Genomic DNA, 72,089 nt, shown 5'->3' with positions numbered 1-72,089 from the left:
AAGGGCACCTAAAGCTTTCAAATATGCTGCCAGTTTGAAATATCCTTTTCCTCCTTTTTTTAAGAGCTGCAAGGTATCTTAGATTAACCTTGTAGTCATTTCCTATTTCATTTTCAACCCATACAAGACGTTTGGTTAATCTCTTAATCTTATATAATCCAACTAGTGGGCAGAGACATATCGGTTCTACTTTAGTGCCAAATCCTTGTTGAGTCCTACCTGGCTTGCATCCTCATTGTTCCTGTCATAAAATGCTTCCAAATAAAACCAATTTTAAGAAATGTAAGAGGGCAATCAAACGTTGTGAGATGCTTGACATATGGAGACCTCCCATCCATGAATCGGTTCGTTCCAATATGGACCTTCTGTCCGTTTCCAATTAGCTAGGAAAGACGATCACCAATGATTGAGAAATCTTTTAGTACCTCTTTCCATACCATAGATCATCCAGAAATCGATTTTCTAGGTTATCTTATCCAGTCCTCCAGGATTGATGGTTCAATATATTTCCACTTCATCACACTCTGCCACAAAACTTCAATAAAGAGGACTCTCCGCATTACCTTTGTAGCCAACGATTCTAAAAATGGAGAGAAAACTTTGAACCCCCAGCTTCACTACTTCTTAGGCCTTAATGGTGTTTTCCATTTAACTAAAAGTATGCCAACATATTCTCATTCCTGCCCAAACATACCTGGAGCACATTTTCATTATCTTGTTTAGTATGTCTGTGGGTATTGAAGGAAAAGACGTCTGATAAATAGGTGTGACCTCAAACATGCTTTTAACAAGGGTCAGGTTCCCTCTTATGAATATCCACCTGTTATATAAAAAATGACCCTTTTTCAGTCTTTAAAAATAGCCATAGCCAGTCTTTGTAGTAGTTATTTTCCTTCAAGTGAAAACCCAAATACTTTGTAGTCTCTTCAAATTCTGTAACTTTAAATAGAAACAAAATCTTAATTCTAATAGAAGTTGGACCATCAATCTGGTGCAAGGTTGTGGTTGAATTTTAAAGGTAAGTCTTTATTCATGTAGCTATACAGCATTGAATAAGAACATTTCCTAACATTTTTGCCTCCCGGGAAGAACCATAATATCCTATACAAAGAGTATATGGGTGATAGTGAGTTCTTTGGTCACTTGAATTACTTTTATTTGTCATCCTTCGTTTAGACTCTTCAAAATTCTACTGAGAACCTTTGGCACTAATAAGAAGAGTAAAAGTGACAGGGCGCATCTTGACTAAATCCTCTCTGTGGCTGGAAAAAATAAGGTGACCCATTTATAAGGCAACGTATGATATTGTAGATATGCACTTACCTATCCAATTGACAAAGTGGATATCAAACCCTATGTGAAGCATCAATTACAATCTTAAGAAAATTGAGTCCACTCTATCATATGTATTTGAGAGATTCAACTTGATGACGGAGGAGGTAGTATTCCTTGATTTAATAGTGTGGAGCACCTTGGGAAATTCCCACCATATCAAAAATCTGCCTTCCTGGAAGAAAACCAAACTGCTCATCAGAGATGATACCTTCATTACTTTGGCACAATTTTGTAAACACATCTGCATAATCGTTAATGAGATGGGCCAATTTGCGTGAAAGAGAAAGGGGCTTATTCATATTGAGGTTGTTCGCAATGAAGGTGGAGTTGAAAGAACGAGTCATTCCCCATGGATCTTGGTTCTTCAACAGCTAGTGACAAGTATTCCCTTATCTCTTTAAAGAAACCTTCCAAAAGCTCAATGGTCCAGCCATCTATGACTAAAGATTTATCACCTTGAAAAGAGTTTTTATACCTTTTAAAGATACTCTTCACTGACGTGGGCATTGAGTGAATCATTTTGCTCATCTAAGAGCAATCTGTTCAAAAGAGAGATGTATAGGAAAATTTTAGAAATATTCAACTTATCTGGCTTCTTGTAGATTTTCTTGTAGTGATCCACACGCACTTTAACAACATCTTTAAAGAAAGACAGAATCAACAAGGCCATTGATGTCATACATGTGAAAAAAAGTAGCTTTATCCTCCTCCTTTCAACCACTCTGCCTTAGCTTTTTATCTCCATAATGCCTCTTCCCAAGCTAGAAATTAGCTTCTATCTTCTTCTAGACTCGCATCAGAACATAACATTTGTTAGGTCATCATGTATGACCTCTAGTTTATCTTCCGCTTCTGTAAGGGCCTGCTGGTTCTGAGAGTTTTGTCCTTTAAAGTTTAATCCACTGCAATGGCTTTAATCCTCAACACGTTTATAGGAAGGGCCTCGATGGCTTACTCTCTAGAACCTATATCATAGGGGATCCATTCAGCATTAAAGAAGATGATTCAGGTGCCCAGAATGGTGAGGAAGATCAACCATGCACACATTGTGCTCCAGTTGTGTGGGTCTATGTGATAATCCAGACTCATGCAATGAAAGTATTTTGAACCACTTTTCATCAAGCTTACATGGATACAAGAAGACAAGACACACAAATTTAGCATTGTCCAGTATGATGTAATATCTCCTCAAGCGAATGAGATCCTAGTTTTCAAATCCATTCATTGCATATCCTAAGATCATTGCATTCATGACAACCCAACTCATCTAGGCCTTCTATTATAGACCTGGTGTGCATCATTTATGGTCTTGCGTTTCAGACACGTTATAAGGAAAGCAACCACAAAACCATCAGATTGAAATCCATATCTAATTATACATTTGTGGCAAGCTTTTCATGTCTCGAAGCTACCAAATTGACACATGCAAGAAGCACACATGAAAATCTGTCCAGATATGGCTCCATGTCAGTCAATTACATTTCTGAGAAAGTGCCAGAGCTTCCAACTCTACACATATCCCACAATCATTGCATTCCATGAGACAACATCCTGTTCTGCCATTTCTCGAAAGACCTTTACAAATATCTGGGATACCCATTCAGCAAATATCTAACAACCAATGCATTCTAGGAAACAGCATTATATTCAGGCAAATTTCCAAACACTGTCCAAGCTTCATGTCTAGTTACATTTGACATAGATGTCTAAAAGGCATCTCCAGCTACAACATCAGAAAGTAACCAACATTTCCATGACATCGACAAGAATTTCCAAATTTGCACGCAACAACGAACCGAGTCTTTCCTGAGAGAAAAAGAAGGCTGAATTGGTTGAGCGGCAGGTTGTCTTGTCTAGTAGACAGTTTGACCAGGTGACCAGGTTACCAGTTTGCCTTTTGTTTAGATGTATCTCGGGTGACTTCAACAATTTCTCTAAGGAAAAAGGTTGGTGAGGTCTTCCCCCAAGTGAGTGTGAGTTTTCTTAAAGATCTTGTGTTTTTGTTCGGCTGGAGTGTGAGTTTTCTTGGGGTAAAAATCTTGTGTTCTGGTTGGGCTGTCTCTTTATGATTCTACTATTCTACTGGTCTTCTGTGTAATTGTGTAAAACAAGAAGTCAAATCTGCCTCAGAAGTCGCAGCTGAGGCTGAAAAGAAGTCAAATATGAGGCAAGAAAAGAAGATAAATCTGAGGCAAATAAAAGAACGAATTTGTGGCAGAGCTTATGAGCTTCCCTGGGCAACAAAACCGAATCTTTCCTGAGAGAAGAAGAAGGTCGAATTTGTTGAGCAGCAGATCATCTTGTCTGGTAGGCAATTTGACTGTGTGACAAGGGTTGTAAGTTTGACTTTTGTTTCACTTAGATGCATCTATGTTGAGTGAACAATTTCTCTACAGAAAAAAATTGTTGGGTTTTCCCATGGGTTATTCCAGGGTAAAAATCTTATGTTCTTGTTTGGACTATCTCTTTATGATTCTACTGTTTTACTATTGAAAATCTTTTATTTAATTATTGTTTAATGATAAATGTAAATACAACCGAATGAATATCATTAAAAGTAATTATTCATTAAGAAAACTATAAAAAATCAACAAATTCTACCTCCACGGACTTTGTGGCCCCACCAACAGTTGTACAGCTCGTTATTAATTGCCCCCGGGTCTTCAAAAGCTGAGGCTGTGCATAATCAAAAGAAAGCCATCGGAACACAAACAAAAGTGTCGCTATCATCTAATCCGTTTCAGGTCCTTGTGCTTCGGTCAATTCTCGACGACTCTTCATCGTGAATTGGAGATTATTGATCCCTGCCACGTGAGAGCTTTCTGCGCCTAAATTAAGAGTTGCCGGAGTGCATTATTATTTTGAAAATCTCTTTACAAGTATTAGGCAATTCCTTGTTATAAGCGATTCCTTGCTGAAGTCAAGAAGGATTAATTGCTCAAACCGAAATGTGAAACCTAATTCACCCAAAAGCTCGTATACTTCATATTTCTCAATCTCGAATTGAATTGCACTGCTTTTATTAATAACCAAAATCCAGTCGGTGGACTAAATTCAAAATCTCTCCATGCAAAGTGCTCAATTTTCAGCCTAGTTTCAGATCTTTTAAGCAAGCATCTTTTTAAACATGAACGTCTTTTCAAAATAATCCTAAATACTAATATATACGCAGCATCTACACATGTAAGAAGTAGCAAGTAGCAAGCCAAAAAAAAAGTTCTTTGAGATTGCAGAGAAAACAGAAGAATATATCACATTGATAAGAACAGATCCAACGTTCGCTAGATTTGAGACAATACCTGAAGCAGGACGTTGTTGTTTGATTTGGAAAGAGAATTCACATATTCCAATTCCGGCACTCTTTGAGGACTAGAATTTAAATCAGGAGTCTTAAAAATCAATGAATTTGTTGACGGTGGAGTCGCAAATGCTTCATATTTTTGGCTTCCCAGTAACCTATACTTCGGCTTCGGTTTCTCACCAGAATATAGGTACAATGTAACTTCCCGCAGAGACCGGAATCGAAAGCCGGTAGATTTTTGGACATAATACTACAGTAAACAACCATTTTATTGGTGTAAACAAAAATGAGACCTTTTTTATTCATTATGACCTAAGTTTCTTTACAACACCACAAGCGTTCGTCTCGCTAAAAATATACCTTATCCTTTGACCCTGCTGTCGCGCAAAATTCTCGGTATCTTATGTCCGTTATCCATCCTTTACGAAACCACTGGGGAAGCTTTTGAATCGTTTTCTTTTTATTTTTCCGGTGTTTTCTGACTCTTCGTTCCTTTGCGCTGGAATCGTAGTACTGGGCTGTATGGGAATGACTGCTCAAGCTTTGTAACGGCTCTGTCTTCCAGCTGAAACCCCTGAAACGGAGAACAAAAAAATATGTACACAAAATTAATTAAATGACTTAAACGGTGATAACAGTAAAGAAATGTCTGATCTAAAAGCTTAGAAGCAGGTTTTAAGAAGATAAGTGCTGATTTCATTCTTTGAATAGGGAAGAACTGTTTTTTTGAAAAAAATAATTCTAAGTTATTTTGGAAAGAGTTTTAAGAAGATAAGTGCTGATTTCATTTTTTGAATAGGGAAGAACTGTTTTTTTGGAAAAAAATAATTCTAAGTTATTTTGGAAAGAGTTCCAATCTATAGATATAAACAAACTGAAAATAATATTACAATCTCTCAATAATTTGGTAGAAAAATAATGATATTAATAGTGCTAAATATTAATAATATTTAACACGGTAGTACAACAATTTACTTGAACCTGCAACACTCCATCTCAAATTTCATTCAGGACAAGCATATTCAAACTCTGATTATTAGTTGATCTCAAATCTTGTTTTAAGGTCTCTTTCCTTCTGTGGTTTTTACCATGCTTTTGATTATTGCTTTAGTATTTTTCAACTTCTTTTAGCCAAGTAGACCGTACATTATAAAATTGATGGGTCTCCTTCTTAAGTAGATAGGTGTCTTTTTGTAATTTTCAGACATAGTGTACAATGCCTCATAAGTACATCTTGAAGTTGACAAGCTATAGCTAAGGATTTTAACATCTTTGTTGCAATTCTTTGGCCAGCCATTGAAACAGAGGTGATGTAAGCATCTTCCACTTCAACAATATTCTAACTCTACATATAAACCAAAAAGACTAAACCAAATAAAATACCAAATATTCAAAAATATCTCATGTTATGATCCATAGCCATTGAAACAGAGGTGATATAAGCATCTTCCACTTCAACAATATTCTAACAATTGAGATACTTTATTTAAAGCAGACACAATTGAGATACTTTATTTAAAGCAGACACTCAACAAGATCATGGCATTTGGAAAATTATTGAAAAAAAACAGATACAAGAATTTTATTATTAGTCATTTATAAAAGGCATGGACAATGCATATAATTGACAGACAAAGCTCAACTCTGATATATATTTTTTCATTAATATTTTTAAATGTTTTTTTTTTTTTAAATGAACATTGGAGTGTATCATAATAAGCTTATACGTATATATTTGATTTTGATGACACTAGGCATCATGCCATGAACATAATTGTCTAGTCTTTATGGTTTTGAGAAAGATATACTAAATGCGTTAGTGAATGAGTAATTGACTATTTTTATATCAGTTATATGTATTTTTCATTAGTCAATGAAAAATTACTATTTTTTTAAACTATGTAAATATATAATATAAAGAAAATAAAATATATATATATAATTTAAATATTCTAATTTATTTTTTAAATAATTTGTTGACTAGTTTTATTTTGGCAAAATGATATATTAGTGAAAGTTAAATATCAAAACTATATGTATCAAAAAAATAATAGTTAAAATAATGATTTAAGTCATTATTATTTATCTTTTAAATAATTTATTGACTAGTTTTATTTTGGCAAAATGATATATTAGTGAAAGTTAGATATCAAAACTATATGTATCAAAAAAATAGTTAAAATAATGATTTAAGTCATTATTTCTCAATGGATGAGACTTACCATCAAATTCACTTATCTTTCTTTTATTTTTTCATATGTACATTTCATTATCATCCATATTTGATGTTTTACATATGAATAAGAATGTAATTTTATATAGATTATTTCACTTGAGAGTTATGGTGTTTGGAATCTATTTACCCAGTCTTGCTTATGTGTATAAATTATTGAAAAAATAAAACCACTAAAAAATAATTAAAAATCATAATTTCCTTAAAAAAAATTATAAAATTGAATTAATGATAAAAAAAATTCAAAAAGTTAAATTATTAGTGAAAAAAATTCATAAAATTGAATTCATTCCGTTTCTAGTTTTTCTTTGTTTCTGAGTGACTGATCTCGAGTGACTTACTAATTTTGAAAAATAGAAACGCGTATTGAATATTGTGCTTCGTGTAAATGGCGAGAGAGGGGATTACAAACAAACCTGTAAATGGCACTCTCTCATTTTCAAAGAGCAAGTGCAGTCATTGCACTAGCCTAGCCATTGACTAATTTAAATATTAAAGAAACCCAAAAAAAAAAGTAAATTTCAGAAAAACAAAAAACTGCAAAACAAGTATGGTCATCCATATACTCATGATTCAACACCCGGAGGGATCTACGCCCGGAGGGATCTACGGGTTTACGAGTTTGAAATCCTTTTACAATGAACAATATCTATGTGTGGGGTTTAATCAAGTTTTATCAGGTTAGATCTAATAACTTATAGACTTAATAGAGTAGATAAGAGCCGTTCAAATTTATGAGGTGTAATTTAGTATATTTATATATGGTCTAGTTTTTAGTGGGTTTTAGGCATAAATTTATGGGGGAGGAGTTGATGGTGGGTGTGTCCAGAATCTATTAATACATATGTTGACCTAATGAATTTCTATATGTGATATACATATAGATTTAAAAGCAGATCTTAGAGTTTATCTAATAATGCATAGATCTGAACTAAGAATGTGTAGATCTAAAGTTCAATACAATGTTTTTTATTTAGATTTTTATTTTTGCAATCGTCAAGATAAAATATAAATCTAAATCACAATCACAATATACATATGTTACTCTACAGATCAATTTCTTCTCAGTAACTTACCTTCAACTTGCAGAGGAGGAGTTGTTGTCGCATTCCCTCATATATTCTTTGCATTCATTCTTTTCTCGGCCTTGAATGTTAGGAGAAATAATGTATCTCGCTTTACACAACTACTCTTTTTCCGAGTTGGGCATTGTTCTAAGAACATCATCAAGCTTTGCATCTTTCTCCTGATAATCAAAAAGAGGTACCTCAAGCTCTGCATCTTTCTCCTGATAAACAAAAAGAGGTACATCTTCCTCTTCCCCTATTATTTCTATTTATATCATTAGGGTTTTCTTCTTATACTTCAATATCTTTACTCTTCTTATTCTCGATTAGGGTTTTCTTCTTATACTTAATTATCTTTATTTTTTTATTCTCGATTAGGGTTTTCGTCATATACTTAATTATCTTTATTATTTTTATTCTTTATAAATATGTGATTAGGGTTTTCTTCATATACTTAATTATCTTTATTATTTTTATTCTTTATAAATATGTGATTAGGGTTTTTTTCATATACTTAATTATCTTTATTATTTTTATTCTTTATAAATATGATTGTCCACGAAACCCTATACTAGCCTATTCTAAAACATCATGTTATTCTTATACCAGAGTTTTCTAAAAACATCATGCTAAATTTTAATCGGTGTAATTGTAAAATGCTAAATTTACAAATTTTAAATCTATGTTGCTTAAAATATTTCTAACTAGTTTTGCACCTTTTATTTCTAATTTGTAATGGGACTTAGACTTATTGGCATCATGCTCACTTCCATGTACCTTTTGGCTATGCATTTACTCCCACTTTAGTTGTTGACATCAAAGTTTTTATTAGAATGTTTGAGTTTTTGTCACCATGTCCTTCACCCTTGTATTAAAGAAATTAAATTTGTCTATTAACATGTTCTTTTTCTTATAATTGTTAGTTTATGCCTCTAATTAGTTCAATGCCTATCATTTCCATCAACAAGGTTTTATCATCATGCCACCACACTTTTAGAGTCCAATGGTTGGCCCTTCCACTGCTACTACCTACATGATTAATATTTGAATATTATTATGCACAATTAACTAAGTGGTTTTACACCTACTTTGCCAAAAATAAATTTTGAATAATTTTATATCCAATTATTGATATTTAAATATTATTGTGCATTGCCAACAATAGATTTTGAATAAATTATATATCCAATGAGACTTTGTTTTTCATTATTTTGTTTTGTTTATTATGTGTTAGGTAAGAATCAAGGTTGTTAAACCTAGTCATGGAGCAATATATTAAATTCTTGATTGTCACTTGTCTAAGTTAGCCCACTCCTTCTGAAGAAGACATACTAGTTTTTCACAGGGTTGTTAAACTTAGTCATGGAGCAAGCAATTAAACTCTTGATTATGACTTGTCTAGGTTAGCTTATTCTTTCTTTTACTAAAGAATAAGAAGACATATTGGTTTTTCATATATCTTAATCTTTAAATTTGACGCTCTTGATTATGACTTGTTTGGGTTAGCCCATTCCTTCTGTCACCAAGGAATAAGAAGACACACTAGTTTTTCACATATCGTAATCTTTAAATTTAGTGTTTGCTTAGTCATTCCAATATTTCATAAAGACTTGCCTTAAATTTATTCATAGAAAACAAACAAAAATAATGGTATATTTGCACTCCCTAGCTTATGGGAATGTAATTATGAGCATACAAAAATGGTTGCAATATATTTATCTTATTAAAGACTACATTTCCTCTCTTTTTTTACCTTAGTATATGGCCATTTACAAATGGCAACTTAATAGTGAGTATTTTCTTGTCCCTCCGCCTCCTTTTCTACATAGTGGGATTAATATTAACAATTAGCTTTATAAAGTCCCGAGATGGAGTGGTAGGGATGCAAAAAGGTGGGGATGTGTGTTTTCTCCTTCCCACCAGCTTACACACCTAAGGGAGGTACCAACACACCCCATCATCATTCCTATCAAGCCAAAGAACAGGAAGCCACACTCAGTTTCTATACTCTGCGTGATCGACAATTAATTTGTGTGAGCAAGGGATGTTGGTGAACGTGGTAGAGGATACGAATGGACCAAAGAAATTGAATGAGAGGTGTACCAGGCTGCAAGGTAAGCATGTCACCTTGAGATTTCACACCAGGGAAAATCATAATTGGTGGCAGGGGGCAGGCATTCAAGTTAATACTACAGTCATGGAGTTGGAAATTAACTCTTTTGTTTGGCATTCAGATCAATCATGGGACACCTCCTTAAGGACGAACACATTGTGTTATCTAGGCACATGGAATCTCCTCTTCCTAGGCTACCAAAGGAAGAGAGTCATTCACATCCTCTCCTCACCATGTATTCTGTGAAGGTGCTTGGGAATTTTGGAGTCCACTTCTGGGGGATTCTAGGGCACATTAGTTTCATTCCAACTTTTCTCCTCAACCACTCTAGTGATTTTTCAAAGTTAGATCTATTTGGATGGAAATCTCTATAATGGTTTCATGAGAATGGGGTCATGTTGAAGCAAAAAATTTCCTACAGGATATCTTCCCTCCTTGTCAAGCCACCTCCAAAATAAAGCAACTCTAAGAGGCATCGACATGTAATTGTGTTCGGTTTGTTCGTTAGCAAATCTAAGAGATTATTAGTGGGGAACTTTATCTAGAAGAATGGTCTTGGAGCACTATTGATCAAGTGTACTAGTTTAGGGTGGCATGAGTAGAATTTCATCTACTTTGTATATAGCATTATCATCTCGAGGTTTGTACGAACCTCAGGTTGATAATAGAGTTGAGAAGCCCTTGGGAGTTGCAGCACTCTTAGTGCAATACCAAGGCTCACCAATATGTTTATGCCAAATGATCTAGGAGTGTTGTGAACAGGAAGAACACACTAAAATGTTACTTCAATAAGGGTCTTTCTTTGATTTCCTGGAAGAGCAGGTAGCAAACTTCCATTGCACTCAATCCTGTAGTGGTCAATCATATTACAAGTAGTGTGACTTCAAAAGCTATTCATAGGATTGTCAAAATTGGTGCCATTGATGGAGCATTGAAGCTCCAACACAGAGGGAGCAGTGAGGCTTTGATAGTGATTTGTTATAGAACTGAAGCAATGAGGCTTCAGTAGATGAGTAGGTTGTTAACATTCGCATTAAACCATTCAAGCTCAAAGAGAATCTTGGAGTACGTGGGAATGTATCCTTCCTTGACAATGAACATTGTTGATCGATAACACTGAGCATATGCCTTCCCCCATCTTTACGACTAGCCATGGACTTGGTGAAGGGGGTTCTATAACGAAACTCCTGGGTGAGGATACTCCTTAAATCCATGTACTTGGATGAGTACATATCCCAACATGCATCCTACCCACAAGTCACCCTTTTAAAGGGGTTGTGGACCCGGTTAAGGTTGTTGGGGTTTCCTTCCATCTTGGCCACATGGGAGAGGAGACTCAAGGTTTGGATGATCTTTACCAAGGGTAGACATGCCTGCCATGGACTTGGTTGTGGTAAATTGATTTCCCCTAAGTATTGGATGAAAATGTTCTACCACTTGATTATTGACATTCAAGTTGGGAGAGGGTTAGTCAGTGGATATAGGGTTTGGATGAACTCTACCAAGGTCATTTATGATTTCCATGGACTTAGTTGTGGTAGATTGATCTCCCCTATTATCAATGTGTATCATTCTTCTTCTTCTATGGATCAAGTCATCATTGTTCAATTGAGATCATGTCATGGAGCTTGACCTGGAGACTTATAGGGTTTGGATGATCTTTACCAAGGTCATTTATGACTTGCATGGACTTGGTTGTGGTAAATTGATCTCCCCTATCGTCGATTGTGGATTATTATTCTTTTATGAGATGAGATGATATGAAATTAGCTTTTATTATGTTGAAATTTGCTAAGAGGGAGTGTTGAAATTTGTGGCAACTTTGGGATGAATTTCCCAAAGAGAAATCCAATTACTGAATAAGAAGCCCGACTACACCAAAAAGAAACCATCTTTCCCCAAGAGAGAATTTAATTTGGACAAAGGAAAATTATTATTTGGCACTCCCCTCATTTGATGTGACATTTATTTGGGCAAGCAATCACCCAGGCATTTGAGAAATATATTTAAATATTATCAAAAGCAAATTAATAAGATCTTCTTCAAGTCAACCTCACTAATTTGAAGGGTCACATTAGCATTTAGACACCCCTTGACATCTCCATTGAATTGTATAAATTAAAGACCTTGGAGTTCATTCAAAGCACACTATTAAGTGCATGAATATCAAAGGAGATGGTCTGATCTTAGTGCAGAACTAGAGGCTAGCTGAAGTTAAAAGGAGGTTTGCTTTGTGTCTTTTCATATGGATGGTTCATGTCGAGTTATGGAGAGAGATGGCTAAGTGGTGGAGGAGCATACTAGGTGGATTTTGTGCATTTTTTGTGCTAAACATGGCCACATTTCTTCGCGTCATTTCAGGAATGGTCGATCCCTAGAAGTATTGTTGGACAGTGTTATCGTAACAAATTTTGGGCAGATAAATATGAGCCAAGATTTCTTGTGAAGTAGTGTAGGAGTTAGTGGATTTGAAGGACGAAATTTATGCAAGTTTTGAAGGTTATTTCTCTGTGTATTGGCCGTATGATGTATCATTGTATTATAGTGTAGTGTAATTATGTTTTGGGAGGGTCGTAAGGCCTAATAGGTTCCTAATGCTAGGCTGAATTTGTCTCAAGGACAATGCAATGTTTTTGAGGAGACTGAGCCCTAGAATTAGGGTTGACCAAGTGCTCAGGACCGAAGACTTTGAGGATATAAAAGAAGTCGTTCAACCAGAGGTATGTTGTCTATCCATGTTTGAAGTCTTGTAATGTGGTATAGGTTTGGCTGGACAGATTTTATATGGTAACTTGAGTATAATGTTGAGGGCTATTACAAGTTGTTTTTGTTCCCTAAAGTATAGTCTCTTGTGATGGACTATAAATGAAGAAGGTTTGGAATATAAGGTTGATGGTAAGAGGGCTCATCTTTTGTACTTATAACAGTGATCTATGGTAATGATATGATGTACTTATGATAGTGAAATATAGACTCATGTGCCAATGAAAATGAAGTATAGTAGTGACTCTTGTGGTTATGATAGAGATATATGATAGTGATATCTTCAATATGATGTATGGAATTTCATTATTGTCATTGTATAAATCATCAGTGATATATATGGCAATGATATGACATAGATGTATGGTACTCCTTATGAAAATATGTATGGCAATCAAACTTGTTCTTATGACAGTGATTCTAGACAGTGATATTTATGAACATGGCGACATTGATATGATCGTGACAAAGATATATGCTACCTTCTGTAAATATGGAGGAATCCCTATCAAAGGCCTTGTGGAGGACTTCTTTACTTGTGAGCTACCATCTTATGAAGATCCTATGATCAAGGGTTGGCTCTATGAGGCCTAATGTGTTTGATGTTGAAAGACTTATGTCTCATTCTTATTGTACTTTGTATCTCAGTTGAACATTTGATGAATATCTAAGAAAAAGAAGAATTGATTTTGGGTATTCCCCTATGTGGGGTTTTGCCTTGGTCTCTAACCAAAAATCATGGTGTCTCTAGTGTGTATTTTTTTCTTTTAATGTTCCTTATTGTTTCGTTTCATTATTGATGTTAACGTCTCTCTATATAATTGCTTATGATGATATGGGGTGAATGTAAAGTGAAAAATGTTGAAAAAAATTTAAACTACAATTATCTACAACTGAGAACAATTTAGCCCTAAAATTAACAAAAACTCATACCTATAACCTTCTTCTTCATACTCAAATAGGGCCTCAAATCTAAAAAGTTATGCATAGAAAACTACCACAAGAGAAACTCAAAACAAGAGATAAAACCCTCCTTGAGATTTAGCCTTTTTCAAACATTCAATGAAGCTCAGACCTCAGTTTAATTCTCCTTTGTTTCTGCCTCAAATGATCCACAATTGCTTGCATCAAATGCCCACTATTTGGGTGAATTTATAGTGGTTGGAGGAGCCTAGTTTAGGGCCAACGTGACCCTTGAAAAGACGTGTCTATAATAGAACTGAACAATGCAACTATAATTAGATTTATTTTGAAATAACCTATTCAATAGGAGCCAACCTAAGGAGAACCAACCTTCTTAGAGGACGCTTAGGATATTCAAAAAGTCAAATGTTGACATTTAAATAGTTTCCTTTCAAGGTTGATTAGGGCACATGAGTTTAGACCTATTAAAATATAATTTTAACCCTTTTTGTGGGTTGGTGCAAAAACCATCTTTGGGGCATCAAACTTCAAAAATTAATATCTCTCTAACGATGAGGACCAGTAAGGCGTTCCACTTATTAAATGAAATGACATGACGAGGGATACCAATCTAGTGGGTCCTTGTACCCAAGTTCACTTTATTTGAGCACACGAGTCACCAAATGAACACTGACACATTCACCCTTTGACATCATTGACGAATTCTTCTAACAATCTACCCCTGTGTCATTAATGTCAACTATCATGCTCAGCATGTCTCCATGTTTCACTTCCTTCGTCTTCATGTTGCACTTCCTTTTATCTCCCCCTTTGACATCAATGGAAAAGGGTGACTCATGTCTTTGGGACTGCCCCCCCTGAACATATGGCACTCAACATTACTTATGTCTTCTTATCTTTTCCTTCTTTGTCTTTCTTATGATTCTTTTGCTTGGTTGTAAATTTATTTCGCTTTGCTTGCTCTAGAACGTATATGTTGTTTGGTCTTCTTGTGGTTGTTGCAACCAATCATCTAAAGCCTTCTTATTTTATTTTTCTCTTTTGTGATTCAAACAAGAGATTGTACCCTTGATCACACATCTTGCCAACACTGAGAATATTGCGCTTCAAATCCTTAACTAGCAAAACAATGTGTGCCTTCATATGTTCGCTTCCAAGACTTGCTACACCTTTTCCAAGTATCTTGACATAAGAGTTATCTCCAATTGAAACATTGCTTCTCTTTTCTTTTATGCTGAAAAAATTATTTCGATCTCCAATTATATGTGTCGAGCATTCATTGTCTAGGTACCGTTCAACTTATTTATCTTCAATGATCAATGCTAAGTTGCAATCTTCCTTCTTCTTCCTTTTCCCATTTCATAGTTGGACTTTTTGTCTTTATGATTGGAGCATTTTCAAGCCTGCAATCATGTTCCTTGTGACCAAGATTACTGCATTTGTATCACACAATATTCTAATTCATTAATGGTTCAAACGGATTGTAGTTTCTATTGGTAGAAACATGAACATTTCTTGATTTGTTCCTTCCGTAATTATCCTTGCTTCTTGCATAATTGTATCTTATATTGATTTTACAATGGATTTCTTTATGCGCAAAATTTCCACAAGAGTAACAATGACCAAGAAAAATATTTTCATACGAGGGAGAGTAGGATGACCTTTCAAAGTTGTTTTGTCTTGGAGGAGGCTCAAACTATTGTTGATTTTGGATTTTCTTGGGAACATCAGTAGAACTTCTTAAAGTACCATCATTTCCAATTCCTTTTTAATTTCTTCCTTCAAATGCTTTGAGTTTGTGCTTTCATAACCAAGACGTGTTTTTTCTCTTGGAGATCTTTGGCAGCTAAGAATGTTATCTAGCACTAGTGAGTTGGTCGAGTTCTTTTTAAGCTTATCAACCTCAACTTTCAATGTTACAACTTCCTCTTCAACCTTCTTACACTCTTATTCATTCTTCCTCATATGTATCTTCGTCACTTCCTCAATTATTTTTGCTTCTTCAAGATGAAATTTTAAAGAGACAATTTACTCATTGTGCTTTCCAAGAAAGTTTCTCAATTCTCTATTTTTTTTTCTAAGCAAGTCATTTTTTTCACTATTCTTCAACTTTTCTTGAAAATATTCATCTTCCTATTCAGCCTCTGAATTTTTTATGAGTCCCTAGAAATAATTTATTCTCATGCTTGGTTCTTCATCATCTGAATCATTGACCTCTTCATCGTCATGGTCATTATCTTAATTTTCTTGGGTTATGAAGAGAACTTCTCTTGCATCGGGTTCTTTTGTATCACATTCTTTGGAAGAGGTGTCCTCTTTAGAATAAACATTTTTCTTGTGAAACCTTTTATTTTACTTAAAAGGACATCTCTTAGCATAATAGAATATTCTACGACATTCAAAGCATTTAAAAGGTGACTTACCTTTTTGTTTTTTGGTTGCCCTTTTAGCTTCCTGATGAAATTTGCTTCTTCTACATATCATTTGGAGTTCCTTCCACCTTGAGCTCTTTGTTCCTTGACTTCCTTGTGACTTTAAAAGTTGCTTCTCTAGATGATGGTCTATCTTTTGTATCTATTCTCATTTTTAGATTTTCAAACCAAGTTCTATACTTTTGAAGTTTGACCTATTTGACTTTATCATCACCTTCATACAAAGTTTCAAGTTTATCTCAGACTTATTTAGTTGTGGTACACGCCATCACCTTGGACTTGATGGTTCTTGACAAACCATGGCATGATGATATGAAGAGCTTTTGAATTGCATCTAGACAACTTCTCATCAAGATTAGTTGGAGGATTTGTAGGCACTTTGTAACCATTTATTATGGAGAGCCAAACATCACCTTATAAAGCCTTCAAGTAGGTTTCCATACAACTGCTCCATAGTGGATAATCATTTCCATCAAACATTGAAATTGTTCTTGAAGAGATTCCTTCCATTTCCATATTTTCTCACGACCTTCCCTCCAGTGATTGGACAGTTAGAGGGTAACCTACTCTAATACCAATTGTTGGAAATATTGAGGGTGGGTTGCTTCATTACTTCGTAAACTTCAACAATTTAAGTATCAAATATATATATATATATATATATGAGAAATTGTTGGTCATTGTTTTGGGAGTTTTTTTTTGGAGCCGGAGGAGCAAGAGGAAATGGCAGTGTCTGAGATCTCAGAGTTTTCCCTGAGCGGCATCGCAAAGTTTAGGAGGGACATAGCATTACTGGATGGATCAGTCAAAGGAAAAGGGAGCCGCAAAGTTGTGTGGGCTTTGGGTCTGTGGGCCATTGTAATGGATCGATCGATCGAAGGTCAAGGGAGACGCATATATGCGCTGGATCTGGATCTGATTTGGAAAAATGTGCACCTTGATCAGAGCTCACTCTCTGGATTTTCTCTCCCCACAAGCAAGGCATTAATCAGATTTGATAGTCAATCCGTCACAAATGCAGTAGTGGATTATCCTTCTGGAACAGCCCCAACAGTGGATCTATGGTTAAATTAGTGGTATATGGAGATTATCAACTCTCTGTGGGAAATGATCAATCAAAAGGGAGGATTGGAGATGGATTTGCGGTGTAGTTTGACGCATTGGTGTTTCTTTTTAACAGATCTGAGGTGCCTTGGGGATCAGATGTCGTTTATGAGATTTTTCTTCATGTTGCAACCTCCTCAAAGCCTCTCAGACCTGTACTCTAAGACAGATCCATATATTGACACACTTGACTTTCAAGAAAGGATTCTGGATCCAGAATCACATATATCTTTCCAAGTATTTATCAAAACTCCAGATGGGAAATCAATTCTTTTTTGGGTTCAGGCTTCTCAAAGGGTTAAAAATCTGAAGCAAAATATCCTGCATACCCTGGGGTTTCCAATATTTCTTCAAAGCCTAATCTGTCAAGGAAAATCGATCCAGGATGAACTGAAAATCCAAGATTATAATGTCACTCCATCATCCACCATCCTTTTAAATTTGTGACTCTATGGAGGATCTTCTGGATCAAGAAAAATAAAGGTGCAGGGGGTGTCTCTGTATCTAGTCCTCCCAAAGGACCAGTGTTGAATCAAGGAGCTTCGTCTTTCAAAGATATCCTAAATGGAAAATTGTTTGCCTCCGCTAATCCAGAACATACACATAATATCCCCAGCCCTTATATAGTGGAACAGTTGAATCAAGTTCCAACATTGATTGATCTATCAAAAAAAACAAAAAACAAAAACAAAAAAACAAAAACAAAAACAAAAAAACAAAAACAAAAAAACAAAACAAAAAAACAAAACAAAAAACAAAACAAAAAGCAAAACAAAAAGAAAAAAAAAAACAAAACAAAACAAAAACAAAAAACCGATCTGCTCTCAACATATGAAGCTCAAGCCATTATATGCAAATTCAACAGTTTTTTGCCAAAGCCAATGGATTTTTTTCACTAGATCTTCGCAAATTGGTCAATAAACTGTGAGATCCACCTCTGCTCCAAAGGCTTCTCCATAATAAAGTTCACAACATTGGAGGAACGAGAATATATTCTAAAAGAAGGCACATGGTTTTGGGGAACTACGGGACTTTTTATTACTCTATGGTTCCTAGATTTTGACACAAATATAATGGTAGTATCAAGAATGTCGATTTGGGTTTAGACTACATAATCTCAAACCACATTTTAGCATCATAAAGTACTAGAAGGAATTGGGGATCTCTTAGGGTGATACATAAATGCAAATACACAAAGAGTTGAAGAATGAATCTTCACCTTCACCAGAATTTGTCTTAGCAAAGGATTTTCGGATCGCATCCTCCTGACATACAATAAACGATGTTGGACACAGTGTCTAGATTTTGAAAACACGACTTTTATATGTGGCATATGTCGACAGACATGACATCTACAAAATACATGTCCAGAGGCTGAAAAAGAGCCATGAAGGAAGAAGAAATCAGGGAAGTAACCCAAAGGATGGCAATTTCCTCTGCATCTACCCGAAGATGACAAGGATGAAGAAGAAATGGATCCCCTTACCAATGAAGAAGTCCAGAATCCACGAGAAAATGTAGAAAAGAAGGAAACAATTAGGAAGCATTATCAATCCCAGTTCCTACAGCGCAGCCAGAGGGGAGACTTGAGTCTAAGGAACTGGGAGGATACAAACGTCAACACATCTCAGAAAGCTCGGACTCAGATAAGGAAATTCTGAAATGGATGAGGAGAACCAGCTAGCTCTTGTATCAACCACTCCACCTCAAGGAGAATGGTGGAAAGTAGAAAAGAAGAAATGGATAAAAGGGTAACTTGTTTCTCTATAGTTTATTTGTATTGGCTTTGTGATCACCAGTCTTGACTGGCTTGATGAATGCTTTACAAACATCCACAATATGTAATTTTGTTTTCATTAATAAAATTACAATTTTTCCTAGGGAAAAAATATGCACACCCACAATGTTTTTATATTACAAGGGAAGCTACAACTAGAAGGGCTACAACCCCAATATTTACCAGCTCCCACTGGAAGGAGGTGACAACCTCCTTAAGGAAGCTACAACTTCCTTCCCTAGCACAACCATGTCATCGGGCTATAAAATAAAAGATAAAATAAGATCTTCTTGGGCTCTTGTACCAAGGACAATGGCCCAACTACAACAACACTCAAATAACTTCAATTTTGCCCCTTATCATATCATGAGAAATAATTTATTCTCATGCTTGGTTCTTCATCATCTGAATCATTGACCTCTTCATCGTCATGGTCATTATCTTAATTTTCTTGGGTTATGAAGAGAACTTCTCTTGCATCGGGTTCTTTTGTATCACATTCTTTGGAAGAGGTGTCCTCTTTAGAATAAACATTTTTCTTGTGAAACCTTTTATTTTACTTAAAAGGACATCTCTTAGCATAATAGAATATTCTACGACATTCAAAGCATTTAAAAGGTGACTTACCTTTTTATTTTTTGGTCAATTTAAAAGGTGACGACATTCAAAGCATTTATTCAATATTAATGCCCTTAAAATCAGTTTTCAAATTTGACAAGGAAGGATCAAATTCAGAGTTTTTGCGCTTTCTACAATACCTCTGCCCTTCACCTCTTCATATGACCGCTTTACAATGTTCGATGCTCCTTCGCATGTGATTTTCGCAATCCTTCATCGCAATGATAATAAAACACTATTTACACGATTGCTTATTACATCACAAATCCATATCAGATCGCAAGATGCTCATCACGATTTCGACGAAATTAGGGTTCATTGCATTTTGGTTGATCGCTAAATCGCAAAACTCAGGGTCATCGCAATATCGCAAATAAAAGGGTCATCGCAATTTCAATTATCGCAATCGCGGATCCCTTTGCCGATATGCGATAAAGACTCAAGACTAAATTGCGATCTGCGATGAAAGGTTTAGGCTAAATGCGATATGTGATCTTTGAAGGTGAATGCACAACGCTTTAACTAATAACGCCATATATGTACAGAGCTCGTCCACCATGAATAGCATAGTGCCCTACGTAAAATCACAGCGCCAAGAGGAAATGCCCTCTTCCTTTGAGAAAACAAAATGCTTTAGTAAAACTTCATACTTTCGCTAGACTTCTCTGGATCTTCGTCAATCCCAGGGTTCTGGGCTCGATCTGCAATTTCATTTATGAAGTTTTTTCCAGGAATCTGACTGTTCCGATATCATCCATCCGATTCTTCTTTAAGAACTGTGATTAGGTGAAATGCCCACTGTATAAACAAGAAACTAAAAATAGAACTATTTAACACAGGCTTTCACCACCCAGATCATCATCTTAACTAATTCAGGGTGAACGAAAAACATGAATTTCCACACAGATAGCTATGTACACAATCGTTTCTGAAATTAAAAGAATATGAAAATAAAACAGATTTTTTCCATCGGCCCTTGATGGCCTAATTTACATTACATTTTTTCTCACTCTCGCTCTCTGCTCCCTCTCTTCCTCCCTCGAATAATCACTCAGAAAAGAAAGGGAAATACAATATATCCTATCTAACAATCTCCTTCCACAAATGAAGGAATTTACTATATATTTAGAAATCAAATCCTATCCTAACTGAATAATCTAAACTAATTGGCTTGATCTCCACGTAGGGAGGATCAACTTGCCACCTATTCCCTTTTCTGTTCAGAATTTGGCAACAAATAACTACTTACATAATTTGCAATTAATAAAAATTAAGTAACCAATTTTTCCTCCAAACCCTCATTAGCCACAACATGTGAACACACCATCACATTGCTGGCTAGGTCTAGATGCTCCTGCATCAGACTCCCAGGGATGAAAAGTCTTAAAACCCGGTTCATTAATTCTGCCACTGTAAAACCTGTAACTTTCAGCTCTACAATATTCATCCATGTAAATACTCGATGCTTACCTTTCGAGATGCTTCACCCACTTGATCAAATATCTCAAATTATTTCCCGTCTTTTTCATGTAGCTTACTCCTCTTTGCTTATCATCACAATTCATTGCTCATTTAAGCTTACCAGGTTTCCACACCTTATTTTGCAGTTTACCATTACATTCACCTGTACCATTCTTTTCAGCCAATCTTCCTTTCTTCTTTTGTCCTCTATATATTCTATTGGAATGCTGTTGTATGAGTCTCCACAACTCATCAATTTCTTTGTCCAATTTACTTCTTAAATGATGAATATTATTCTCCTGCAATTGGATGTGTTCTTTCATAAGAACATCATAATCCATGTGCCAATATTTTCCCATATACATTTCTAAGACATACAAATGCCTTCTCCATTGATGCCCTACAATAATTCCAGTTCCTTCTTTTGGTTTCTCATTCATGGCTTCATCACTTCTTACTTCAATTCCCGATATACCTGCAATTCTGCAAATTTCTTGAAAACTAAGAATTCTCCCTGCTTGCTTAGGTACTTGGGATACCTCTTCTTTTAGTAACTTAATTTCTATACCCATAATTATTATGGCATCATATTTGTCTACTTCTGAAATGTCACTTTCAGCGTCTTCTTCATCAATAACTCCTTGTTGTACAATAGTATTCCTGTTACTATCATCCCTTGAACCCATCTCTAGTTCAACAACTCCATACTGTGAATTCAACATCATTCCATCTTTATGAGACATTCTGATCTCATCCCTCCTTACTTTGATTTGATCTTCAGAATCAATTCCTTATTTCAAATTCACTTCACATTGCCTTGTTCCTGCATATAAATCTTCACTAGAATCAATCAATTCATTAAGCACAAATGCTTTACCCTGTTTTCTCCATATGCCAACATTTTCGACAACTTCTTTTCCACATTTGTCATCCATGACAACTTCTTCATTCTCATTCAGTTTTGATTTTACAATTTGAACACTTATTTTTTGGTTTTCTAGCCTCTTCTCCAAAAGACTTAACTCATGCCACAAATTCACCATCTCACTTGGAATTTCTCCCAAAAGCTCTGCAAAATCTTCACTAACTTCATTATCTGCAACAACTATCAGCAATCCTTCTTTACTCTGGCTATCTTCAAGGTCAACAACCTTCAGTAATTGTTTACCATCTACAAATTCTTCTACATCAACCTTCAGTAGCTACTCTCCTTTGGCTTCAGTCCTCAATAGTTGTCCAATATCTGCATAATTCACTACAGCCGTGTTTAACAACTGCCCTTTCCCCTGCATCATAAGATTATGTGAATTTCCTTCTTCTATCTTCTGAAAAACCATATCTTTGCTTTTCTTTTCCCCTATGACAACATTAAACAGTTTCCCTTATTCAGTGTATCATGCATTTACACACAAAATATTAGTTTCAAAACTATGAGACACCAAGGTCTCCTCAAATAATTTCATCATCAATTCTTTCAGTTGACTTTCACTTCCTGAATACACCATAAGATTCTCCATTAGTTTTGTATTAGCTTCATTAGTTTTCCTGAGAAAACTCTTTGTTCCATATTCATATGAATGGATCTCTTCCTTTCCAAACATTTCTTTGATCTCAATAATTCCTTTGTCATCCTCCTTTTGACTTATCCTTTGGATGTCATCCGACTGGACATCTTCCTTCACTTGACTGTAACTTTTCTCTCTATTCTTCATATGACTATGGATAGTCATCTTCCTTCTTGATTCCATGATAGCGTCACAACATTGTATTCCATCTCTCTTGTCTAAACTACCTACATGACCACAACCAGTCATCTTTTCACCTGTTGATATGATAGTTTCTAATAACTACCTGTTTTCCCCCAAGTTTACATGACCTGCAAGCACACAAAAATTATTAGTTTTAAAAATACAATATCTTTCGCTCTCTTTTGATACTTCAAGCACCAATATACCATCATAGACCTTCTGGATTTCTGTTAAACACACATGGATAGCAAGAGAGAATATGAAAGATAAAACATGCAGTACGATTTTATTAACAAATGATTTACATTTATAGTACATGTAGTGACCGTTGGGTTTCACATCCCAAGGTCTCTTGGACTACTTAGTCTATTCAGCTTCCACACTAACCCATTAGGATTAGGTGTCCAACATTCCCCCCCTTAATCCGAAGGGTTATGTATGAGTCCAAGAAGAGAGCTGTAATACAACTAGGCTGAATGTGCTCTATGAAATGTTGGTATAAAGGGCGGTGGTTTAAGGATGACCACCAACACTGGAATGCTTAGTGTAGTTCTCGGAACTCTTCCAAAACTGGCAAGAAACTAAAGTTTTCTGCTAGAGGAAGTGATCCTATTGTTTTAAAGAGGGAAACCTTCAACCATAAAAGGGAGGTCTCACCCCGCATAAAAGATAAAACTTCAACCTGAAAAGGGAAGTCTCAACCTGTGATGGTTTAAGGATAACCAACAACTCTGGAATGCTTAATGCAATTCCTCGAACTCTTCCAAAACTGCAAGAAGTTGGAGTCTTCTGCTAGAGGAAGTGTTCTCAATTTTGTTCCTGGAATTCTTCCGAAACTGGTAAGAAGCTGAAGTCTTCTGCTAGAGGAAGTGTCCCAGATTGCCAACTGAAGGCATGTTCATGGGCATCTTTGTCTCTGGCTAAAACTCTGAAACTGGTGTGGCAGGTTGTGGCTCAGGCTCGTTTGATGTGGATTTGAAGCTTGTAGCTGACCATCATTCCCCCCTTGTCAGATACAAGGTGAGATGATGGAGGAAACTCAACTGCAAGACTGTTCAATATTCTGGAACAAGTTCTGACATGTGTTTGGAATATCTTCTTGGCTGTTGATGCCCATTGCCAAGAAGCGATCCATCCAAGATGAATCTTTGTTCTTGCAGGACGTTTGTTTCTGAAGCATCTGTGTGAAGAATGACTGGTTTTATGACAATGCTTACATGGATGAAGATCAAAACAGTGATCTTTCAAATGGCCAACTCGGTCACAGTGTTGGCATTTCACGATCTGTTGTTGTTGTTGTTGTTGTTGTGGAAGAGGGGCAAAATCTGGAACAGCTGGAGGTGAACTGTCATGAGGAGCAAGTGAACTGTCATGAATGAATCCAGCACTCTGAAACTGAATGGGCTTTGAGTAGTCTGGAATATGAAAGGACAAGTCCTTGTCATATCCAAGACCAGTTCTGTGCTTGTTGTGGACAAGTTGTTCCCAAGGTCTGATGATAGGCTTGGGAAGTGCAGACTGAGTTTCTGCATCTACATGTACAACTGCTGCTTTATTGGGTACTGAATCTGAATGAACTTGAACAATATTGACTTGCTGTTTATGGGAGTCTGCTTCATTGTTCTGAACAGAAACAGGTTCAGAATGACTCCTTGTTTTAATTCTTCTTGTTGTAGCTGTGTTTCAAGCTGCAAAAAATCAATTTTCTCTTGTGCATATTGTAGACATGTTTGAATTTCTGAGAGAGAGCCTTTGTTGATTTGGAATGTTTCATGATTAGAGGAATATATCAGAATTTTTAAGAACTCTAATATTTTAGTAATTCGAGGCATATTCTTCATTGTCAAAATTACACCCCTTTAAAACACTGATTACAACTATGACCCAATGAGTAAAAGTAACACCCACTCATAGTACAAAGTCACAGAAAAATCCTTTGTAAATGTGCAGCAAATGAATCAAGGAACATAAACTATAATGAGTTTTAAATACAGTTCCACAACTGGGGCAGCAGCAACTGCAAAAAGGTCCTGGAAGCCTTGGTTGGAACAAACACTCTGGAGACCTAGAAGGCTTGGGTAGAGACCAATTTGGTGATGGTTTGTGATGTCCAACCGTGAAGTGGAATCATTGTTTGATGGGTTGAGATGGTTCGGCCTCTGGAAGCCTTGGTTCGGTTTTGATGGATTGTTCCATGAGATCCCACATTCATGCTTGGAATATGGCACGAGGATGACTGGCTAAAGAGAGATTTGGCTCAACCATGTCTACAGTCGGGTGGTTCATGGAAGTAACAAACCTGGTTAGCCTCTGCATCATTAATAATAGGTTATTTCTTTGTGTTAATTCATGAGTATTATACTGGTTTATATGTGGATTATATGGTTGTTGTTTCCTTGATATTTCTGTTGTTATTATACTAGTTATGAATATGAATTATGACGATGGCTATATATGGCTCTCATCATGTTTTTACTTGTAAATGAATGAAAAATGTATCTATGTCCTAATAGATGATAATGCAATTAATGTGATAAGGAAAAAAGACCTCATAGAAAATCTCAAATAGGTATGAAACCCCTATGCTCAGCTCTGTTGTTAAGACCTGTAGACTTCATATTTGTGATATGTTCGATGAAATGCATGTCATGGCTAGTAAGGGTCCAGTCTAGTCCTTGTTGATGTTTTTGCATATGTATCTATGTTCCACTGTGAAATTTCATTCATAAAGGTGTCATTGAATTTTGGGCAGTGACCTAAGCTCTGGCCCTTAAAAAGTGGCGCAAATCTCAGAGTTGAAAGCACAACACTGGAGAAAAAAGTCCCCGGAAGGTCCCTTACCCTTGCTGTGGGAGCTTCTGGAGCCTCCCAGATGCACCCTTGTCCATATCAAGGGAGCGGCTAGAGGTTTGATGCACTAAAACTTCAGTTGGTCTCAGGGGAAGGTTACCTAAGTGGTTGGGATGGCTCCTGGGAGTTTTGTTGCTGATGTGGAAGGTGTATGTGGCATGTTTCTGTCGATTCCACTTCCTTAAGGTGACATAGGAGGTTGAATCCCATCATAGTGGCCTCTCATCGCATATTTACCCCGGTTGGGTGGTTACTTGGGTAGACATGGGATGAGGTTGTTACATTAACCAGATGTTAAATCCCTGTAGATCGCTAAACTTCTATCTGGGTTGTGTTTGTCTTTATGAGGGCAACTATTGCACATTTATCAAGGTGTAGGAGGAGAAGAAAACTTAGGTTTTGCAACAACAAAATTACGTATAACACATTTTAAGACCTTTGCCAAGACAAACAATATATGGAGAAAGTGTCAGGCCAGGAAGTAACTCTTTAAGGCAAAAATGATTCGTGTTTATTCCTTCAGGTAGGTCTTCATTAAATACATGAGGGAGAGATTATTCAGTTCATCTCCCGATGACTGTTCATATTACTTGTTTATCTATTTACATTATATTCACCCAATCATGAGGATTAGGTGTCAACATTCCCCCCCTTAATCTGAAGGGATGCTGGTGAGTCCAAGCATCATTCTGAATCGTTCAAGCTTTTTCTCTTCCAAGTGCTTTGGTGAAGATGTCTACAATTTGCTCATTTGTGGAACAATGACGGAGATGGATTGTTTTGGCCTCAACATGATGTCGAATTAGATGATATTTAGTATTGATGTGCTTCGTTCGATCATGGAACTTTGGGCTCTTGGCCAACTTTATTGCAGAGGTATTGTCAATCATGAGTGGAGTTGATTGTACTTGTTTTACTTGCAAATCTTCAAGAATTTTCCTGAGCCACAATTTCTTTTGTTGCTTTAGCTGCTGCCATGTATTCTGATTCTGTTGTGGAATCTACTGGAACTAATCGTTTGCGTGATCTCCAGGAGACAGCTCCTGATCCAAGACTCGTAGCATATCTTGAAGTAGATACCCCAGTTTATTGGTCTCCATCAAAGTCTGAATCAGAGTATCCAATCAAGTTGAAGTCGTCCACCTGTGTATACTTAATTCCAAAGTCTTGAGTTCCCTTCAAGTGCCTTAGAACTCTTTTTGCAGTAGATCAGTGTCCCTCATAAGGCTTTTGCATAAACCTCGAGAGGATTCCAACAACAAACGAAATGTCTAGTCTGGTAGTAGTTAGGTAGTTGAGACTTCCTACAAGCTGTCTATACCTTGTTGCATCCTCAAATTCTTTTCCTTCAATAGATGTGAGCTTTGAGTTTTGTACCATTGTAGTAAGAGGATTGCACTTTGTCATGCCAAACCTGTTCAACAGATCTCCAATGTATTTCTTTTGAGAAAGAAATATGGAATTTGGATGTTGGGTTACTTCAATGCCAAGATAGTAATGAACATAGCCCAAATCAGTCATTTCAAAACTTTTCCCCAATTCCTTCTTTATGGATGCAATGTAGCTTTCATTGTTCCCTGTCATCAAAATATCATCTACATATACCACAAGATATACAATTGTTTTGTCAACTTTCTTGACAAATAAAGTTGCATCATCAAGATCATAATGTTTGAAATTGAGTTTCAGAAGATGCTCAGTTAGTTTTTCATACCAGACTTGCGGCGCTTGTTTGAGGCCATACAAGGACTTCACCAATTTGCATACTTTATGTTCATGTCCTTTCACAGCAAATATTTCAGGCTGGGACATAAAAACATTCTCTTTTAGATCTCCATTCAAGAAAGCAGTTTTTACATCGATTTGATGGACTTTCCAACCGTTCTGAGCTGCTAGGGAAAAGAGTGTCCAGATGGTAGCCCATTTTGCTATGGGGCCAAAATTCTCCTCATAGTCGACCCCTTCCTTCTGTGCAAAGCCTTTTTCCACAAGCCTAGCTTTGTGCTTGTCAAGTGAACCATCAGCATTATACTTGTTCTTGTAGACCCACTTGCAGCCAATTGGTTTGGTTCCTAATGGAGGATCAACCAGCTTCCAAGTGCCATTCTTTATGAGTGCATCATACTCATTTTGAATTGCTTCTTTCCATTCATCATGAGAAGCAGCTTCTTTGAAGGAAGTTGGTTCAAAAACTGTAGATAAGTTCAATTCACAATCATAAGAAACATCCATATCAACAGGTGAATTAGAGTCATCCACATCACCTCCATTTTGTCGGTTTGAATTTCTAGTTCATGTCTTTCCAACCTCATCAGGATGAACACTTTCAAGTGTCTTTGTCAACCACTTTGGGGGACCTTTCTCAGATGGTCCAGGCTGCTCCGTTGATTGAGTTGGGACTGAATCAAGATTGAGTCTCCCAATTCTATCAATCACATCACTTAAAGCATCATCCGTTGTTGGAGTTTCATGCGAGGGAGAGTGTTCTTCAGAAGAAGATTCCACATGTTGATCTAGTATAGGAATCCCCACTTCAAGATGTGGAATCTGATTATCAAATTCTTGAAATGATTTTGCTTTTGCTAATCTATCCAAGCGATCAAATTTCTGCTCAACAACATTGTCAGTTTTGGATGATTCAAGAAAAATTACATCTCTAGATACAACAAAATTTTTATTTACTTCATCATAGAGATGGTATGCTTTGGAGGTGTTTGAATACCCCAGGAAGATACACTTACGACTTCTTACACCAAGTTTGTTTCTATGTACCTTTGGTATCAACGCATAACAGGTGGAACCAAAGACCCTGAGATGCTTTACCGAAGGAACATGTCCATACCACATTTCATAAGGAGTTTTGTTTCTAATAGCATTAGATGGACATCTATTTTTTATATATGCAGCACATAGAACAGCATCAGCCCAAAACATTGTCTTTACATTTTTGAAGAAGAGCATGGATCATACCATATTTAATATTGTCCTATTCATCCTTTCAACTACACCATTCTGTTGGGGATTATAAGGTACAGTTGTTTGATGTTTGATCCCATGTTGGCGAAGATAGTTTTCAAATTCATTTGATGTGTATTATTTTCCATTATCAGTGTGAATAGACCCAATATGAGATTGCCCATCATTTTCAATCCATTTATGAAAATTATTGAATGTTTGAAAAGCATCAAATTGTTCTTCAATAAATAAACCCAACACGTTCTGGTGTAGTCATCAATAAATGTCATCATATATTTATTTCCATTTGCAGAAGGAACAGGCATTGGACCACATAAATCTGAATGAAGTAATTCAAGTTTTCTATGTGCTCTTGAATGTGAATCATGAAAACACGGTTTGCTATGCTTTCCTAGGATGCAAGCATCACATTGCTTAAGTTTCCTAGAAATTGTAGGCAAACTAGCAACACCATTTTTCTTCAACAAGCGGAGACTGTCATAGTTCAAATGTCCAAATCTAGCATGCCATAATAAACTTGATGGAAGTGTACCTTATTCATGATGAGAATTGTATGAGAAATGTTGTGCATGAGCAGAGGCTCCTTGCAGCTTGAGAAACCTTGTTCTTCTATTCCCCTCATGACAAGTGAGTGGTCAGATGCTTTTCTTACCTCAAGCTTGCCATCAAACATATGAATGGAGTGACCTTGCTGGCGGATGTAGACCAAGGACAACAAGTTTCTCTTGAGTTGTGGGAGATATAGAACATGATGCAGAAGAAAGTCTAGAAGACCAGGTAGTTTAAGCTTGATTGTGCCAAGCCCTGATGGCTTGATTTTTGATTGGTCTGCAAAGTATACTGCTCCATCAACATTTTCAGTAAATTCTTCAAAAAGATCTTTTCTATGAGTCATGTGGCAAGTTGCTCCTGAATCAAGCAACCAATCATTTTTCCAAGAAGCAAGTGAAGCATTAAATAAATCTTCATTTACTCCAATGTTACATTGTGCCACAACATAGTGAGCGGATTCAGGTGCTTTACGTTTGTCTGTATCATCAGTTTTACCTTTCTGTTGGTTTCTTTGTTGCTCAATTTTGTCCCATGGTAGCTTGCATGTAGAGGCATCATGTGATCCATTTCTTTTGCAGCAAATGCAGTGCAAATCTGCCTTTTCTCCTTGAGAGTGTCTGCCACCCCTGCCTCTGAAATATCTTCCTCTTCCTCTTCGACCACCTCTTCCTCTTGAAGAATCTTGAGCATGATGCTTTTCTTTATGAGCAAGGCACACAGCCTCTTCAGAAGATTCAGGGGTTGTCTTCTTTCCAAAAGCTTTCTCTCTTTCAGCAAAATTTTTCACAAGAGAGTCAAAGGTGATATCTTTGAGATTACCATTTGCTTGCAATGACTCAAGATAATTGGAGTAAGTAGGATAAAGTGCCTTGAGAAAAGCAATAAGAGGAATATCCAATTCAACCTTAGTGGATTTAATATCATGCATTATAGACTTTACTTCAGATGCAAGAGCAAGAATATCATTATTTTGCAGTTCAAGAGTGAAGAGTTTAATCATGAGTTGAACAACTTCAAGTGCAGAATGTGAGTCATAGAGTTCTTTCAACTTTTGTAAGGCTTCAAAGGCAATTGAATATGACGAAATATGGCGACTCACCTCTTCATTTACAGATGCTACGATTAATGCATAAGCTTTTTTGTTCTTGTTTTCCCAAATGACGAGCTCTTTGTTTGAGGTAGGTTGTACTAGTTCATTGTCTCCATCTCCGACACACACTCCTTTCCACAACTCATTGAAAATGAGGGTGTATTTTATCATTCGGGACCATTCAGGATAGTTCTCCTTGCCAGTGAGAACTATTCCCACCATGGATATGATTGAATGCATATTGTAAAAAAATACTTCTGCTGATAGAAAAATACTTCTGTTGGAAAAAAAATTCACTATAGTAGCAATATTCTGAAAAATGAAATTATGGTAGCAATATGGAGGAGGTATGACAGTTTCAACACAGGATGTTTAAATTCAAAGATTCCAGTCGTTATTCAGTCAAGTAATAACCATCTTTATTTTCAGAAAATGGAAAATTTGTAATTTTAAGACTTTGCTATCTCTTTCAAGTAACAGGTGGGTCCGATGTCAGCTCAAAAAATTGGAAAATTTTATTTTTCTTGACTTTATCAGCCAACACTATGAGAACAGTGAGATCCAGTAGAGATATAATCAAATCCAAGGTAAAGCGACCTGTCCTCATCACAAAATTGGCTTCTCTGGTTACTGAGATTCATTATACGGGAGTCATTTATAGCGGAGATATATATGGTGTCAGGTCACAACGGACATCGAAAATAAAACATTATTTCAACATATTATATTGTGGACGGAGAGCAGTGCTCAACATTTGCTGCGCAATGTGGTGGAGGAACAACATTTGCTACACAATGGGAATACCAAGAAAGCCAACGTAATAGTGTAACAGTGTTCACCTGTGTATGGAGGCCAACAATTTGAATGCAAGACCTCGTTTGTACCAATACAAAGTCTTACCAACGCGCGCAGTTTCGAAACAGAATCGCGGGCCCTTCTGCAGCTTTTGGCACTCGCACTTCGCAACACAGGTCCAGAAGCTCTAAGGATTCCCCACGCAACCCTCTCCTGGATATGGCGAAGCCTCCAGTGAAACCTTTATGTGGTGGAATGAGAGTATTTAGTGTGCAGTAGAATGAGAGTATTTAGTGTGCAATGAAGATTGGGAAGAACATACAGTAAAACAAAATGGGCACAACAGACACAATGAACTCAGAGGTTTTAAAGGAGGAAGAACCCATTCTCATGGAGAACCCTCAGGGATTTTGTATGTTTCCAATAAAATATGATGAGGAGAGTAGAGATATGGGAAACTGTGCATAGGGAGTGAGCAGCGTATGGAAAAACAAGATGCAAAGGAACGCTTCCAGCGTTGTAGCAGAGGAACATTGCAGCAGAGGAACGTGGCAGCAGCGTTCAGGTCACTGCGTGGAGCAGCGTTCAGGCCACTGCGTGGAGCAGCGTTCAGTATGCAACGTTTATGGACAGCGCTTTGTATGCAGCGTATTATGGAGCAGCGTATGGACACCAACGTTTATGGAGCAGCGTATCGACAACGCTTTTGAATGGACAGCAGAGGAGCAGAATAGGGAGTTACAAAGGGCATAAAAGCCAAAAAAATGGAGCTGGCTCTGATATCATGTCAGGCAAGGCAGTAACTCCTTAAGGCAAAAATTATTCGTGTTTATTCCTTCAGGTAGGTCTTCATTAAATACATGAGGGAGAGACTGTTCAGTTCATCTCCCGATGACTGTTCATATTACTTATTTATCTATTTACATTATATTCACCCAATCATTAGGATTAGGTGTCAACAGAAAGAAATAAAAAGAAACCAGTATTTGAAGAATGAAATAAAATCACACCTTCCAGTTACATATATATTGGCTTTGCTAATTAGGAGGACCATTTGTATTCCTAGTGTTGCCTTTGTTTCTAGAGGAATAATCCATGGAAAATTTTAGATTCTGTTACTATACTATTCTATGGAAATTTGATTTATATATGAGTTGAAGGGAAAGTACACTTTGGACAAATTATTGATACATAGACAAACTATGTATTGGTATTAACCTGTAAACATTAGGAATGTGGCAGCCACTTTACAACATCATCAAACAACCCAATTTTCTTCAAATTGACTAAGTGCAAAGGAATTGTGTGCACAATTTTGTCCCAAAAAGTATCTTCATTGAATGATTTATTTGGTTTAACACAATTTATGTTATTGAGCTTATAGTTGGGATGTTGTTTTTCTTCTCACCAGTCCTCAACTAGTTCTGCTTCTTTGGTCTATTTCAAGGCTTTCAATGGGTGGATTCCCTGATGGTATAACTAATATCAACCTCAAGAATAATTATGATACGTCTGGATGTTGTGTGTATTGACATATTGAGCTTGTTGATGAAATAAGTGTTCTATATAACTTGGTTGTAAGACCCATTTCCTATAGGGCCCCTTCAAGCTAGAGTATTACACTAGATTTGTTTGATATTGGAATTGGTTTTGATTATTTACCAACCTAGATCCATTTTAACTCTAGCTCTATCAAGCGCCAAGAGAGATGAAATTTCTCGAGGTGCAAACATTTCCTCAAGTTTTGCACTCCAGAGATTTGCACTCAAAAAAGAGGGTTTCACCTCGAGAGATGACATTTCCTCAAGTTTTGCACTCTAGAGATTTGCACTCAAAAAGAGGTTTTCACCTGGAGAGATTTGATCCTGTCAACACTTATAAATCCATATTTAAGATGGATCTAGGTCGGTTTCAATTATCTAAAATAATGTAACTTTGTTTTACATTTAAATTATTCTTCATTAATTTTCCTCTTTTCTTATATTGGATTATAGTTTACAAATTTGAATAATTTGAGTTTAATTAAATTATGCACCCATATTATACACTCATATTTCTAACAATGATCTTAATTTTTTATATCTCTTAAATATTCATTATTTCTTACTTTGGTAAAAAAGAAATCTCACACAAATACATTTTAACAATAATATCTATTTACACAATTTATTGAAACATTGTTTTCCCTTTAAAATATTATTAGCATTAAACAATTGCTTTTAACTTAGACAAAAACATTTATAATTTACATAATTTATATATATGAGATACCAATTAATTTTTACTTGGATACATTCTATTTTACCTCACATGAGAGCATTTTAAGTGTCATATCAAATAACATGATTTATATTTCAGAAATACTTTCTTTTACTTTAAGAAAATTTAATTCACATAAAAATATTTTTAACTATCATATTAATTTGATTAACTTATATATATAATACTAATTACCTCACACAAACAGGTTTAACCATGATGTCAATTTACTTAATGTTTGTAGGCAATATTTTAGTTTTGTAACTATTCCAATTTCATGCAACATTTGATTGTGTTTTCAGATTTTGGCAAATAACCTTATATGATTTTTTAAATTATAGATAAAATCAAATCTAATATTTTTGAGGAATGAGGTGTTGACAGCTAGAATGAGGTGTTGACAAGTTTATTAAATGGTCAATATATATATTTAAATTTGTTTAATGTACCTTACAATAAGCTTTTCCAGATTTATCCATCATGCAAGAATGATAAGAAAACAAACACAATTAAGGCCCCTTCAGATTTGTTGAGAGTTGGTTTTGTGTTCAAAGTCCAGTCCATAGGGAAATTATTTGTCATGATAAAAATATGCTTCCATTATGAAGTTAAGATCATATGCTTCCATTATGAAGTTAAGCAAAGCACAATAGGAATTTTCTGATTCCTCTCCACAATGCTCGTAGAGACATCTAAACATCATCTTTGCCAAAACTCACCAAGAAAAAACATCATCTTTGCATCATTGCAGCATCGAGTCTGTCATACATCTTTAGGCATCAAAAGGCTTACATCCATTACTACAAAAGTTCTTAAGCACCTGCTACTGCATTAAAACTGGGTTATCCCTTGCATACAAACACCATAGGAAAGGGTGATTTTTCTACGTAAATCATAAAATAAAATCCTGGTCTCATAATCCTCGATGGGCATGCAAGACCAGCGACAGAGTTGATGCTGAATGCTGCGACCTAATTAGAATCTGAATCCACAGAAACTTAAAATCGATCTGACATCTTGATGACGTAATGGGTTATCAGAACCTTGGTTATACGCTAAAGCTCCATCAGTTCTATTATCACTAACATTCGATGGTATAGATGCTGCACACTGTTAATCAGGAAGTAGTTTTCCACTCTACTTTGATCGACTCAGGAATAGAAGATACAATGCCTTGACCTTGTATACCTATAGCTAATGAGTGGAGTCCATCTCCCCAGGTGCAGACGATATTGTCTACACTGTGTTCCTGCAGCAGGTTCCTTAAAACCTGGCTTACCCAAGTTGTTACTGGTACATAAACTGAGTGAAATCCAATTAGTCTGTACATCATCACATGTGATTACAGGTCTCCATAATCAGTTTGAACATATGCTTGTGCAGGCTGTGCTTGAACATGGAAGAAGTGTATAAGGAACACGGGGAAGAATCTAACGAACGGCTGTTGTCAGGGATTGTTGGTCCAACCCTTGTGTTCTCCTACAGCTGTGAAGCCAATAAACCATACATATTGACAAGAGTCAGAAGTACCACATATGCACACTGAGGTACCTGAAACATCTGGATTTGTACCAAAGAAATGAAATGCTACATTCTGAGGGCACGGGGACCAATTTGACAAATTGAACTCACCACTATTAGCTCCAATATAACCAAGTGGAGCGTTGATGCTATGCTGGAGCAAAATCACTTCAGAAAAGGATCCAATAAGTGCGGATGAATGAAGGTTTAGGTAATACCAATGCAATCAAACTGTGATTCCTCCTGCAAACCTTCATAGGAATTCAATGGTACTCTACACCTTGACACAAAGTATCCGAAATAGCAAAAACTGAAACAATAGATTAACCAATGTTTACATCAATCGCATTCTCTTCCTCTGAATCACTTAGAACTATTAGTTCAGAGTCCTTTTGGAGTTCAGAACAAACATGCTTGGAAATTCTCTGTAAAGTCTGATTACGTCTCAAGAATGAAGAGTCAAAACCTGGCATCATTATTTGTTGAAAAGTCGAGGTTCTCACTTCCACTTTCTTTCTGATTGATACTTGGATCTTGATCATCTCCATTTGTATCATTTGCACTGCAGTTGAGGGCTCGCACAGTTTTTATATTCCCTGACAAGGTCCTCACTTCCTTCTTGATTAATACTTGGATCTTCATCATCTCCATTTGTATCAGTCGCACTGTAGCTGATGGCTCGCACGATTTTTATATTCCCCTTTTTCCATCCATGGCATAGTATTTGCTGTAGATGATAAGATAGCACCACCTAATCCCAAATAACTATCTCAAGTCCTCTTTATTCCAATTTTTAAAGGCAACTGACTTTCAAATATACCCTCACATTTAACCTGGTTCAAGTTTCCCTGTTGATGTGTAATTTTTCCAATTGAAATAATGATTGATCTATCTGGCCGATGCCAATGCTCATGGAGCCTGGCATAACCTTCGAGGTTTGGATACCATCTCAATTCCTCTTTATTCCAATTTTTAAAGGCAATACTCTCACATTTAACTTGGTTCAAGTTTCCCTGCTGATGTTTAATTTTTCTAATTGAGATAGTCATTGATCTATCTGGCTGATGTCAACGCTCACGGAGACTGGCATAACCTTCAACCGTTGGATACCAAGAAGCATCTGGTTTCACCTCAACTTCAGTTACGTCCTTAGAGTAGTTTTTCATCTGCCATATTAGATAATGATAAAGTTTTGACATGTTAGGAATTAGCATAAATTTGATGTTCCTTTATCATCCTGTTCCCATCAAAAAATTGCAACAAATTACTTACAAAATTAATGATGCTGTCCATTGAATAATTCTCCTTGCACATAGGACACTGCCACTGCATGCGCAAATAAAGAAACTTTCATTTCTTATTTAAAAGCAAATGAAAATTTAAATAGCAAATAGTTGGACAAATGGTTAAAGAAAGTGTGAATATTTCATGCCAGTGAATTTTCTAGCATGTTGGTCATACAAAAGATTCTAGTTCAAAACAACCCAAATGAATACAAGGTTTGAATTTACCAGAAGATTTTCTACAGGTTAGACCTGTCTGGAAAAACCCCAATACATCAAAATCATGTTCAGATTCCAGAATACTCGATAGAATCTTCTATAAATTGCCAAACAGAAGAAAATAATAACACAACAGCAATTTGGTCTATAAATAAATGATTTTGACTAAATCATGATTCACAGACATCAGGAGTGTTTCCTAAAATTTCAGAATTCCACAGAATAAGCTTTTAAGGAAAGTTTAAAATAAGACATACACAACAGTCAAGCAGTCAAAGATATGTCTGAACAAATAACACGAATAAGCTTTAAAGCATCAAAATGTTCAAGAAAATAGAGATCAAAATCATGTTTCGACAAATCACTGAAGTTAGAAAAGAAAAGTGCAAATTAGTTTATACTTTAATGATCTTTGAACAGTTTGTTCTATAATATATCAGTGTTAGATAGGGATGCACTTCTCAAAACTTATTTTGACATGCTCTTCAACAGCAATGCATTTTAATCCTTCAGATAATTCTCAAAATACTTTGTAATGCTAAATAAAAAAGATAAATTACAAAAGTCAAAAGAGAGGCATAAAAAACACTTGTAATAAGGATAAGAAACACAAGTTTACAAACCCTAATAAGAACAAAAGTGACGGTATATTGCCAAAGGACATATCCAATTGCAAAGTTGTAGGGAGTGATGATCCTGGAGGCAAAGGGATTGGTCAATTCTCCAAAAGTTATCAAACGTCATTGGAGGGGAAATAAATGCCCTCAAATATTCACCTTCAATGCCACCTCAGGGGGATAGTGGACACAGCTTACCCTATCCATAAAAGGAAACCAGGAGACTCACCATTTCTTCGATGATAAGTTAAGGGGGTTTAAGTAGCTACTTCCAAGTTCCATGGTCAAGTTCTGTTGGGGTCACTAGAAGAGAATCCAGATTTTCATTATGAATTTTTCTCTTCAAAGAAAGGTGAACTTTAATCTTTAAACCCACCAAGAGGTTGACTAATATACTCCCGGGCAACGACACCAAAGGCGTTGCCTCAAAATCTAGCAGGTCTTGTGAGGGGGGCTCACAAGGGAAAAACTAGACCAAGGGACAACAATGAGGTGTGGCCCACTGTCACCATAGCCACTACCTCATGCTCGTTTATGTACTTTCACCACTAGGGAGGCTTGCCCTTATTAGGTCATCCAGAGAGATGTTAAATCCAAGGGATAAGGTGAGAAGATAGGTTTGCAGAGGACAACTCTTCCTAAGAACAAGGCTCATCAAGCATGATGGGGCAATTCGCTTCCTCTAATGAGGCCTATTCAGGGGACGAATGATATAGAGCTTTAGAAATAACAAGCCAAAAGGATCAACCTAGAGTCACAAGGCCAAGAAAAGGCTTCCAAACAATCAATACCTTCAAATTAAGGAAGGAGAAGGGCAAACTAGGGTTTTTCTAGAGCAAGATCTACCTAGGACATAAAGAATTTAGCTTTGAAATGGATAGATTAGCTACTACAAGGGGCTAATATTGATGCAACCAACACTCCTTCCAATGTTGAATCCTAGCTATCACTTTTGTGGGGGAGCAAAGTCAATTGGGAGAGCTACTTTAAAGATTCACCAATGGGATTACCATTCACATTCTATGGGTAAGTAATGCATACAATGCTATCATCTAGATTCAATACAATGATTTTCAACAATAACTAGCAAATTAGAAACCCTAGATAATCAACCATTCCATATATTAGACACAAAAAAAAATTATGAAATCCAAAGTACACTTACAAGATAGAATGCATGAACAAGCTTCTATTGCTCCAAAATAACATCTTCGAGACCAAAGAAATAGCTCCAAATAGAAAAATACACTATAAAGTCACATCTCCACAAGAAAACAAGAAGATTGAAAATCTCTAAGAGGGCCAAAATAAGTCACAAGTGATGATGATCCAATACAATGAGCCTATCCTCTATTTATATGAGGATTAGGACTAATAATAAGCCTAACAAAGACCCTAAAACAAGTTTGATGCTAAAATGTCCTAGAATTACAAGCCAACCGACTAGCTATATCAAAATGTGCCCTAATTTGTCCACACATGTGAGTTGTAGGCACTCTCATGCTAATGTCGTCAATAGTAAATGCTCCAAATGCCATGTCCAAGGGTGATGAGGTGTCCAAGAAGGTGTAGATTCCTGTGAAGTTCATGATTTGAGAGTTGGGGTCCTAAGCTCTAGTTGGGGTGCCACAAAGTGGTTTCCATGGGTCTCCAACTGTTGGAAGTGGCCTCCTCCAATGTTAGGGCTTCCTTTGGTGCAACAAACCCTCCCTAGTCTCTTAGTGTGAGATCATCCTCATCTGGGCTAGAAGAGTAGGTGACCCCTTAGCAGACGTCTGGGCTCTTGTTGAGGCATAATTTAATTGCTATTGTGTGCGGCTTGCAAGCTGTTGCACCTAGCCTAGTTTTATAGTGGCAGCCAGTTGGATTTGATCCTAGGCCTGTTCAGGATAACTCTCACCAATTACCGATTATCTTAGATTAAAAAAAACAAACAAACAAAAAAAAATAGCTTGGGAAGGTACTTCCAAAGAAGCCTATGTGTTTAGGCATGTGAAAGTCACCTAATTGACCCTTAATCTTAGCAATTAATTAATTAAAGTAAATGACTTTTAAAAGATAAAGTGAGTTAATATAATGAAATACAATGGTTATTTACATTAATGAATTAGATGAATCTCAATCATTGATCTAAAGTGTTCTTGAGATCTAATCTCAACCATCAATCACTTTGGAGATTATGGTTGTGGATTCAATCAATAAATTGAACTTTTAAAAGAAGGCAAGGCTAAGGAATACACATCTTTGAACACAAGACGGTGAGTGTTAGAACTCAGTGATTGGGTGAAGGATATTCATTCCAGTGTGCAGGGTGTGAGGAAGAGTGCAAGGGGCAATAAGCGATGGGTCCAAATGAGCTAGCAAATCGAAGTACAAATAGTTTGATCAATTGAATTAATTCCAAGTTCTTGTTGTATTAGTATTTTTCCTCAAATGGCCATTACCCAAGAAGGGAGCCCTTGTATGTTGTAGAATTAAATTAGAGCAACAACAGATTTTGAAGGGAAAATTTATGTGTGCATGTGTATGAAATTGGTGCGATCATTTTGCTTCCGTCGTTATATTTTATTAAGTGTTAAATTCTCATCCATGTTTTTTATTTAGTATATTTAATCTTCTAGGGAGTAATTATCAAGGTTGTTGAGGTTAACGAACCAAAGCTCATACTTGATGAGATGAGCAAGAGAGTTGAATAGGGAATATGTTATAAGTTTGATGAAGCCTTAAATAGAGATGAAGACAAATAAAAATTCAAAAAGGACATGAAGATGGATAAACAAAGTTGATGGATGGTACAATAATTCAGTTTCAAAAGGGGAAGGAATAGAAGATATAACAAGGTTGCCACAAATTTCTTACACTTGAAGTAGAGATCATGGTTAAAGACAAAATATGATAGTATTATCTCAGAAGTGACCACAATCAAAGATCAAGAACATAAGCTAGGGCACGGTACTATACTAGAAAGGAAGATTAATGATAATGTTGTGCATGATGGAGAAAAACCTTAAAAGGTGGAACAATATTGATATCCTCATTACTAGGAACGCCTATAATGAATACAGGAAAGTGCATATCAGTAACCCCGTTCAAAGAAAATAAATGGAAGAACCAATGGAATTCATGTACTCAAAAGCCAAGGAACAAGTATATGATAAAACTAAAAACTACAACAAATTGGAAAAATGATGATAATACATGGAATAAAAAGAAAACAACCTAGTAGCATTAGGTTATCAAGGATTGGCACCAATAATAATTACAAATGGATGGATAGATAATTAAGCATGGAAAGCACTAAGAAAAAATAAGAGGAATTCTTACTATTTGAAATCATCTTAATGCTTAAAGGACAAATCTCTTGAGGGAGGGCATGTTGTTCCCTTATCACAACATAATGGGTCCTATGGGTCCATCAAGGCCAGTTGAATCATAAAATTCGATGTAATGGATCATTGTGGTGTCTTTTATCATGTTAATTGATGCCCCTAATATTATTTTATCATATTTTAATGTACCATCCATGATTTCTAGCTTTATGACTAATGTCTATTGTATATATTTATAGTGCTTTTCCAAGAAATATAACATAATCCCTTCCATTATTTAAAATAGAAGGAATACATATGATTTTTTGACAAAACATTAAGGTGCATAAGCTCAGTTATAGAGTTCACAAACAAAACCTCCATAAAACTCCAAAATAGATCATCGAAAATGAAAACTACCCATTACATAGATTTTTCAAACCTCTCACAAAGCAATCCCCATCTTAAAAAGTCTTACAAGGAGAGAGCTTGGATCTTTGCGACAAGCTTGTTTGGATCATGGTTGTGCTCTCAATAGATGTGACGAATGTGGATTTTAGTGAAGCTTAATTTGATTTCTTTCACGTGTTGAAAACTATCAAATACATCTATATTTCTTTGCATTCTAATTCCCCTTAGCCATTCCACCACCAGTAAATAGTATCCATAAATATCGATGACCCCGAGTCCTCCTTCCAAGGATAATTTCATCAAAATAGATAAGACCTTGATTTCTTCAGAGGTGATTGTGCGCACTGCACAAAACACACTCAAATCTGATTTTGTGGAAGTCAGAAAGGTGAACCTCGATATTTTGAGGCGCCTTCAAATACACATGAATACTTGATGTCTCTATTCTTGGATCTACAGCAAATCAATACTTTTTCACCTTTTTTGGTTTCTCAAACAGTAGATAGGCTCGTTTAAGTTTGCAAAAGATTTTGTATGGTTATTTACAAGCTCCTTGGAATAGGAATTCATTCCTAGTTAGCCATACCACCTTATAAAATAAAACATGGAAGAGGTCGATGTGCTTCAGATCTTACCTCTTGATATTCCAACCAGATTTCTGATGTTTCTTCTGTGTCTTCATACCATACCCCTTTGCCACTAGTGATAGATTTTGTAGCACTACATACCACTTCAGTAAAATAACATTGAACAGAAATCTGATTGATGCTTGCATAACTTTCCATAGATAATGGGCAACTCCCAGGACTCTGCCAGCTTTTTTTGTAGTATATCCCAGATCAAAGATTTTATTGTTTTTTTCTAGGAAAAGTCGTAAGAAATCATGATATTTTAAGGGCATCTAAAGCTTTCAAATATGCTGCCAGTTTGAAATATCCTTTTCCTCCTTTTTTTAAGAGCTGCAAGGTATCTTAGATTAACCTTGTAGTCATTTCCTATTTCATTTTCAACCCATACAAGATGTTTGGTTAATCTGGGGCAGAGACATATCGGTTCTACTTTAGTGCCAAATCCTTGTTGAGTCCTACCTGGCTTGCATCCTCATTGTTCCTGTCATAAAATGCTTCCAAATAAAACCAATTTTAAGAAATGTAAGAGGGCAATCAAACGTTGTGAGATGCTTGACATATGGAGGCCTCCCATCCATGAATCAGTTCGTTCCAATATGGACCTTCTGTCCGTTTCCAATTAGCTAGGAAAGACGATCACCAATGATTGAGAAATCTTTTAGTACCTCTTTCCATACCATAGATCATCCAGAAATCGATTTTCTAGGGTATCTTATCCAGTCCTCCAGGATTGATGGTTCAATATATTTCCACTTCATCACACTCTGCCACAAAACTTCAATAAAGAGGACTCTCCGCATTACCTTTGTAGCCAACGATTCTAAAAATGGAGAGAAAACTTTGAACCCCCAGCTTCACTACTTCTTAGGCCTTAATGGTGTTTTCCATTTAACTAAAAGTATGCCAACATATTCTCATTCCTGCCCAAACATACCTGGAGCACATTTTCATTATCTTGTTTAGTATGTCTGTGGGTATTGAAGGAAAAGACGTCTGATAAATAGGTGTGACCTCAAACATGCTTTTAACAAGGGTCAGGCTCCCTCTAAAAAATGACCCTTTTTCAGTCTTTAAAAATAGCCATAGCCAGTCTTTGTAGTAGTTATTTTCCTTCAAGTGAAAACCCAAATACTTTGTAGTCTCTTCAAATTCTGTAACTTTAAATAGAAACAAAATCTTAATTCTAATAGAAGTTGGACCATCAATCTGGTGCAAGGTTGTGGTTGAATTTTAAAGGTAGGTCTTTATTCATGTAGCTATACAGCATTGAAGAAGAACATTTCCTAACATTTTTGCCTCCCGGGAAGAACCATAATATCCTATACAAAGAGTATATGGGTGATAGTGAGTTCTTTGGTCACTTGAATTACTTTTATTTGTCATCCTTCGTTTAGACTCTTCAAAATTCTACTGAGAACCTTTGGCACTAATAAGAAGAGTAAAAGTGACAGGGCGCATCTTGACTAAATCCTCTCTGTGGCTGGAAAAAATAAGGTGACCCATTTATAAGGCAACGTATGATATTGTAGATATGCACTTACCTATCCAATTGACAAAGTGGATATCAAACCCTATGTGAAGCATCAATTACAATCTTAAGAAAATTGAGTCCACTCTATCATATGTATTTGAGAGATTCAACTTGATGACGGAGGAGGTAGTATTCCTTGATTTAATAGTGTGGAGCACCTTGGGAAATTCCCACCATATCAAAAATCTGCCTTCCTGGAAGAAAACCAAACTGCTCATCAGAGATGATAGCCTTCATTACTTTGGCACAATTTTGTAAACACATCTGCATAATCGTTAATGAGATGGGCCAATTTGCGTGAAAGAGAAAGGGGCTTATTCATATTGAGGTTGTTCGCAATGAAGGTGGAGTTGAAAGAACGAGTCATTCCCCATGGATCTTGGTTCTTCAACAGCTAGTGACAAGTATTCCCTTATCTCTTTAAAGAAACCTTCCAAAAGCTCAATGGTCCAGCCATCTATGACTAAAGATTTATCACCTTGAAAAGAGTTTTTATACCTTTTAAAGATACTCTTCACTGACGTGGGCATTGAGTGAATCATTTTGCTCATCTAAGAGCAATCTGTTCAAAAGAGAGATGTATAGGAAAATTTCAGAAATATTCAACTTGTAGATTTTCTTGTAGTGATCCGCACGCACTTTAACAACATCTTTAAAGAAAGACAGAATCAACAAGGCCATTGATGTCATACATGTGAAAAAAAGTAGCTTTATCCTCCTCCTTTCAACCACTCTGCCTTAGCTTTTTATCTCCATAATGCCTCTTCCCCAGCTAGAAATTTGCTTCTATCTTCTTCTAGACTCGCATCAGAACATAACATTTGTTAGGTCATCATGTATGACCTCTAGTTTATCTTCCGCTTCTGTAAGGGCCTGCTGGTTCTGAGAGTTTTGTCCTTTAAAGTTTAATCCACTGCAATGGCTTTAATCCTCAACACGTTTATAGGAAGGGCCTCGATGGCTTACTCTCTAGAACCTATATCATAGGGGATCCATTCAGCATTAAAGAAGATGATTCAGGTGCCCAGAATGGTGAGGAAGATCAACCATGCACACATTGTGCTCCAGTTGTGTGGTTCTATGTGATAATCCAGACTCATGCAATGAAAGTATTTTGAACCACTTTTCATCAAGCTTACATGGATACAAGAAGACAAGATACACACAAATTTAGCATTGTCCAGTATGATGTAATATCTCCTCAAGCGAATGAGATCCTAGTTTTCAAATCCATTCATTGCATATCCTGAGATCATTGCATTCATGACAACCCAACTCATCTAGGCCTTCTATTATAGACCTGGTGTGCATCATTTATGGTCTTGCGTTTCAGACACGTTATAAGGAAAGCAACCGCAAAACCATCAGATTGAAATCCATATCTAATTATACATTTGTGGCAAGCTTTTCATGTCTCGAAGCTACCAAATTGACACATGCAAGAAGCACACATGAAAATCTGTCCACATATGGCTCCATGTCAGTCAATTACATTTCTGAGAAAGTGTCAGAGCTTCCAACTCTGGCACATATCCCACAATCATTGCATTCCATGAGACAACATCCTGTTCTGGCATTTCTCGAAAGACCCTTACAAATATCTGGGATACCCATTCAGCAAATATCTAACAACCAATGCATTCTAGGAAACAGCATTATATTCAGGCAAATTTCCAAACACTGTCCAAGCTTCATGTCTAGTTACATTTGACATAGATGTCTAAAAGGCATCTCCAGCTACAACATCAGAAAGTAACCAACACTTCCATGACATCGACAAGAATTTCCAAATTTGCACACAACAACGAACCGAGTCTTTCCTGAGAGAAAAAGAAGGCTGAATTGGTTGAGCGGCAGGTTGTCTTCTCTAGTAGGCAGTTTGACCAGGTGACCAGGGCTACCAGTTTGACTTTTGTTTAGATGTATCTCGGGTGACTTGAACAATTTCTCTAAGGAAAAAGGTTGTTGGGTTTTTCCCAAGTGTGTGAGTTTTCTTAGGGTAAAGATCTTGTTGTGTTTTTGTTCGGCTGGAGTGTGAGTTTTCCTGGATAAAAATCTTGTGTTCTGGTTGGGCTGTCTTTTTATGATTCTACTATTCTACTGATCTTCTGTGTAATTGTGTAAAACAAGAAGTCAAATCTGAGGCAAAGAAGAAGTCGCAGCTGAGGCTGAGAAAAAGTCAAATATGAGGCAAGAAAAGAAGATAAATCTGAGGCAAATAAGAAGTCAATTATGAGGCCAGAAAAGAAGATAAATCTGAGGCAAATAAGAAGTCAAATATGAGGCAAGAAAAGAAGATAAATCTGAGGCAAATAAAGGAACGAATTTGTGGCCGAGTTTATGAGCTTCCCTGGGCAACAAAACCGAATCTTTCCTGAGAGAAGAAGAAGGTAGAATTTGTTGACAGATCATCGTGTCTGGTAGGCAATTTGACTGTGTGACAAGGGTTGTAAGTTTGACTTTTGTTTCACTTAGATGTATCTGTGTTGAGTGAACAATTTCTCTACAGAAAAAAATTGTTGGGATTTCCCCATGGATTTTTTCAGGGTAAAAATTTTATGTTCTTGTTTGACTATCTCTTTATGATTCTACTGTTTTACTATTGAAAATCTTTTATGTAATTGTTTAATGATAAATGTAAATACAACTGAATGAATATCATTAAAAGTAATTATCGGTTAAGAAAACTATAAAAAATCAACAAATTCTACCTCCGCGAACTTTGTGGCCCCACCAACAGTTGTACAGCTCGTTATTAATTGTCCCCGGGTCTTCAAAAGCTGAGGCTGTGCATAATCAAAAGAAAGCCATCGGAACACAAACAAAAGTGTCTCTATCATCTAATCCGTTTCAGGTCCTTGTGCTTCGGTAAATTCTCGACGACTCCTCATCGTGAATGGGAGATTATTGATCCCTGTCACGTGAGAGCTTTCTGTGCCTAAATTAAGAGTTGCCCGACTACATTATTATTTTGAAAGTCTCTTTACAAGTATTAAGCAATTCCTTGTTATAGGCGATTCCTTCTTGAAGTCAAGAAGGATTAATTGCTCAAACCGAAATGTGAAGAGTCGTCCTAGAAACCTAATTCACCCAAAAGCTCGTAATAACCAAAATCCAGTCGGTGGACTAAATTCAAAATCTCTCCATGCAAAGTGCTCAATTTTCAGCCTAGTTTCAGATATTTTAAGCAAGCATCTTTTTAAACATGAACGTCTTTTCAAAATAATCCTAAATACTAATATATACGCAGCATCTACACATGTAAGAAGTAGCAAGTAGCAAGCCAAAAAAAAGTTCTTTGAGATTGCAGAAAACAGAAGAATATATCACATTGATAAGAACAGATCCAACATTCGCTAGATTTGAGACAATACCTGAAGCAGGACGTTGTTGTTTGATTTGGAAAGAGAATTCACATATTCCAATTCCGGCACTCTTTGAGGACTAGAATTTAAATCAGGAGTCTTAAAAATCAATGAATTTGTTGACGGTGGAGTCGCAAATGCTTCATATTTTTGGCTTCCCAGTAACCTATACTTCGGCTTCGGTTTCTCAGCAGAATATAGGTACAATGTAACTTCCCGCAGAGACCGGAATCGAAAGCCGGTAGATTTTTGGACATAATACTACAGTAAACAACCATTTTATTGGTGTAAACAAAAATGAGACATTTTTTATTCATTATGACCTAAGTTTCTTTACAAAGCACCACAAGCGTTCGTCTCGCTAAAAATATACCTTATCCTTTGACTCTGCTGTCGCGCCAAATTCTCGGTATCTTATGTCCGTTATCCATCCTTTACGAAACCACTGGGGAAGCTTTTGAACCATTTTCTTTTTATTTTTCCGGTGCTTTCTTACTCTTCGTTCCTTTGCGCTGGAATCGCAGTACTGGGCTGTATGGGAATGCCTCTGCTCAAGCTTTGTAACGGCTCTGTCTTCCAGCTGAAACCCCTGAAACGGAGAACAAGAAAATATGTACACAAAATTAATTAGATGACTTAAACTGTGATAACAGTAAAGAAATGTCTGATCTAAAAGCTGAGAAGCAGGTTTTAATAGGGAAGAACTGTTTTTTTTGGAAAAAAATAATTCTAAGTTATTTTGGAAAGAGTTCCAATCTATAGATATAAACAAACTGAAAATAATATTACAATCTCTCAATAGTTTGGTAGAAAAATAATGATATTAATAGTGCTAAATATTAATAATATTTAACACTGTAGTACAACAATTTACTTGAACCTGCAACACTTCATCTCAAATTTCATTCAGGACAAGCATATTCAAACTCTGATTATTAGTTGATCTCAAATCTTGTTTTAAGGCCTCTTTCCTTCTGTGGTTTTTACCATGCTTTTGATTATTGCTTTAGTATTTTTCAACTTCTTTTAGCCAAGTAGACCGTACATTATAAAATTGATGGGTCTCCTTCTTAAGTAGATAGGTGTCTTTTTGTAATTTTCAGACATAGTGTGCAATGCCTCATAAGTACATCTTGAAGTTGACAAGCTATAGCTAAGGATTTTAACATCTTTGTTGCAATTCTTTGGCCAGCCATTGAAACAGAGGTGATGTAATCATCTTCCACTTCAACAATATTCTAACTCTACATATAAACCAAAAAGACTTGAAACCAAATAAAATACCAAATATTCAAAAATATCTCATGTTATGATCCAGAGCCATTGAAACAGAGGTGATGTAAGCATCTTCCACTTCAACAATATTCTAACAATTGAGATACTTTATTTAAAGCAGACACTCAACAAGATCATGGCATTTGGAAAATTATTGAAAAAAAACAGATACAAGAATTTTATTATTAGTCATTTATAAAAGGCATGGACAATGCATATAATTGCCAGACAAAGCTCAACTCTGATATATATTTTTTCATTAATATTTTTAAATGTTTTTTTTTTTTAAATGAACATTGGAGTGTATCATAATAAGCTTATACGTATATATTTGATTTTGATGACACTAGGCATCATGCCATGAACATAATTGTCTAGTCTTTATGGTTTTCAGAAAGATATACTAAATGTGTTAGTGAATAAGTAATTGACTATTTTTATATCAGTTATATGTATTTTTCATTAGTCAATGAAAAATTACTATTTTTTTAAACTATGTAAATATATAATATAAAGAAAATAAAATATATATATATAATTTAAATATTCTAATTTATTTTTTAAATAATTTGTTGACTAGTTTTATTTTGGCAAAATGATATATTAGTGAAAGTTAAATATCAAAACTATATGTATCAAAAAAATAATAGTTAAAATAATGATTTAAGTCATTATTATTTATCTTTTAAATAATTTATTGACTAGTTTTATTTTGGCAAAATGATATATTAGTGAAAGTTAGATATCAAAACTATATCTATCAAAAAAATAATAGTTAAAATAATGATTTAAGTCATTATTTCTCAATGGATGAGACTTACCATCAAATTCACTTATCTTTCTTTTATTTTTTCATATGTACATTTCATTATCATCCATATTTGATGTTTTACATATGAATAAGAATGTAATTTTATATAGATTATTTCACTTGAGAGTTATGGTGTTTGGAATCTATTTACCACAGTCTTGCTTATGTGTATAAATTATTGAAAAAATAAAACCACTAAAAAATAATTAAAAATCATAATTTCCTTAAAAAAAAATTATAAAATTGAATTAATGATAAAAAAAATTCAAAAAGTTAAATTATTAGTGAAAAAAATTCATAAAATTGAATTCATTCCGTTTCTAGTTTTTCTTTGTTTCTGAGTGACTAATCCCGAGTGACTTACTAATTTTGAAAAATAGAAACGCGTATTGAATATTGTGCTTCGTGTAAATGGAGAGAAAGGGGATTACAAACAAACCTGTAAATGGCACTCTCTCATTTTCAAAGGGCAAGTGCAGTCATTGCACTAGCCTAGCCATTGACTAATTTAAATATTAAAGAAACCAAAAAAAAAAAATCAGAAAAACAAAACACTGCAAAACAAGTATGGTCATCCATATACTCATGATTCAACACCCGGAGGGATCTACGGGTTTACGAGTTTGAAATCCTTTTACAATGAACAATATCTATGTGTGGGGTTTAATCAAGTTTTATCAGGTTAGATCTAATAAGCCGTTCAAATTTATGAGGTGTAATTTAGTATATTTATAGATGGTCTAGTTTTTAGTGGGTTTTAGGCATAAATTTATGGGGGAGGAGTTGATGGTGGGTGTGTCCAGAATCTATTAATACATATGTTGACCTAATGAATTTCTATATGTGATATACATATAGATTTAAAAGCAGATCTTAGAGTTTATCTAATAATGCATAGATCTAAGCTAAGAATGTGTAGATCTAAAGTTCAATACAATGTTTTTTATTTAGATTTTTATTTTTGCAATCGTCAAGATAAAATATAAATCTAAATCACAATCACAATATACATATGTTACTCTACAGATCAATTTCTTCTCAGTAACTTACCTTCAACTTGCAGAGGAGGAGTTGTTGTCGCATTCCCTCATATATTCTTTGCATTCATTCTTTTCTCGGCCTTGAATGTTAGGAGAAATAATGTATCTCGCTTTACACAACTACTCTTTTTCCGAGTTGGGCATTGTTCTAAGAACATCATCAAGCTTTGCATCTTTCTCCTGATAATCAAAAAGAGGTACCTCAAGCTCTGCATCTTTCTCCTGATAAACAAAAAGAGGTACATCTTCCTCTTCCCCTATTATTTCTATTTATATCATTAGGGTTTTCTTCTTATACTTCAATATCTTTACTCTTCTTATTCTCGATTAGGGTTTTCTTCTTATACTTAATTATCTTTATTTTTTTATTCTCGATTAGGGTTTTCGTCATATACTTAATTATCTTTATTATTTTTATTCTTTATAAATATGTGATTAGGGTTTTCTTCATATACTTAATTATCTTTATTATTTTTATTCTTTATAAATATGATTGTCCACGAAACCCTATACTAGCCTATTCTAAAACATCATGTTATTCTTATACCAGAGTGTTCTAAAAACATCATGCTAAATTTTAATCGGTGTAATTGTAAAATGCTAAATTTACAAATTTTAAATCTATGTTGCTTAAAATATTTCTAACTAGTTTTGCACCTTTTATTTCTAATTTGTAATGGGACTTAGACTTATTGGCATCATGCTCACTTCCATGTACCTTTTGGCTATGCATTTACTCCCACTTTAGTTGTTGACATCAAAGTTTTTATTAGAATGTTTGAGTTTTTGTCACCATGTCCTTCACCCTAGTATTAAAGAAATTAAATTTGTCTATTAACATGTTCTTTTTCTTATAATTGTTAGTTTATGCCTCTAATTAGTTCAATGCCTATCATTTCCATCAACAAGGTTTTATCATCATGCCACCACACTTTTAGAGTCCAATGGTTGGCCCTTCCACTGCTACTACCTACATGATTAATATTTGAATATTATTATGCACAATTAACTAAGTGGTTTTACACCTACTTTGCCAAAAATAAATTTTGAATAATTTTATATCCAATTATTGATATTTAAATATTATTGTGCATTGCCAACAATAGATTTTGAATAAATTATATATCCAATGAGACTTTGTTTTTCATTATTTTGTTTTCTTTATTATGTGTTAGGTAAGAATCAAGGTTGTTAAACCTAGTCATGGAGCAATTTATTAAATTCTTGATTGTCACTTGTCTAAGTTAGCCCACTCCTTCTGAAGAAGACATACTAGTTTTTCACACGGTTGTTAAACTTAGTCATGGAGCAAGCAATTAAACTCTTGATTATGACTTGTCTAGGTTAGCTTATTCTTTCTTTTACTAAAGAATAAGAAGACATATTGGTTTTTCATATATCTTAATCTTTAAATTTGACGCTCTTGATTATGACTTGTTTGGGTTAGCCCATTCCTTCTGTCACCAAGGAATAAGAAGACACACTAGTTTTTCACATATCGTAATCTTTAAATTTAGTGTTTGCTTAGTCATTCCAATATTTCATAAAGACTTGCCTTAAATTTATTCATAGAAAACAAACAAAAATAATGGTATATTTGCACTCCCTAGCTTATGGGAATGTAATTATGAGCATACAAAAATGGTTGCAATATATTTATCTTATTAAAGACTACATTTCCTCTCTTTTTTTACCTTAGTATATGGCCATTTACAAATGGCAACTTAATAGTGAGTATTTTCTTGTCCCTCCGCCTCCTTTTCTACATAGTGGGATTAATATTAACAATTAGCTTTATAAAGTCCCGAGATGGAGTGGTAGGGATGCAAAAAGGTGGGGATGTGTGTTTTCTCCTTCCCACCAGCTTACACACCTAAGGGAGGTACCAACACACCCCATCATCATTCCTATCAAGCCAAAGAACAGGAAGCCACACTCAGTTTCTATACTCTGCGTGATCGACAATTAATTTGTGTGAGCAAGGGATGTTGGTGAACGTGGTAGAGGATACGAATGGACCAAAGAAATTGAATGAGAGGTGTACCAGGCTGCAAGGTAAGCATGTCACCTTGAGATTTCACACCAGGGAAAATCATAATTGGTGGCAGGGGGCAGGCATTCAAGTTAATACTACAGTCATGAAGTTGGAAATTAACTCTTTTGTTTGGCATTCAGATCAATCATGGGACACCTCCTTGAGGACGAACACATTGTGTTATCTAGGCACATGGAATCTCCTCTTCCTAGGCTACCAAAGGAAGAGAGTCGTTCACATCCTCTCCTCACCATGTATTTCGTGAAGGTGCTTGGGAATTTTGGAGTCCACTTCTGGGGGATTCTAGGGCACATTAGTTTCATTCCAACTTTTCTCCTCAACCACTCTAGTGATTTTTCAAAGTTAGATCTATTTGGATGGAAATCTCTATAATGGTTTCATGAGAATGGGGTCATGCTGAAGCAAAAAATTTCCTACAGGATATCTTCCCTCCTTGTCAAGCCACCTCCAAAATAAAGCAACTCTAAGAGGCATCGACATGTAATTGTGTTCGGTTTGTTCGTTAGCAAATCTAAGAGATTATTAGTGGGGAACTTTATCTAGAAGAATGGCCTTGGAGCACTATTGATCAAGTGTACTAGTTTAGGGTGGCATGAGTAGAATTTCATCTACTTTGTATATAGCATTATCATCTCGAGGTTTGTACGAACCTCAGGTTGATAATAGAGTTGAGAAGCCCTTGGGAGTTGCAGCACTCTTAGTGCAATACCAAGGCTCACCAATATGTTTATGCCAAATGATCTAGGAGTGTTGTGAACAGGAAGAACACACTAAAATGTTACTTCAATAAGGGTCTTTCTTTGATTTCCTGGAAGAGCAGGTAGCAAACTTCCATTGCACTCAATCCTGTAGTGGTCAATCATATTACAAGTAGTGTGACTTCAAAAGCTATTCATAGGATTGTCAAAATTGGTGCCATTGATGGAGCATTGAAGCTCCAACACAGAGGGAGCAGTGAGGCTTTGATAGTGATTTGTTATAGAACTGAAGCAATGAGGCTTCAGTAGATGAGTAGGTTGTTAACATTCGCATTAAACCATTCAAGCTCAAAGAGAATCTTGGAGTACGTGGGAATGTATCCTTCCTTGGCAATGAACATTGTTGATCGATAACACTGAGCATATGCCTTCCCCCATCTTTACGACTAGCCATGGACTTGGTGAAGGGGGTTCTATAACGAAACTCCTGGGTGAGGATACTCCTTAAATCCATGTACTTGGATGAGTACATATCCCAACATGCATCCTACCCACAAGTCACCCTTTTAAAGGGGTTGTGGACCCGGTTAAGGTTGTTGGGGTTTCCTTCCATCTTGGCCACATGGGAGAGGAGACTCAAGGTTTGGATGATCTTTACCAAGGGTAGACATGCCTGCCATGGACTTGGTTGTGGTAAATTGATTTCCCCTAAGTATTGGATGAAAATGTTCTACCACTTTATTATTGACATTCAAGTTGGGAGAGGGTTAGTCAGTGGACATAGGGTTTGGATGAACTCTACCAAGGTCATTTATGATTTCCATGGACTTAGTTGTGGTAGATTGATCTCCCCTATTATCAATGTGTATCATTCTTCTTCTTCTATGGATCAAGTCATCATTGTTCAATTGAGATCATGTCATGGAGCTTGACCTGGAGACTTATAGGGTTTGGATGATCTTTACCAAGGTCATTTATGACTTGCATGGACTTGGTTGTGGTAAATTGATCTCCCCTATCGTCGATTGTGGATTATTATTCTTTTATGAGATGAGATGATATGAAATTAGCTTTTATTATGTTGAAATTTGCTAAGAGGGAGTGTTGAAATTTGTGGCAACTTTGGGATGAATTTCCCAAAGAGAAATCCAATTATTGAATAAGAAGCCCGACTACACCAAAAAGAAACCATCTTTCCCCAAGAGAGAATTTAATTTGGACAAAGGAAAATTATTATTTGGCACTCCCCTCATTTGATGTGACATTTATTTGGGCAAGCAATCACCCAGGCATTTGAGAAATATATTTAAATATTATCAAAAGCAAATTAATAAGATCTTCTTCAAGTCAACCTCACTAATTTGAAGGGTCACATTAGCATTTAGACACCCCTTGACATCTCCATTGAATTGTAAAAATTAAAGACCTTGGAGTTCATTCAAAGCACACTATTAAGTGCATGAATATCAAAGGAGATGGTCTGATCTTAGTGCAGAACTAGAGGCTAGCCGAAGTTAAAAGGAGGTTTGCTTTGTGTCTTTTCATATAGATGGTTCATGTCGAGTTATGGAGAGAGATGGCTAAGTGGTGGAGGAGCATACTAGGTGGATTTTATGCATTTTTTGTGCTAAACATGGCCACATTTCTTCGCGTCATTTCAGGAATGGTCGATCCCTAGAAGTATTGTTGGACAGTGTTATCGTAACAAATTTTGGGCAGATAAATATGAGCCAAGATTTCTTGTGAAGCAGTGTAGGAGTTAGTGGATTTGAAGGACGAAATTTATGCAAGTTTTGAAGGTTATTTCTCTGTGTATTGGCCGTATGATGTATCATTGTATTATAGTGTAGTGTAATTATGTTTTGGGAGGGTCGTAAGGCCTAATAGGTTCCTAATGCTAGGCTGAATTTGTCTCAAGGACAATGCAATGTTTTTGAGGAGACTGAGCCCTAGAATTAGGGTTGACCAAGTGCTCAGGACCGAAGACTTTGAGGATATAAAAGAAGTCGTTCAACCAGAGGTATGTTGTCTATCCATGTTTGAAGTCTTGTAATGTGGTATAGGTTTGGCTGGACAGATTTTATATGGTAACTTGAGTATAATGTTGAGGGCTATTACAAGTTGTTTTTGTTCCCTAAAGTATAGTCTCTTGTGATGGACTATAAATGAAGAAGGTTTGGAATATAAGGTTGATGGTAAGAGGGCTCATCTTTTGTACTTATAACAGTGATCTATGGTAATGATATGATGTACTTATGATAGTGAAATATAGACTCATGTGCCAATGAAAATGAAGTATAGTAGTGACTCTTGTGGTTATGATAGAGATATATGATAGTGATATCTTCAATATGATGTATGGAATTTCATTATTGTCATTGTATAAATCATCAGTGATATATATGGCAATGATATGACATAGATGTATGGTACTCCTTATGAAAATATGTATGGCAATCAAACTTGTTCTTATGACAGTGATTCTAGACAGTGATATTTATGAACATGGCGACACTGATATGATCGTGACAGAGATATATGCTACCTTCTGTAAATATGGAGGAATCCCTATGAAAGGCCTTGTGGAGGACTTCTTTACTTGTGAGCTACCATCTTATGAAGATCCTATGATCAAGGGTTGGCTCTATGAGGCCTAATGTGTTTGATGTTGAAAGACTTATGTCTCATTCTTATTGTACTTTGTATCTCAGTTGAACATTTGATGAATATCTAAGAAAAAGAAGAATTGATTTTGGGTATTCCCCTATGTGGGGTTTTGCCTTGGTCTCTAACCAAAAATCATGGTGTCTCTAGTGTGTATTTTTTTCTTTTAATGTTCCTTATTGTTTCGTTGCATTATTGATGTTAACGTCTCTCTATATAATTGCTTATGATGATATGGGGTGAATGTAAAGTGAAAAATGTTGAAAAAATTTTAAACTACAATTATCTACAACAGAGAACAATTTAGCCCTAAAATTAACAAAAACTCATACCTATAACCTTCTTCTTCATACTCGAATAGGGCCTCAAATCTAAAAAGTTACGCATAGAAAACTACCACAAGAGAAACTCAAAACAAGAGATAAAACCCTCCTTGAGATTTAGCCTTTTTCAAACATTCAATGAAGCTCAGACCTCAGTTTAATTCTCCTTTGTTTCTGCCTCAAATGATCCACAATTGCTTGCATCAAATGCCCACTATTTGGGTGAATTTATAGTGGTTGGAGGAGCCTAGTTTAGGGCCAACGTGACCCTTGAAAAGACGTGTCTATAATAGAACTGAACAATGCAACTATAATTAGATTTATTTTGAAATAACCTATTCAATAGGAGCCAACCTAAGGAGAACCAACCTTCTTAGAGGACGCTTAGGATATTCAAAAAGTCAAATGTTGACATTTAAATAGTTTCCTTTCAAGGCTGATTAGGGCACATGAGTTTAGGCCTATTAAAATATAATTTTAACCCTTTTTGTGGGTTGGTGCAAAAACCATCTTTGGGGCATCAAACTTCAAAAATTAATATCTCTCTAACGATGAGGACCAGTAAGGCGTTCCACTTATTAAATGAAATGACATGACGAGGGATACCAATCTAGTGGGTCCTTGTACCCAAGTTCACTTTATTTGAGCACACGAGTCACCAAATGAACACTGACACATTCACCCTTTGACATCATTGACGAATTCTTCTAACAATCTACCCCTATGTCATTAATGTCAACTATCATGCTCCCCCTGTCATCATGCTCAGCATGTCTCCATGTTTCACTTCCTTCGTCTTCATGTTGCACTTCCTTTTATCTCCCCCTTTGACATCAATGGAAAAGGGTGACTCATGTCTTTGGGACTGCCCCCCCTGAACATATGGCACTCAACATTACTTATGTCTTCTTATCTTTTCCTTCTTTGTCTTTCTTATGATTCTTTTGCTTGGTTGTAAATTTATTTCGCTTTGCTTGCTCTAGAATGTATATGTTGTTTGGTCTTCTTGTGGTTGTTGCAACCAATCATCTAAAGCCTTCTTATTTTATTTTTCTCTTTTGTGATTCAAACAAGAGATTGTACCCTTGATCACACATCTTGCCAACACTGAGAATATTGCGCTTCAAATCCTTAACTAGCAAAACAATGTGTGCCTTCATATGTTCGCTTCCAAGACTTGCTACACCTTTTCCAAGTATCTTGACATAAGAGTTATCTCCAATTGAAACATTGCTTCTCTTTTCTTTTATGCTGAAAAAATTATTTCGATCTCCAATTATATGTGTCGAGCATTCATTGTCTAGGTACCGTTCAACTTCTTTATCTTCAATGATCAATGCTAAGTTGCAATCTTCCTTCTTCTTCCTTTTCCCATTTCATAGTTGGACTTTTTGTCTTTATGATTGGAGCATTTTCAAGCCTGCAATCATGTTCTTTGTGACCAAGATTACTGCATTTGTATCACACAATATTCTAATTCATTAATGGTTCAAACGGATTGTAGTTTCTATTGGTAGAAACATGAACATTTCTTGATTTGTTCCTTCTGTAATTATCCTTGCTTCTTGCATAATTGTATCTTATATTGATTTTACAATGGATTTCTTTATGCGCAAAATTTCCACAAGAGTAACAATGACCAAGAAAAATATTTTCATACGAGGGAGAGTAGGATGACCTTTCAAAGTTGTTTTGTCTTGGAGGAGGCTCAAACTATTGTTGATTTTGGATTTTCTTGGGAACATCAGTAGAACTTCTTAAAGTACCATCATTTCCAATTCCTTTTTAATTTCTTCGTTCAAATGCTTTGAGTTTGTGCTTTCATAACCAAGACGTGTTTTTTTCTCTTGGAGATCTTTGGCAGCTAAGAATGTTATCTAGCACTAGTGAGTTGGTCGAGTTCTTTTTAAGCTTATCAACCTCAACTTTCAATGTTACAACTTCCTCTTCAACCTTCTTACACTCTTATTCATTCTTCCTCATATGTATCTTCGTCACTTCCTCAATTATTTTTGCTTCTTCAAGATGAAATTTTAAAGAGACAATTTACTCATTGTGCTTTCCAAGAAAGTTTCTCAATTCTCTATTTTTTTTTCTAAGCAAGTCATTTTTTCACTATTCTTCAACTTTTCTTGAAAATATTCATCTTCCTATTCAGCCTCTGAATTTTTTATGAGTCCCTAGAAATAATTTATTCTCATGCTTGGTTCTTCATCATCTGAATCATTGACCTCTTCATCGTCATGGTCATTATCTTAATTTTCTTGGGTTATGAAGAGAACTTCTCTTGCATCAGGTTCTTTTGTATCACATTCTTTGGAAGAGGTGTCCTCTTTAGAATAAACATTTTTCTTGTGAAACCTTTTATTTTACTTAAAAGGACATCTCTTAGCATAATAGAATATTCTACCACATTCAAAGCATTTAAAAGGTGACTTACCTTTTTGTTTTTTGGTTGCCCTTTTAGCTTCCTGATGAAATTTGCTTCTTCTACATATCATTTGGAGTTCCTTCCACCTTGAGCTCTTTGTTCCTTGACTTCCTTGTGACTTTAAAAGTTGCTTCTCTAGATGATGGTCTATCTTTTGTATCTATTCTCATTTTTAGATTTTCAAACCAAGTTCAATACTTTTGAAGTTTGACCTATTTGACTTTATCATCACCTTCATACAAAGTTTCAAGTTTATCTCAGACTTATTTAGTTGTGGTACACGCCATCACCTTGGACTTGATGGTTCTTGACAAACCATGGCATGATGATATGAAGAGCTTTTGAATTGCATCTAGACAACTTCTCATCAAGATTAGTTGGAGGATTTGTAGGCACTTTGTAACCATTTATTATGGAGAGCCAAACATCACCTTATAAAGCCTTCAAGTAGGTTTCCATACAACTGCTCCATAGTGGATAATCATTTCCATCAAACATTGAAATTGTTCTTGAAGAGATTCCTTCCATTTCCATATTTTCTCACGACCTTCCCTCCAGTGATTGGACAGTTAGAGGGTAACCTACTCTAATACCAATTGTTGGAAATATTGAGGGTGGGTTGCTTCATTACTTCGTAAACTTCAACAATTTAAGTATCAAATATATATATATATATATGAGAAATTGTTGGTCATTGTTTTGGGAGTTTTTTTTTGGAGCCGGAGGAGCAAGAGGAAATGGCAGTGTCTGAGATCTCAGAGTTTTCCCTGAGCGGCATCGCAAAGTTTAGGAGGGACATAGCATTACCGGATGGATCAGTCAAAGGAAAAGGGAGCCGCAAAGTTGTGTGGGCTTTGGGTCTATGGGCCATTGTAATGGATGGATCGATCGAAGGTCAAGGGAGACGCATATATGCGCCGGATCTGGATCTGATTTGGAAAAATGTGCACCTTGATCAGAGCTCACTCTTTGGATTTTCTCTCCCCACAAGCAAGGCATTAATCAGATTTGATAGTCAATCCGTCACAAATGCAGTAGTGGATTATCCTTCTGGAGCAGCCCCAACAGTGGATCTATGGTTAAATTAGTGGTATAGGGAGATTATCAACTCTCTGTGGGAAATTATCAGTCAAAAGGGAGGATTGGAGATGGATTTGCGGTGTAGTTTGATGCATTGGTGTTTCTTTTTAACAGATCTGAGGTGTCTTGGGGATCAGATGTCGTTTATGAGATTTTTCTTCATGTTGCAACCTCCTCAAAGCCTCTCAGACCTGTACTCTAAGACAGATCCATATATTGACACACATGACTTTCAAGAAAGGATTCTGGATCCAGAATCACATATATCTTTCCAATTATTTATCAAAACTCCAGATGGGAAATCAATTCTTTTTTGGGTTCAGACTTCTCAAAGGGTTAAAAATCTGAAGCAAAATATCCTGCATACCCTGGGGTTTCCAATATTTCTTCAAAGCCTAATCTGTCAAGGAAAATCGATCCAGGATGAACTAAAAATCCAAGATTATAATGTCACTCCATCATCCACCATCCTTTTAAATTTGTGACTCTATGGAGGATCTTCTGGATCAAGAAAAATAAAGGTGCAGGGGGTGTCTCTGTATCTAGTCCTCCCAAAGGACCAGTGTTGAATCAAGGAGCTTCGTCTTTCAAAGATATCCTAAATGGAAAATTGTCTGCCTCCGCTAATCCAGAACATACACATAATATCCCCAGCCCTTATATAGTGGAACAGTTGAATCAAGTTCCAACATTGATTGATCTATCAAAAAAAACAAAAAACAAAAACAAAAAAAACAAAAAAACAAAAACAAAAAAACAAAAACAAAAAAACAAAACAAAAAGAAAAAAAAAAAAAAAAAAACAAAACAAAAACAAAAAACCGATCTGCTCTCAACATATGAAGCTCAAGCCGTTATATGCAAATTCAACAGTTTTTTGCCAAAGCCAATGGATTTGTTTCACTAGATCTTCGCAAATTGGTCAATAAACTGTGAGATCCACCTCTGCTCCAAAGGCTTCTCCATAATAAAGTTCACAACATTGGAGGAACGAGAATATATTCTAAAAGAAGGCACATGGTTTTGGGGAACTACGGGACTTTTTATTACTCTATGGTTCCTAGATTTTGACACAAATATAATGGTAGTATCAAGAATGTCGATTTGGGTTTAGACTACATAATCTCAAACCACATTTTAGCATCATAAAGTACTAGAAGGCATTGGGGATCTCTTAGGGTGATACATAAATGCAAATACACAAAGAGTTGAAGAATGAATCTTCACCTTCACCAGAATTTGTCTTAGCAAAGGATTTTCGGATCGCATCCTCCTGATCCAGGTGGATATTGGTGGCCACCTGCCAGGTCCACCTGGACCCCCACCATTGTCTTTCTCAGCATTTTCAGTTTCCTTAATTGTAGCACAGTTTACTATTTTTAGCAGTTTTTCGGGTCCTGAACTTCCGGAGCCGTTTTGAGGCCCTAAACGACGTTTTTTTGAAATTCTAGGGCAATTAAGCCCTATGTTGCCTCCCAAAGTGGTAGTACTCGGATAGATCTTTCTAACGAGCTATCATACGCGTCAAACGGAGATCGTATGCCAAAGTTACGACCCCAGGAAATTGATGTACCAATTTACCCAAACGGGGCCCACAATTTGGCGTTTCATCTTCTAGGGTTAGGTTTCGGTATGTGAAGGGTTTTCCATTGTTTCTCAACAATAAATAGGCCTTCGAGCCTCATTGTAATACAGTTCAGAGGCATGTAGCCATCACATCTCTTCTCAGAGATAAGCTACCATCGCCCTAGCTAGTTTATTGCCATTTCTGTTTGTAAGCATATGTCAGTATTTTCCATTAATGAAATGAAGTATTATTTCCGCTGCATCTTTGTGTATATGGTTATCTCTGTAATTTGTTGCGTTCCTGTTTAAATCTGGATCACCTCCTGACATACAATAAACGATGTTGGACACAGTGTCTAGATTTTGAAAACACGACTTTTATATGTCGCATATGTCGACAGACATGACATCTACAAAATACATGTCCAGAGGCTGAAAAAGAGCCATGAAGGAAGAAGAAATCAGGGAAGTAACCCAAAGGATGGCAATTTCCTCCGCATCTACCCGAAGATGACAAGGATGAAGAAGAAATGGATCCCCTTACCAATGAAGAAGTCCAGAATCCACGAGAAAATGTAGAAAAGAAGGAAACAATTAGGAAGCATTATCAATCCCAGTTCCTACAGCGCAGCCAGAGGGGAGACTTGAGTCTAAGGAACTGGGAGGATACAAACGTCAACACATCTCAGATAGCTCAGACTCAGATAAGGAAATTCTGAAATGGATGAGGAGAACCAGCTAGCTCTTGTATCAACCACTCCACCTCAAGGAGAATGGCGGAAAGTAGAAAAGAAGAAATGGATAAAAGGGTAACTTGTTTCTCTATAGTTTATTTGTATTGGCTTTGTGATCACCAGTATTGACTGGCTTGATGAATGCTTTACAAACATCCACAATATGTAATTTTGTTTTCATTAATAAAATTACAATTTTTCCTAGGGAAAAAATATGCACACCCACAATGTTTTTATATTACAAGGGAAGCTACAACTAGAAGGGCTACAACCCCAATATTTACCAGCTCCCACTGGAAGGAGGTGACAACCTCCTTAAGGAAGCTACAACTTCCTTCCCTAGCACAACCATGTCATCGGGTTATAAAATAAAAGATAAAATAAGATCTTCTTGGGCTCTCGTACCAAGGACAATGGCCCAACTACAACAACACTCAAATAACTTCAATTTTGCCCCTTATCATATCAAACTTACTTCAACATCAATATCAAAGTCTGCTTTTGAAAGATTCTCCAAAAGTTGCTCCAAAGATGCTTCAAGAATTCTTCAAAGTTAGGTCCAAAATTTCTGCTACAAAACTCTTCAAGTCTGCTCAAAATAAGGTCTTCAAATTTGCTTCAAGTCTACTACAAAGATTACCTCAATAATGCTTCTTTAAGTCTTCAATATTGGTCTAGGATCTGCTTCAAGTAAGGTTACTCAAAAATATCTTCAAGTCTACTCCAAAGCTCTTCAAGTCTGCTTTAGAAGGTGTCACAAGTGTGCGTCGAAAATTTTACTTCAAACCTGCCACAAATATGTTGAAGAATCTAGGGCAAAGTAGTGTAGTGTGATTCTTCGTTACTTGATAAAAATTTGTGGAGTCTTTTTACTTTTCTTATTAGCTTATGCTTCTTCTTATTATTATTAGTGCATGTGTGTACTTCATCAAACTGCTACCAAAACATAAAAACAACACAATATGTTGGCTCTCTGCCAGGGCCAAAACCTCTCTACTCTTGAGAGGAAAACCCTTTAGTGAATTTCTCTTATTGAAGCTTCTATTGATCAATGCCAAACCCTAAACCCATGACGATGAGATCCTCCAAGCACAAGTCAAGTCTCCACTCCTTTATGCACCATATACCCTGGCACTTCTTCCAACACTTCGTTTCCCGGCACTTCGTCTTCCTACTTTCGGCACTTCGTTCTTCTTGCAACTTGTTAGTAACCTTGTAGTCCTTGCTCTAGAGAAGATACTTTTGATGAGACCCTTCTCCTTATGATGGTTCCTTTCACCAATCAACTAACTTTGGATGATTGTAATGTAGGGTTGTTGTGACTACAGAAAGAGATCTGATTCTCACACGTGTGATTGTTTTCTACCCTAGAAAACAGTCCCTTTAACTTCGGTCTTGTTCCTTCTTCCTTCGTTGGTGAGGGCTTCTCCTTCACTCTTGGATGGAGGCCTTGTAGACCTTAGTTTCTAACCCAAACAAAGATAAGGATTGAGTTGTTGTATTACTATTGTTATAGCCGCAGAGAGACCTCCTTCCTTCGCACGTGTGGTTGTGTATGACCCTAAGAACAGTATCTTAACCTTCATTGTTTCTCCTCCTTTCTTCGCTGCCCTAACAGACCTTTTCCACAACTTCTTTTTCTCGTCTTTTCTTGCGGATTTCAGAGCTTGAATTCTGTGTTGTATGAGGAGTGGATAGCCTCTATAAATAGAGGTTTGTCCTTCCTTTTAGGCCTGTTATCACTCCTCCAAATCTCCAAGGCTGAGAAAGAGTCCAGTTGAGGTAACCACATACCAATCTTTTGACTTGGTAGCTAGCCCTACCAAGCCGGAGAGGGCTCTCTCCAAAGGATCACAGCCAAGAGGGCTGGATAGATTAGGGTTTTAGGCTAGATGTAAAGTGCAGAGGGTGTTTGATTTGATTTGGTGGGGTTGTTGGAAGAGGATTAGGTCAAAAAGACTAGGTCAGGGCAAATGAGGGTATGATTGCAGACATCTGATGGAGCAAGGTAGGTAGGCACTCAAACACTTTAAGGTTATGAAGTGAGATGGATAAGACTAGTGAGGTGCTAGAAAGAGAAAGACAAGCATGTATTCTTTCTAAACTGAAGAAACTGGACAAACTATGTAGATTTCCCCAAAACAGAGCATATAAAATGTATTTTGCTTATCAACTTGAAAATCAACATATCACGGAACTGAAGTGAAATATGTTAGTACAAAACATTCAAACATATGCAACATAAGAAGAAACTAAGTCAAAATTCCATACCACAGGTATTCCACCAAAATAGCTGCAACTCATTCATTAAATTCTGCCAAATACTGATTACACTAGTGTCTCTGATCAATAGCCAAACATCCAATTGATTCCAACTTGTGAAATGACTAAGAAAATACATAATATAGGCCTCAAAACAACTCATCCTAGCCTCAGGGGTCGAATCCATGAGAGGAGGAGTAGTTGCAAGAAAGGTTGAACTGATAGCTGGAGTATAGGGTGGTCAAAGTGACTCATCCCTAACTTAAGAAAATTGATTCATTACATGCCATGTAGGCCATTTAACTAATGTATTTACCCTAGATAACAGTAAAAAACATAATAATTACATCATCTTGATCAATTACATGAGTAAAACATCAATTCCCCTTAGGTGAAAGTGAGTTTAGAGTGAAATAGTGAAAAATGTAGAAGGCTATCAAACACGCCCTTTTAGTATCAAACATGCCCTTCAACTTCAGGGTTGCTTGCCTTCCTGGTGTCCAAATTTTCTCCAAGATAGCTTGTTGGAAAGCCCTTCGAGTCTACTTTCCAAATATGCCTTCATTTTTCCATTTGGAGGTCATTTGCTCTGTCAAAATTCCAATCTCCCAAGATTGGTAAACGCGCAGCGACCAAGCCAAAAAAGAGGCAAAAAGGTGGTTTTTTGATGGTTTTTGACCCTTTTGGCTGACCAGTTTTCCTCCAAATGCTTAGAAAATGCACAGGGTGCATGTCCTCATCACTTTGAATCCAAAAATTCTGACCATTTTCTCATTGGATGCTCCAAAAAAGAGCACAACGTCCAAGGTGTTGCGCATTTGACCATTTCATTGTGCTAAAAATACTTCAAAAAACACAGAAAATCATGACTTGCAAAATTTGTTCAAAAGTGGTCAAAATTGGTGGGCTGATAGCTGATCATATGTTTGAGGCATGGAGTGATGCCTCGGCAAGAATATCTAGCCTCCTTTTCTCCTCTTGCTCGGTCAAGGCTTCAATTTTTGCATGGGCTCTTTTGAGCTTGGCCCTTGCAATTTTGTTTCTCATGGCATAGTACTTTGCCATCCTTCTCTAAATCTCAACATCCCTGTTGGCCTTGTCTAAGAGGCTCTCAAGATGATCATTTACCCTCTCGAGCCAATGTTCTCGGTTCTCATTTATCATATTGGCAAATTGCTCATTTAAGGTGAGCTCATTGGCTAGTTTTGCCTCCTTTTGCCTTTCTAGCTCCAAGGCTCTATTTAGGCCTCTAGTCCTTGGTCTTCTTCTCAGTACCCATTCATCAAGTTTTTCACCATATTTTCCATATGCCTCATCAAGTAAGGCCTTAGCCTTTTCAGCCTCTCTCTTTGTTTTTCTGAGCTGAATCTCCATAAGCTCATGTTTGACCTCAAACTGCATGTTCTCCTGCTCATAGTATGAAATAATTTATTTGGCCTTTTACAAGTTGACCTAGAGCTATCCTATGAGTGCATTCTTCTCCTTGATGAAAATCGTTGTGTTCTCACTGTCATCATGTTCATCTGAGTCAACTAACTGAAAATCATGCTCTATCTCATGGAGGTCTTCCTGTTGCTGGATCTCTGCCTCTATAACCTTTTCCTTACCCTTTTGTACCTGCTTTGTTGATGAAGAAGGCAAGGCCCCTCCCACAATCAGTGGGGCAAACACTTTCCTATGCCCTCTCTGATAGGTATGTGCCAAGGTACCTAAACCAGCCCCTTTGGGCTTGCTTCTCTCACCATGATCAATATGCTCTTACCCACTGCCTTCATCCCTACCAGGTGAATGAATAGGCTCATGAAATGGTGACGATGGAGGTGATGGTGTGGATGAATCATCAGATGAAGATGGATGATGTATGGGCTGAGGTGGAGGAATGGAGGTGGATGGGTGAGAAAATCAAGGTGCTTCTTGGCCATGTTGAATAGGTGGGACTATGAAAATCTTATTGGATATGAAAGTGTCTCATGCAACGTTCAATTGATCAAGGTGGTGTAGGAATATCATTTTTATGAGAGAGTGTGAAAGATGTTATGCATTTGATAATCATAATCCTTTCTTCGGGCAATGAATGACATCTTTTCAATGTCCTGGTAAAGATAGTGGGATAGATTGAGCATTTTGACTCTTGTGAAATGCATGAGTAACTGAATATGATAGGAATAGTGTCTAGAAAACCTAGCCTCACATGTGAAGTACTTCATGATGATTTTCATCGTGGGAACATATCTATCTAGGAAGTAAGAGAAAGGAAAAATCATCTTTCTCTCATTCTTGTAGCTTGGTTTAAGATATGGCTCATAATAGTAATGATCTAAATCTCCTTGTTTAAACCATTTTTCTCCAATATTTGGGATCCCAATGGAAGTTGATATAATAGCAGGAGATATGGTGAAGGTGACACCAGCAAGGGTTGCCTAGTTGTCATGGAGGTTGGTAATGAATAATCTGGTCAATCCAATATGATGTTGTATCCTTTCCACTTTCTCACAAAACTCAAAATAGTCCATATGTTTAAAGCTTGCCACAGTGATGGGAGATGCCATGAGTTCTCTGGTGTTGGTTGGCTCATGTTTGATAATTCTTCCTCCTTTCTTATATCGCCTCCTCTCTTGTCTTTCTTCCTCACTCTGACTTCTGTGCTCTTCTTCTGCCATGAGTTATTGCTGTCAAAACCCTAGGGAGATGATAAAATGGACTGTGGGTGTGGGAAATATGGAATGATGTGAGGAGATATGATGAGGAGGGAATGGGGATGTGTGGTATGAGGGAGGTGATAGTGGATAGTCTTTAAGTGATAGGAGTGGTAACGAAATGCTAAGAAATGTGATTTAAGAGTGAAAATATGTTACTAGGGTTTTGAGTTTAGAAATGACAGCAAAGACTAAGAAACCCTATGTAGATCAACAATGGAGGGGAGGGTTGAATATATTTTCCCACCTACCTCATTTATTGAAGTGTGTGATGACAAATTTTGAAGTTTGGAGGCAATGGAGGACGTTCTAGCACGTTTTTGATCCTCCCAAGCAAACGTGCAGCGACCCAGTCAAACGCGCCCTTCAGCTACAAGAGCGCAGCACCGTGTAAAATGCACTGAAATCTCTAGCAAACGCGCCCGCCCTTGTCTAAACGTGCCCTCTGGCTCTGTTTTTCCCAATTTCGCCTTAAATTCAAAAATCTTCTTTCGCTGAGGAGATTTGAAAGTGTAGGAGTGCAAATGGAGTTCGCATAGATGTCTTGAGAGCTTTTATACTCGAATTATTTTGATTTATGAATTTCACACTCACTTTGTAATGTTTCATGTCACTTTTCAAACTTTCATACTAATGATTTTCTTTCGACTTTCTAACCCTTTTTCTTTTGACAAGTGGATGATGATTTTGGTAATCTTGATGACCTTTGTTTGGATACTATTGGCAAATGGAATTGAGTACACAACTGAAATAGTGACTTATTACATATAATAGACATAAAATTACATAGATGAAAACAAAGATTATTACCTCTGTTTACAAATTGGAATAAATTCCCTTTCGAAATCAAATTTGGGGCTTTCAGTAACCATGGTTACATGCTTGTAAACCTTTATTTAACTGAAAAAGATGTTATTTGCTTCACTCTCATATTTTGTTGACCTTATGTAGTGAGATCGTGATTTAATGGACCTTGGGAAAATAAAATCTAGGTGACCTAATGGAACCTTAAATGACTGAATTTCAGGTGAATTTGAATAATATAAAACATGATGAAATGAACCTTCATGGTCAATGGATGCTCAGCAAGACACATGAAGGCAGGCTAGCAAACACAAATTTTTGAGAGGGGAAAGTGATTTTGGATTTTGGGTTAGCATCAATGAGTAAATTTTTGCATGATGACCTAAGTGGAATGCAAAAAATTTCGACAGGGCACTAATATGATATAAAAGAGGGATTTTGATCACCGATGGCAGTATGCAAACACTGACTCTAACATTGGCCTTATTTGGGGATGGTAGCTCCTTGGAGGTGACAAGAACACTGTAGACCAAGTGCCTAACCATGTGGACCAATACGGTCAAAAACTAAGAACCAAACTGAACACTGAAAACTTCAATCCAAACTATCAGATCATCAAAGCCTTAGGGCCTTCTCTTCGAGCTTCAAACCTTGATGAATTTTGTCGTCACTTGCTAAAAATTGAACTTGAAAGAAAGTTGTTGCTGAAACAAAATCCACACCCTATTCTATTCTAACTACTGAAAATGACTGCTAAATCAGGTAAAGGAAAAATGTCAATGAAGCTAATCAAGCAACTAGATACCTGATTGTCCTCTATTTACACTATCTGCAAAAATCTTGAAGATTGGCAACTCCACATACAACTGAAGCTTAAAACTATGATTCGAAACAAGATAACCATCATGATCTTATGACTATGATTCGAAACAAGATAACCATCATGATGTGATGACTACAGCCAACTAGTAAAAGGATCTTGAAAAGCATGTGCAAAGGACAAATCTTGATGATCAGCAGAAAGATCAGAACAGTTGTCAAGTTGAATTGTTTCTTCTTCATGAGCCAGAGGCAACACATTGTCATGTTCCTCCTCTTTTTCCCCTTCTTCCACCATTGTTAATTGGGTGAAATGATCCTTCCAGTGTAACCAATCCAGTGGATGGTTACTTACTGAAATTTTTCTCTCACTTACCTCGAGTAGGCAGAATGATGTATATGTAGGCAACTCACAATGAAAACTGAAACCAGTATTTATGTTGATAAACAAAACAACATTCATCTTCTCCAATGCTTGCAAAATACTGTCCAAGGGATCTTGAAAATTATGAAGCATTACCTTTTGTGAATCAATAAAAGGAGAAGAATAAGCATTATTTCCATATGGTTGTAACAAATTAGCAAAAGGATCCTCCATAATATTTTCAACAACATATGTGTCCATATCTATGGGATCTGGGGCAAACTCCTTTTCATCAACAGACCTTTCATTTTCTGAACCTTGAGGAAGATTTGTATCTGCAAGGGGCTCTAAAGCAACTTCTTCTTTATCATTGTTCTCCTCTTCATAATCACTTGGAAACTGGCAAGACTGTACAATAACATCATCATTCTTAATGGATGGAATATGGATTTGCAAATTAAGAATATGATTTATTTCTTCTTCAGTCAAAGGAGGAAGTACTCTTTGTTTTCTTTGGACAAAACAACAATTGTCTTCTTTCCCTCCTAAAGTTTGACAAGGATGTTGAATATCTTCATTAATTTCAAGCAAAGGAGTATATAAATTTTCATCAAACTGTTGATTCATTTCATGTGATTCCTTTTGACTATCAAGATGCAAAATTCCTTCATCTTCAAGCAAAGAGGAAGCTATTGTATGCTAACTATGATCTTGTGTATCAAAGTGAATGGCTTCTTCAAACTATTGTTGAAGGGAAAAATCAGAGAAGGCTTCAATGATTTCTTCATCATCCATACAATCGATATCATCAATACTTTCAAGATATGCAATGAAACCTTCATTATGAGCACAACAGCGTTGTAAAGAAAGATAAGACTTTACATAATGGTTGGAGAACACATTATGGAAATATTTTAGAGAACATAAGTTTCCTTTTGGTAACCCTTCGTACCATACCCTAGCTTTATCTTCAAGGGTAGCCATAAACAACTTCATGAGACAGTCCTCAGGGAACTCAACTCTTAGTCTACATACATGTACATGAAACCTTACTAAATGTAAAGTAGCATCATCTTCTTGTTCATTTTTAAAAATAGGAAGATTTGTAAACCAGTCAACATGAGGCATAGGATTTGGAAATCTAGGGATCTGAGATCGATCCATACGAGCATACCTGGGATTTCTTTTTGCAGTAGAACTCATCTTGACGACAATGAAGTCACCAAGAAGGTTTTCAAACTATTGGTTCTTGAAAGGTGGAGTCGCCATGAAATGTTGATTTTCTAGATCTTTCAATTAATGGAGTCTCCAAGTGAATGGTACAACCTTCCTATGTTTCCAACTGTTGTTCGCCGTCAACAATTAGATCTAAATCATTGTCGTTCTTTCCCGAGGAAGATAGAGCTTTCGTTCCTCGACAACGGCGCCAGTATGCTATCACTCCTAAGTGGAATGCAAAAAATTTCAACGGGACACTAATATGATATAAAAGAGGGATTTTGATCACTAATGGCAGTATGCAAATACTAACTCTAACAAGGATGAATTGTAGGCCGACTTGGTTGCTGCTTGTAGGCTGACTTGGAAGGCAATTTGCTGGCTGATTTGCTGAGCAGACTTCACACATTTTCTATGGTGGTGTAGCATGCTTGAAGGAGCTTCTTGAAGGGTCATTACATAGGATCAGACTTGACTTTAATATGTATTTATACATAGTGTAACATGCCCTTAAGGCCTTCAATATTTTCTCTTGACTATTTGACTCTCCTATAGAATTTTGACATGTGCTAGACCTACTTCAATCAGCAAGCAACTCATTGACATATATTATAAAAAAAATGTTTCTTTTCTTAAATAAGTACAAATATCAAAAGTACATTTATGAAGACCAAACCTAGTCACACTTCCTTCAATACTCCCTCTTAACTAGGGAGGTATTCATACAACATTACAAGGTGTTTGGTTATTATCAATATTGAAGAATTCACGTAAGAGAAACCGGATTAGCAATCCATCTGTTACATCATCATATCCATCAACATCGTCATAGTGCAAGGCCTTGACTAACAGCTCCACTCTTTATGAGACCACGACCTACAATGCTGGCAAGGCCAGTGATTTATAGACACCTTCATCATTGTCTCTCAAAATACATACCCACCCGGGTGTTCTCCGAGTATGACCTTCTAGGACTATTCTTATCTTGGGTTCCCAGCCCTCAAAGAATATCGGTCCTCTTGCCTACTCTTGTATTGGATTCCCTACATATCCTCAAAGAGTATCAGATGCCAGATAATTACCTAATCCTCCCATTCTTTCTTTCCAAGTGAAGACAAAAATGTTGTGTCTATCTTGTGCCTACATTTCCATTCATGGCCTTCATCTAGAATTACGGTTGTTAGTCTGGTCTAGTGCATGACCCATGAAATGGAAAACACAATTGTCACTCCTTTGTAATTAGGGGTGATCCGAAAACATCCTCTTGATCAAGGACCTGTCAGATCTCCCTCTTAACTGGAGACTCTTTCCTTCATCAGCAACTTCTTCGTGGGTCCTTCAGTTGCTTGATCTCCTTCTTTTTTTGATGTCATGAAGCTTTTGTTTGTTCTTCTAGGTAGGGCACCATCCATCAATCACTTTCCTTCTTGGTTTTTCATGTCATTCCTTCGTGGAAACTGACTATCAGGTTTTCTTGTCATCTTGGCTACTCCTTTTTCATCTTGTCCATGCTTTGGAATACTCTTCTCATGGATGCTTCATAGTACTTTCTAGGTTACCTGCTTTGACCTAGTAGCTCATCATGACTTCATCTTGATATTGCTTCAACATTGCCTTTTCTTTTGTTGGATGGCTTCTTCATCATGATATCTCTGTAGAGTAGAATCATCTATCTGCACCTTTATATCTCCAAGGCCTTCATAGGTGTCAAGGGTCCTTTCTTCCTTTATCAGAGTTGTCATGCCTTCGTTCAGGAGATATCTTTCAAGGAATTTTGTTAGATAGTGATTCTTGGTGATCGTTCTTCACATGCTTGATCTCTTTCTTCATTTGCTTCTTCTCAGAGAGATAGGTCAACCATCCAATGCTTCTTGCGAGAGAATTCCTTCATTTCTTGCTTTCTGGACTTGTCAGCATTTCTTCTTGCTTCTTAGTCAGCAATCCTATGCTCCTTATGTAAGCATATTCTTTTGTTGACCTTCATTGCATCGTAATGCATGCCTTAGAGCATGTCTTTGGTGAAAGAGATTCTTTCATTCTTGATCATGTTATATAACTATACCTATGACTTAATAATATACAAATGATAACATGACTTAAACTTTGATGCATAAATACCTCATCTTAATTCCCCTTTGATCATCCTTTGGTGTGCCCCTTCTTGTTTCATCTTAGGTTGTCTGCATATCATTCTTCTCTTGAAACCCATGAATGGGATTCCCAATAAGACATCTACTTTGGTCCATGAACCTTCTTTTGAAGATTCCATCATAGGATCTTTAAAGATCCTTGTCTTGCAAATGTTTCCTTTCTTTTGATGATGTAGGTCTTCCAAGATTCTTACCATGATCAATTTTCTTTCATCGTGTATGAGGTCCTACACTAGGTATGCTTTCTTCTACACGAATATTTTGAGTTATATCTGCCATGCTCCTATATTCTAGAATATATTTCTGCTTATGCATTTTTGTTCTTATCATAAATGCTACATCTATATGAGTATCTAGAACTCTATGTACATCATGTTGCTAGATTCTAGAGGATGTTTCTAGCGATGCAATTTTAATTTGTTCCTACATGCTCCTATCCTACTCACAATTTTGAAAGAAGTCTAGAAGTAAATAATTTGACCTAGTCATAGTAGAGATCTAGAGGGTCTTCCTTCTTTTGCTTTTTTCCTTCTTCCATCTCTTGAGTTATGTGGGCTTCTTCCCTCTTCCTTTTGTTGTTGTCCTTTTTAAGCTTAAGACAATTCCTTTTGTAGTGTCCATATTCTTGGCATCCAAAAGATTGGATGTTGGACATGTCTTTGCTATTTGTTCTTCGTGGACCAAACATGCCAAATTTACCCTTTCTTTTGGCCATGGTAGCAAATGCTTGCTCCTTTGATCCCATATCTTCTTTTGCTTTAAGTCTGGTTTCCTCTGTCCTGCATAGAGACCACATTTCACTAAGAGTGGTTGCTTC

The 72,089-nt window shown here is 36.3% G+C and overlaps 1 protein-coding gene across 2 annotated transcripts; it reads right to left on the bottom strand.

Moving 5' to 3' along the window:
• Nucleotides 1-34,102: 34,102 nt before the first annotated feature.
• On the bottom strand, nucleotides 34,103-47,013 carry LOC149257345 (uncharacterized). 2 transcript variants are annotated; one of them, XR_016256711.1, is made up of 5 exons: nucleotides 46,656-47,013; nucleotides 46,292-46,543; nucleotides 36,192-36,245; nucleotides 35,031-36,085; nucleotides 34,103-34,883 (listed from the first exon to the last, which is right to left on the bottom strand). XR_016256711.1 is itself a non-coding variant. In XM_089414065.1 (4 exons), the coding sequence occupies exons 1-4, from the start codon at nucleotides 46,746-46,748 to the stop codon at nucleotides 35,987-35,989; spliced, it is 498 nt and encodes a 165-aa protein (XP_089270191.1). In that variant the 5' UTR covers nucleotides 46,749-47,013; the 3' UTR covers nucleotides 34,103-35,986. The 2 variants fall into 2 exon arrangements, 1 of the variants encoding a protein (XP_089270191.1); XM_089414065.1 differs by having other exon boundaries at nucleotides 34,103-36,085.
• Between the last annotated feature and the right edge of the window lie 25,076 nt (nucleotides 47,014-72,089).

This window comes from Pinus tabuliformis, chromosome 6 (assembly GCF_031772625.1).
Source record: "Pinus tabuliformis cultivar Carrire ecotype Pingquan chromosome 6, CPIR1, whole genome shotgun sequence".
In the NCBI taxonomy this organism is placed as follows: domain Eukaryota; kingdom Viridiplantae; phylum Streptophyta; class Pinopsida; order Pinales; family Pinaceae; genus Pinus; species Pinus tabuliformis.
The sequence above is the reverse complement of the archived record's forward strand: the minus strand, read 5'-3'. Positions and strand labels throughout refer to the sequence as shown.

What these genes read in the sequence shown, in the direction of transcription:
- LOC149257345 (XM_089414065.1), bottom strand. Translation starts at nt 46,748, where the DNA reads ATGGTTCAAAAGCTTCCCCAGTGGTTTCGTAAAGGATGGATAACGGAC. An exon ending in CAGCAGAGTCAAAGGATAAG is followed by an intron (nt 46,544 to 46,655) that starts GTATATTTTTAG and finishes TGTTTACTGTAG; the next exon opens with TATTATGTCCAAAAATCTAC. An exon ending in ACAACAACGTCCTGCTTCAG is followed by an intron (nt 36,246 to 46,291) that starts GTATTGTCTCAA and finishes TTGCGCATGCAG; the next exon opens with TGGCAGTGTCCTATGTGCAA.